Genomic DNA, 72,089 nt, shown 5'->3' on the forward strand with positions numbered 1-72,089 from the left:
CAATTGGAGGAGTGGAGATAAAGAAGAAAGGAAATGGGGAGCTTCTATTCCTGCAGGTCATGCTGCACCCCTATATTCAGCACACCCTTTCACAGACTGAGTCAGCCCTGGAAATAAATAGGGACTTGTTTAATTCTGGAAGATGAGTAATGCCAGGTGAGAAGAAAAGTCTTTATAAAAACACACTAAAATTATATGAGCTTTGTGTAAAGGAAGGGGAAATCTTTTGTGAATTTTGAGGTGACTTTTGTTTTGCATTAAATTATCCCCATTTCAAGGTAATGGGAACTTCCTGACTTGCCCGCGGTATTCCCTTGGTAAGAAGGCATGATGTTGGAAATCTCAATAGCTGAAAAATTTCAGAGTGCTATAGATTGAACACAATAAATATCCCATAGATTTCCTGACTGAGAATAAGTCCAGATGTATAGATTGCAAGTTCAATTTCAGTGACTTCTGAAAACCTTCCTTAGTTAGGATGCTGTGAGAAAAGCACTTTAAAAACCTTAAAATTATATAAATTTGGATCATTATTATCATTATCCAAGAATGAGAGAAAGGAAGATAAACTGGTATGTCCAAGCAAGGCCATTTAGAAAAGGAACTTTAGAAAAAATTAACTTTGTACCAATTAGTTTAGAGATAGATAGATTTCCTCTAGAAGTTTGGAATATAGAGAAGGTGTGGACTTGGAGAAAGAAGGGAATGAAAGTCCTAGACAAGCATACCTGGCCCTGGTAGCAGAGCAGAGGAAAGCAGACAGGTAATCGGGAATCAGATGCAGTAGGAAGAAGTCTACATTTAGGATTATGAAGTCCTGGGTTTGAATCCTACCTATAGATCTCATCATTCTCATTTAAGTGATGAGGAAAATGATCCTCAAGGAGTTTAGATGGCTTAACTGCAGTATCATAGCTAGTTAGAAGTGGAATAATTCTTTTAAGTCCAAATTTATTTAGAAAAACTGCTATTCTTGGGATGAGAAAGACCTGGCTTCAAATCCTGCTTCAGATATTTGTTAGTTATATGACTCTACAAGTTTCTTAAACTGAGTCTCACTTTTCTGAATGAAGGTGATAATACTTTTCATATATATGTATATGTATATCTATAGCACAGGATTGTTGGGAGAATCATATAAAATAATTTCTGTAAAGTGCTCTGCAAACCTTACAACAATATGTAAATATCAATGATTGGTTTGTTTGTGGACACTGAAATCTGAAAGAAAATACAAAGTTGGGATCAGCAAGGACCAGAATATTTTATGTCTTGAGTTGGGATTGAGTTGGAAAATTTCACTAAAGAGTGCAAGTTGAAAAAGCTCTGAACCCAAAGACATGTGTCTAAAAATGGCTCATATATGCCAGCAGCTATCCATCACTGGATATCATTAGTTATCCATCACTAACTATGTATCATTGATATTAAAAAAAGATGTGTTTATACTTGGTAACTTTCTGTCTTGATTTATAAACTGGAATTCAACTCCAAAATATTATCAGTTCAGTTTGAAGAATACTAAAATGTCTTCATTGTTCACTAGCTTTGGAAAATGTGTGCATGTAGTTTTAGATTGAACTGGTACAGTATGGATATGAATTCTATTTTTTTAAAGAAGATAAACAAAAAGTCCTTGTCAATTACATTTTTTTTTCTTTTTGGAAGCATATTTAGGCTTCAAATTGGGTTTAGCCAGATTCTTTCTGGGTTTGGGGTCATGGGTCTGAGTTCAAGTTCCTGATTAGAAAGTTAGACTGTCACATTGTTGGCGTTGTGCAAGACAATTTAGCCTTGGCTAGAAGCCAGTAGGAGTGTTGGGGGAAAAGACTAAAAATGCTTTGGCTGCATCAAAACTGTAAATGCTTATGAAGTGATTTTGAGATGGAGCAAACAGACAAAAATGTTCCTCTCAGACTGACACACAAGAACCACAAGAATCAGTCTTCATAATAAAAGATCAAAAATTTCAAGGAAATAATGGGGAAAGATGCAAAAGAAGGTGGTCTAGCTGTACCAGATCTAAAACTATATTATAAAACAGCGGTCATCAAAACCATATGGTACTGGTTAAGAAATAGAATAATGGATCAGTGGAATAGATTAGGATCACAATACATAATAGTCAATGACTATAGTATTCTAGTGTTTGATAAACTCGAAACTCACTGACAAAAATTGCTGGGAAAAATGACAAAAATAGTATGGCAGAAACTAGGCACTGACTAGCATCTAACACACGATAACAAGATAAGTCAAAATGAGCTCATAATTTAGACATAAAGGGTAATATTATAAGCAAATTAGGAAGGTAAAGGATAAACTACCTCTCAGATCTATGGAGAAGGAATTTATGACCAAAAAAAGAACTAGAGAACATTATAAAATGCAAAATGGATAATTGTGATTATATTAAATTAAAAAGATTTTATAAAAACAAAACCAATGCAGCCAAGATTAGAAGGGAAGAAGAAAACTGGGGAAAATTTTGCATTCAAGCGCTTTGATAAAGGCCTTATTTCTAAAATATATAGAGAGAATTGACTCAAATTTATAAGAATACAATCTATTCTCCAATTGATAGTCTAAAGATATGAACAATTAATGAAGAAGATGAGGAAATTAAATCCATTTCTAGTCATATGAAAAAATGCTCTAAATCGCTATTGATTAGAGAAATGCAAATTAAGACAATTCTGAGGTACCATTACAAATCTCTCAGATTGTCTAAGATGATAGGAAAAGATAATAATACATATTGGAGGAGATGTGGGAAAACTGGGACACTAACACATTGTTGGTGGAGTTGTGAACTCATCCAACCATTCTGGAGAGTAATTTGGAATTATGTCCAAAGGGCTATCAAACTGTGCATACCCTTTGGTCCAGCAGGGTCACTACTGGATCCCAAAGAGATCTTAAAGGAGGGAAAGGAACCCACATGTGCAAAAATGTTTGTAGTTTTATAGTGGCCAGAAACTGGAAACTGAGTGGATGCCTATCAATTGGAGAATGGCTGAATAAGTTGTGGTATATGAATATTATGGAATATTATTGTTCTGTAAGAAATGACCAACAGGATGATTTCAGAGAGGCCTGGGAAGACTTACATGAACTGGTGTTAAGTGAAGTGAGCAGAACCAAGAGATCATTGCACATGGTAACAAAAAAGATTATGTGATGATCAACTCTGATGGACTTGACTCTTTTTAACAATGAGGTAATTCAGACTAGTTCCAAAAGACTTGTGATGGAGATAATCCTTTTCCTTCTCATAAGTTTAGCTCTAAATTTAGGGCCAGAAGACTTGAACTTATATTCTAATATTGACAATTATTGGCTGAATAAATTTAAGTGGATTGGGTGGACTTTCTTATTCTCAGTCTCCTCATCTGTCAAATTGGTATAGTAGAACTGATATTAATATAGTACTTTGAATTTTGAAAATATACCCACTATTTCATTTGAAAATAAGTTTATATATTCCATATATCTAACTGAGTCAATATGAGAAAAATGTTTTGCAAACCTTAATATATTATATAAATGTGAAGTAATATTAAGAGTCTGGGTATCTGAGCCCTGGTGCTGGTTCTACAATTAACTTGATATGGGACTTTGACCAAGCCTTTAACCTTATTTGGGTTTCACTTCTTTCAGATGGAAAATGAGAAGGTTAGCTGATATCTAAAGTCTATTCCACCTCCAAGTCAAAGTCAGACTGAACCCATGATATAAAAATAAAAGAACAAATATAAGAACATATTTATAGATTTTTGTTGGCTAAAGTTAGGTTTCTGGAGAAATTTCTGTGGATCACATTTCAATAGTCCTATTAATAATCATCCGAGTCCATCCAATTATAAAAATAAACAAACAAACAAAAAACCCCAAGCCATTCATATACACACAAACAAAGTTTTTCCACAACTGTTTTTCCACAACAGGCAGTACAGTCATTCATTGCTGAGGAACTACAAATTTGTAAAGTCTTTTTTGGAGAAAAATCTGGTTGTACTCAATAAAAGTTACAGAAATAATCTTTCCCTTTGACTCAATAATTCTTCTGTTGGGAATATAGCATGAAAGTGTTATTTAAAATAAAACCACCAACAACCAAAAAAAGAGCCATCTGTTCATAGATTTTCATAACAACTTTGCAGCTGAAAAGAAAAACCATTGTAAAACCAGAAAACAAAAAACAAAACCAACCGCCCAATCCCAATAATCTAGAAGCATTTTCAATGTCCAACAATAAGACATGATTGAAAACATTCTGGCACATTAATGTAAGGGGGTAGTATAATACAATTAAATAGACAATATAAGAAACATAAAAATATGGAAAGCTCTAAAATAATGCAAATGGAAAAGACAGAACCTAAATTAAGGAGTACACACTAATTGTAACCATTTGAGAAGAAAAGTAAAAGCAAATGAATGGTCCAACAAAAGAATCTTGATGATTTACAAAAAGTGACTGGGCTATGATTATGTTTTACATGTTTAAATTTACTTATTTAAATATGAGTATTTGAAAGCAAGTTTAACTGGTTGTGTTGGTGATTGTTATCAGGTTAAATTTTTTTAAAAGAAAATAATATTTAAAACTCATTGTGTTGTCTATCTAGCCTCGTCAACCCCCCCTCCCTTCCCTGGCCTCTCGCTTTTCTCTCTCTTTTCATCCATCTCTGCATCTGTGTTTTCCATTTTCATTTTTATTGTATGGGGCCTGAAGTCAAAGTATTTTACTAAAAAGAGCCCTAGCTATTGATAAAAACTTTTTCACCAGACTGGTTACATTAAAAGGTTTTTTTTTTCTTATTCATTTGTTTTATTAAGATTCACAATGTTAACAAAAACTGCACCAATGAGGGTAGATTTGGAAGCTCAGAGATGCCCTTACTGGTTGTTTTCCAGAAACCCTCTATAAGTAGACCCTGGTACATTATACAGAGTACCCATGAAGTCAGACCACCATAATTTAAATTAATCTATGAGCTAAAAGCATACATTGACATGGGAATTAAAGAAGGATAAAGAGTAGATTTTCTTCAGTGATATTTTTTGGATGGTTTTGTTCTCTTTGCTACTAAACTTAGCTTTGGTTAAATCCCAGAATTTTAGAACTGGAAGGAAATCATCCAGTATAGCTCTTTCATTTTTATAGATCAAAAGCCAAAGCCAAAGGAGTGAAGTGATTTGCCAGAAATCACACAGCTAATAAAGGAGAGAGCCAAGAGAAGAATTCACCTCTTTTTACACTATGCAGATTATCGTGGTGGTTTTTTTTTTTTAGCAGCCAATACTTAGAGATTTAACTCTTTCCTCTGCATTACCCCCATCTAATCAGTTATCAATTCATTGATTCTATCTCTATTTCCATCGTCACCACTTTAATACAGATTATTGTCTGTTACTTCTCTATTATAATAGCTTCTTAACCAGTCTCACTAATCTCAACTGCCCTCAAAGACATTAATTTTCCTAATGCATATCACTCCTCTGGTTATAAATTTTAATGGCTCCTGATTGCCTATAAAAATAAATAAAAAATCAAGTTATAGATTAGTCTGATATACAAGTTATCTATAATCTGTGTTGCTTATACCTTCCCATTTTAACCTAGTATCATTTTCTATGCAACCTAACTGAATAACCCAGCATTCCTCAAATGTGTCTCACATATTTTGACCCTGAACTTTGTCTTAGCTGGAATGCCCTTTTGCAACATCCACTTTTGAAATCCTGTCTATTCTCTAAGGCCCAGATCAAAGACCCCTTTCATGATCTTCCTGGCCGGAACTGCTCTTTCTCCCTTCTGAACATCCACAATAATAATAGCTCACAGTTATAGCCATGAAAGTTCACAAAGGTCTTTCTTCACAAAAACTAGATAAGAGCGAATAGATTTGGAGTCAAGAAACATATCCATGTCCTACTTCAGACAGCTGCCACAGTGGACAGAGCACAGCGCCTGGAGTCCGGAATGTCTGAGTTTAAGTCTAGTCTTAGAGGCTTTACTAACTGTGTGACCCTGGACAAGCACTTAAACCTATTTGCCTCAGTTTCTTCATCTGTAAAATGGGGGTGATAATAATAGCACTTGCTTCCCAGGGTTGTTGTGAAAATAAAATAACAATTGTAAATTGTGCTTGGTGCAGAGTAGATGTAATATTGTTATAGATCATATATTAATATACATTAGATATGATATAATATGCTATATTAATGTGTTAGCTATTATGAATACTAGAGACTTCTGCTGCAGACCTCCAGGGAGAACTGGAAGAAGCTCATTCCACTAAGGGTTAACTCAAATTGGAATCATAAGATGGATGATATTGAACTGGAAAGGATCTCAATGACCTCTGTCTTCGCTTCCACACTTGTTTGCATTTTCAGCCCTTTACTCTTTACAAAATGAGAAAATCTGGACCAGGCCAGACCAGCACATTTTATAAATTTGTAACTGAGGCCCAGAGAGGTTGAATGTGTAGCCCGATGTCACCCAGATAAATATAAACGTCAGGACTGGATCCAGGTCCTTTCTCTCCAAATCCACTATTTTTTTTCCCACTGATTACCCTCACTTCAGAATTTTGCTTTGCTTGTAATTCACTGCTTCTAGTTTTGTCCTCAGAAATCCAAGAAAAATACGACGAATCCTTTTTTCAGGTGACAGCCTTTGAAATACTTAAAGTCAGCTATCTCAGTCTTTCCTTATGCAGGCTAAAACATTTGCAACATCTTCAACCCATTCTAATATGGCGTGATTTTAAGAGACCCTTCATCATTCCAGCCACGTTCCCCAGGGAACCTTCCCACTTGTCAATGTCCTTTCTAAAACGTAGCACTAAGGGTGGTTCTACAAGTATGATTACCAGGGCAGAGTCCATGCTGCTTGTAATAAAGCCCAGTCATGTTAGGCTTAGGTTGCCAGGCCATGTTTTGGGCTCACTTTGAATTCACAGTTCACCAATAAATGCTACTTCTATTAATGAATTTATTCATAACATGATGGCTGATGTCTATGTTATACAAATGTTCAGAAGGCAGCTTCCTTGAGATGTGAATTTGGGGGCATCGAGGAGGTCTTTCTATCAGTTTTCTCATCTATAAAATCAGGGTGTTAACCTACATAATTTTTAAAGTTCCCACTTGATGAATAGATGTGATTTTTTTTTAGCAATTAGTTCCTCAGCTGCAGATCAGGAATTGGAATTCCTGCCCCTAGATTCTGTTGTTCCCTGGGGCCTAATGCTACTAAAATTATCCTCTTGTGTTTATGTGGGAGCTGAAACACAGAAGGGTCTGTTCTCTGGCCTCTGAGGATCGTAAAACTGAAAGAAAATATAGAGATCATCGAATACAACATATATTATTATAGATTATATATAGATATTATATCTATCTATAATTGTATATATGAATTAGATGAAATTAAGGAGACTTAAGAGAAATCAAGGGACTTCTCCAATGTCATCCAATTACTCCCTGGCCTAGCTAACACAACAATTCAGCGCTTCCCCATCCCCTCTACCCAAACAGTCCCCCACCTCCGACAAATAATGACCTCATTAAGGAATATTCCTCTAGACCTAGGTGAAGAAGACAGATGAACAGAGAGAGAGAAGCCAGAGGAATTCATCCTTCTCTCTCTTAAAACCAGAGATTAAAACAGCAACAACAGGTTGGGGGGGAGGGATAAGTGGGGTCTGACATTTGATGTTTTTTAAATTCAGGGAAGGAAAAAAAAATTGGGTGTAACTGTTAGCACTGCCCTGAGGGGCAACATGGCAGACGTGGCAGGTCACATCTCACCCCCTTAGTGACCAAGGGCACAGAAAACGATTAACTCATGGGCCGAAGGGCTTCCTCGGGGCCTGAAGCACAAACAGACTTTTCTTTGGCATCAGCCAGCCCAGCACAAAAATCTTTTATATTCGCTGATTCCTCAAGCAACATTAACTAATCTCATGAGAACCTCCACAGGAAAAACACACGACACAGCTCCTTCCATAAGTTATATTTGCCCCCAGGAAGGCTGTTTGTTGCTTGTTTGGAGGGATTAGGGGCAGTGACGGGTGTCCAAATGCTGGATCAAGTCTCAGAATTAAAGTCTGCCCCACACTGTTCTACGACTGGGCTCAAGGTGACCGTTCTGAGCCTTACTTACCTGTTCCCCTGAATAATTATAGGCAAAGAGTAAACAAAGTTATCTTTTTTTGCAGATGATAAGATAACATTCTAGAGTTCTTTAAGTACTCCAGAGAGTCAACTGAAAGTAGCAGAAATAACTTCAGCAAAATTGTAGGTATAAAATAAATTCACACAAAACCCTGCATTTTCCTATATTACCCACAAAATCCATAGGAAAAAAATGGAGAAAATTCCATTCAGAATTTATATAATGTATACAAATATTGGGAGTCTACCCCAGGACAAATCCAGGAACCTCATGAATACAACTACTAATAATAGTTACTAATTGTAATTGTAATACAACTACTTTATGAATACAACAACTTTACAGAAATAAACTTCAATAATGAGATAAATATCAATTGCTCATGGATTAGCTGAGTCAATATAATGAAAATTATCTAAATTAATTTACTTTTTCAGTGCCATACCAACCCAACTACTGAAATACTACTTTAAAGAACAACAACAACTACAATAAAAACAACCCCATAATCAAGAACAATGCTTGGTACTTAGTAAATGCTATATAATCATTAGCTATAATTAGGAATAAAAGTCATTCCCTGGTTAATAATAATAATAGTCAAAGAATATGACTAGGCAGTTCAATGGGAACAAATGATAAAATCTTACACTTGAGTTAAAAATTTAATTTCACAAGTTATGGGGAATTATTCTTTTTGTGTTTTTTTGTATGAATATATGAAATGAAATGAAAAATGAAAAAAAAGAACAATGAAAGAAAAATGAAAAATATCTATGGGTATTAGTCCATTGAAACTCAAAGTGGGGGCAAAGCTAAGAAAGCAGAGAAAAGCCAAGAAATTGCCTAAGCTCTCCCCAGTTTCCATCAGAAACAAAACAAAACAAAACAAGCCTCTAAATAGATTCTGCAATGATAGAGGTCCTTCTCACTTGACTAAAAGAGGGAGCACAGCCTAGCATAGCCCAGAGCAGCACAGTCCAGGCAAGCCAGTGGGAGTTCTTAGTCAAAGCACAGATCTGAGGCACCTAAGTCACGGCTCAGCAGACAGACTGTGAATCTGTCTAGTCCCAGAGCAGGAGACAAATGCCAACCCAGAATCAAGGCAACAACAGGTGTTAATAGGATTGGTGACCCCGGTGAGTAAACTGCCAGCACCTGAGGCCCCAGCACTTAGAGCCAGTGACCAGAGCCCTGGTCCCCAGCACTGGAAGCTGGGGACAGTACCTCCTGTGCCTGAGGAGCAAAACTCAACTTTAAAAGTCATGCAAAAGGCTAAAAAATAAACAAGGAACAAAAGATCATGGACCATAGAAACCTAATATGGTGACAGGGATGATCAAAGCACAATCTCAATAAAGTAAAAATGTGAATTAGAATAGGAATGGTCTCAAGCCCAAAAAGCCTTCTTGGAAGAGCTCAAAAAAGCTTTTCAAAGTCAAATAAGAGAGGAGGAAGAAAAAATGGGAAAAGAAATGAGAGGTGCACAAGAAAGAGTCAACAGCATGGAAAAGGAAAGATTAAAAAGTGGCTGAAGATAATTTGGCAATTCCTTAAAAAAATACAATTGGCCAAATGAAAAAACCTCCATTGAAGAAATGACTCTTTTAAAAGTAGAATTGTTTAAATTAGAAAGAGGTAAGCAGGAGCTAATTATGAAACATCAAGAATCAGTTAAACAAAATTAGAAAAATGAAAAAATAAAAGAAAATGTAAAATACCTCATTGGAATTCTACAATATGTTTTTGTTTACAAGAAACACATTTGAAGTAGAGAGACACATACAGGATAAAAGTAAAGACAAGAGCAGAAATATATATTCTGCTTCAGCAGAAGTTAAAAAAAAAAGTAGGGGTAGCAATCTTGATCTCAAAGCAAAAGCAAAAATAGATCTAGTTGAAAGAGATAAGGAAGTAAAGTACATCTTGCTAAAAGATACCACTGGCAATGAAGTAATATTGATACTAAATGTATATGTACCAAATGATGTAACATTCAAATTCTTGGAGAGACTGAGTTATACAAAGAAATACATAGCAAAACTATACCTGTGGGAGACATCAACCTTCCCCTCTCAGAATTAGATAAATCTAAACCCAAAATAAATAAGAAAGAAATAAAAAAAAATAGAATTTTGAAAAAAGTTAGATATGATAAACTTCTGAAGAAAATGGAACAGGCATAGAAAGAATTATACTTTTTGATCAGTGGTACATGGCATCCTCACAAAAAATGACACTGAATTAGGGCATAAAAGTGTCATACTTAAATACAAAAAGGCAGAAATATTAAGTGTATTCTTTTTATATCATAATACAAAAAATTACATGTAATAAAGGTCCATGGAAAAATAGATTAAAATAAACTGGAAAATAAAAATATATAATCCTAAAGAGTGAGTGGTCAAATAACACATTGTAGAAATAATAATTTCATAAAGAGAATGACAATAATGAGACAACATAACAAAAATTATGGGATTCAGCTAAATCACTACTTAAGGGAAAGTTTATATCTTTAATTGCTTGCAAGAATAAAATAGAGAAAGGGGAGATCAATGGAATGGATATGCAATTTAAAAAGCTAGAAATGGAATAAATTTAAAATCCTTAATTAAATATTAAATTAGAAATTCTTCAAAATAAAATGGGAGATTAATAAAATTGAAAGCAAGAAAACTATTAAACTAAGAACTAGTTTTATTTAAAAAAAAAAAAAAACACCAAAAAAGTAGATAAACTTTTGGTCAATTTGATATTTTTTAAAAAAGAAGAAAACCAAATTACCAGTCTAAAAAATGAAAAGGGTGAATTCATCACCAAAGAATAGGAAATTGAAGCAATAATTAGAAGCAGTTCTGTCCAACATTATGCCAATGTATCTGACAATCTAAGCGAAATGTATAAATATTTATAAAAATACAAATTTCTCTACATTAGCAGAAGAAACACAATACTTATTTTTTTTTCTTTTTTTGTAGTACTAATTTTTTTATTATAGGTTTTTTATTTACAAGATATATGCATGGGTAATTTTACAACACTGACAATTGCCAAGCCTTGTGTTCCAATTTTTCCCCTCCTTCCCCCCACTCCCCTCCCCCAGATGGCAGATTGACCAATACATGTTACATATGTTAAAGTATAAATTAAGTACAATATATGTATACAGGTCCAAACAGAAACACAATACATTTAAATAGACTCATTTTAGAAAAAGAAATTGAACAAGCTATCAGTAAACTCCCTAAGACAAAATCTCCAAGGCCAGATGGATTTAGAAATGAATTCTTATTATTTAAATATCTAAAGAACAATTAATACTAATAATATATAAACTCTTTGGAAAAATAGGTTTAGAAGGAGTTCTATGAAATTCCTTTTTTGACAAAAATATGGTGCTGATAACTAAACCAGGAAGAGCCAAAAGAAGAGAAAAAAATTAATGAATATTGATGCAAAAAATTGAATAAAATATTAGCAAAAAGATTACAGTGATTTATCACCAAAATAATTTATTCTGACCAGGTGGAGTTTATATTAAGAATGTCGAACTGGTTCAATATTAGGAAAACTATTAGTATAATTGGCCATATCAATAGCAAATCATGTGATTGTCTCAACAGATGCAGAATTTTATTTTATTTTACAAAATACAGCACCTGTTCTTATTTAAAACACTATGAAACATAGGAATAAATGAAAAAAGTTGTTAAAAAATAACAAGTATTAACTATCTAAAGCCATCAGCAAACATATATATATATATATATATATATATATATATATATATATATATATATATATATATATATATATATGTATATATAGTTGGGATAAGCAAGAAGCTTTTCCAATAAGACCAGGGGTGAAGCAAGGATGTCCATTATCACTACTCAATATTGTATTAGAAATGTAAGCACTAGCAATTAGAGAAGAAAAAGAAATTAAAGGAATTAGAATAAGCAGTAAGGAAACAAGACTATCATTCTTTGTAGAAGATATGGTGGTATACTTAATGAATCCTAGAGAATCAAATGAAAAAGAAAACTACTTGAAATAATAAAGAACTCTAGTAAAGTTGCAGGACACAAAATAAATCCACAAATTATTGGCATTTCTCTATAATATCAACAAAGCCCAGCAACAAGAGATGGAAAGAAAAAGTCCATTTAAAATAACTGTAGACAATTTGAAATTTTTCAGAGTCTATCTGCTAAGACAGATTCGGGAACTACGTGAACACAATTACAAAATACTTTTCACACAAAAAATTTCAGATCTAAATAAATGGAAAAATTTCAATTGTTCATGGGTAGGCCAAGCTAACAATAATAATAAAAAAAGACAATTCAACATAAATTGATTATCCAATGCCATTATCAAACTATCCAAAAAAATTATTTTATTGAGCTAGGGAAAAAAACCAATATCAAAATTCATCTGGAAAAAATGAAAAGTTTAGAATATAAAGGGAATTAATTTTAAAAATACAAAGGAATGTGCCCTACTCATACCATATGAAACTGTAATTATAAAGCAACAGTTTAGTAACCAAACTATTTGGTACTGGCTAAGAATATAGTGGATCAATGAAATTGGTTAGGTGTGCAAGACACTGTTAGTGAATGACTATAGTAACCTACTGTTTGATAAAGTCAAAGACTGCAGAATTCTGGGGTAAAAACTCCCTATTTAACAAAACCTGCTGGGAAAATTGGAAAACAGTATGGCAGAAACTAGGTATAGACCAACATCTCATGCCCTATACCAAGATAAGGCCAAAATGCATATAAGATTTAGGGATAAAGGATGATACCAAAAGCAAATTAGGAGATGAAGGAATGGTTTACTTCTGTGATCTATGGAGAAGGGAAGAATTTATGACCAAACAAGAGATAGAGAACATTATGAAATATAAAATGGTTAATTTTGATCACGTTAAGTTAAGAAGGTTTTGCACAAACAAAGGCAGTGCAATCAAGATTAAAAGGGAAGCAGAAATCTGGAAAAAAAATTTTACAGCCAGCATTTCTGATAAAGACCTCATTTCTAAAATATGGAGAGAGCTGAGTTCTATTTATAAGAATACAAATCATTCCCCCAATTGATAAATGATCAAAGGATATGAACAAGCAGTTTTCAGACAAAGAAATCAAAGCTATCCATAGTCATATGAAAAATTACTCTAAATCACTATTGATCAGAGAAATGCAAATTAAAGTAACTCTAAAGTACCACCTCATACCTATCAGGTTGGCTAATATGACAAAAAAGGAAAATTATAAATGTTGGTGATGTGAGAAAATTGGAATCTAATGCATCCTTAGTGTATTTGTGAACTAAATTGAGGGGATGCCTGTCAATTGGGGAATGATTGATCAGGCAGAATTCAGAAAGACCTGGAAAGACTTACAAGAACTGATGGGGACTGAAGAATCAGAAGAACATTGTACACAACAACAGCAATACTGTACAATGATCAACTATGACAGATAGTTCTTTTTGACAATACAGTGATCTAAAACATTCCAAAAGACTCATGATAGAAAATGCTATCCACACCCAGAGAAAGAACTCTGGAGTCTGAGTGCAGATCGAAACATACTATTTTCACTTTTTTTTTCTTTCTGTGGTTTTTCCCTTTTTTCTGATTTTTTTTTTTGCACACCATGATTAATGTGGAAATTTGTTTAATATGATTGTACATATATATAATCTATATCAAATTGTTTGCTTAGAAAGAAGGGAGGGAAAGAAGAGGAGAAAAATTCGGAACTCAAAATTTTATAAAATGAATATTAAAAACTAGTTTTACATGTAATTGAAAAAATACTATTAATTGTGGGGAAAAAGAAACTCATTATGTATCAACAATGTGATGAAAGCAAAACCCCAACTAATGTCATCTGGAACTTCATTAACAGGGCAGTCAATCAATAAGCATTATTAAGCACTAAGTGACAAACACTGTGCAAAATACCAGGGATACAGAGAATGGCCAGACAGTCTCCATCTTAATTTTGTGGATATTTTTGGGTTTTCATATTATCTCCTGAAATGGAAAATAAGCTCTTTAAGGGCAGGGATTGTTTCTTTTTTGTCCTTGTCTCCTCAGTGCCTAGAATAGTGCCTGGCACAAAGTAAGAGCTTGCTCATCGATGGATGTCATCCAAGAAAAAGCAGAAGTAGTACTGTGACCCTCTGATCGGATCACTCTGGGTTATTTTGTTCTGTTGTGGGCATTGCAGTTTCAGGAAGATTTTGGTAAGCTGGAGAACAATAAGGGTAAGGGTAAGAGAGGGGAGGGACAGAATGATGAACCTTGAGAAGAAGGTAAATAAGGATCAAAATCTGAGTGGGGATATGAAATCCATGTTCAGATACTTTGAAGGGCTAGGATATGGAAGAGGGTCTTGCCCTGTTCTGTTAGACCCAATTCTGTCTGGCCATAGAGCAAAACCGGGAAGTATTAAAGAGGCAAATTTAGGATTGATATCCAGAAAAACTTCCTAACAATTAAAACGTTCCAACAGAGGAGTGAATTACCTAGGAAAGAAGCTAGTTTCCATTGATTTCGACTTGTAGCTACTTCCAGTCGAATTTAAATGGCCATTTCTTGCATGTGTGGTTGAGGTAAATCTTTCACAGCTATGACATCCCATGCAAACTCTAAAATTCCCCTATTTTGCTTATAGCACATCTTAGCATGCCACATCCATGCATTCCTATTTTAGTTAACTTTTCCCATTTTTAAGTCTTAATCCTCTCCCGCAGCCTCAAACTCCCCTCAGTTTGTGAGTTATGTAAACACAAGGCAACCACTGACTTATTTATCCCGGTATTCTCCGTAGCCCCAGTAGAGTACAATGTTGTGCACATAGCAAATAGCATTATTTGTTGATTTAAGATTGATCTGAGATAGTTTGGTTTAAATGCCAAACAAGGCTCCTTCAGAGGGCATTTCTCTGAGATGTGTGGTGGGAGGGAGACCCAGATAGGGTGGGGGGAGGTGAAGGGTGAAGGTATGTGCAGATAAATCAAGGAGCCTGGATTAAAGCTCTTAGTGTGATTAAGCAGGATTAGAAATTTGGATGCTGCCAAGATCTCTGGTCAAATGGAACAGAAAATCGCTTTTAGAAAGCCAGACTAGGGTTTCTCCCAAGCTTTTCATCTTTTCTAATTAAGTTATTTTTCTCCTTGACGAGTGCATTTGGGAAAGATGAGTGGAGAACAGCCTTGAGGTCTCCAAGAGCTGAAAGCTCTGGCTCTCTATGCTCGGCCAACAGTCAAGGAAGAAGAAAATTAAAAGATTAAATAATTTATGTTCCAAACCACTTACCTCCCCCTTTCCCTATTTCAAATACTCAAGAGACTGTAGAGAAGACTTTAATAACCTCTGGACAACTTCAAAGCACTTGGGAGTTTCAGGAACTTGAGGTCCATCTTGGCGAGTTAGTTCTGGGTTTAAATCTTTCAGATTGTTGTCATGTAACGTGACATTATGGAAACCAACAATAGGTACAATGGGTCTGGAACCACTTGAATCAGCACAGGCAAAGACTGTGAAAGTGGAATAACTCTTAAGGAAGACTCCAGAAAACCAGATGCAATGTAAGTCAGGTCAGCTAAAGCCACAGAATGTACTCAAGAATACTAGGTGGTGGGTAGTAGTGGGGGTAGGAAGTCATTCAGGAGGAGAAGAATCTCCTGCAACCCTCTGGGGATTTAGAACAACCATGGACATAGTGTCTGGCTCTAGGTCACATCTACATCTAAGCCAAGTATATAGGGACCTGGAGAAAATCCACTCCAATCTGCTTTCATTTTTCTTCAGTTGGTATTCATGGAGATCCATATTGGTAGCAGGATTTCAAATAACCTATTCACCATAATGGAAAAATAAATGGTAGGATGCTGCTGGAAGAAGGAGGGGGCTGATGGAGAGATTGTAGGGCAACTGGGAGCTCAATCTTGAGAACTACTGCACAACCTGTTCCCTGTCAAATGTAGAAGACCTGCATTGTTAGGCTTTCTAGTACTAAAGGCAGGCATTCCTATTGAATAAAAACATCACTATCCCTGACCACAGGGAAAATCAGCTGCCGTACTTTATGAGAGTATCTTTTATGACAAGAGATAGCCAGGTGACACAGCAGGTAGAGTGTTCGGTCTAAAGTCAGGAAGACTCATCATCTTCAGTTCAAATCTGGTTGCAGACATTTACTAGCTCTTTGACCCTGGGCAAGTCACCTAACCTTGTTTCAGTTCCTCATCTGTAAAATGAACTGGAGAAGGAATTGGCAAATTATTCCAGTATCTTTGCCAAGAAAACCCAAATGGGATCATGAAGAGTTCTTCTTGACTGAATGATTCACCACCCCATCAGCAACAGCATTTTTTTATATCACAGGTACCTCCTTCATCACAGGGAACATAATCTAACTTCTAGTATCATTAAATCCATACTGAAGTACTTAACAGTTAACTTGAGCTCTGCCCCACTTTGCTCTCTAGTATTTTTTAAAATTCCTATTTTAACAAATCATTCTGGTAAACTGTGTCACATATTACCTACGTGACTTTGCACAAGTAGTTTATCTTTTCCAGACATCAGTTTCTATAAATGAAGGTGTGTGATTAGATATCCTCTAAGGTCCCTTTCAGAATCTTACAAGGCTGCGCTTTGGCTACTATTTTGTGTATAAGAATCCCGACCAATCTTTGGTTGAGGAGAACCCCATAAGATGGGAAACAGGCCCAGGGCATCAACTCCTCAAGAAACTCCTGGATTTGAAAGTTACAATGCAGAAATATGTTTTGAATTTTGCCTCTCTGGGAGCCTTTGAAAAATGGGACATGATGTGTAGCCAAACTCTAGACACCCCTGGGTTTGCACATCCCTAATAATTCTGTCCAGATACATTTACTTTCACATAATGGATTTCTGGTTCCAAATGTTTGTTTCTATGAACTAATAGCTACTTCACAAAATGACATCTCCAAGGGCTAAGTTTCAGCTGGAGGCAGCTTGAGTTTGGTATAGATTGAGTCTAGCTACAGAGAGTGGTCTATTGGAAGCCAACTTTGAATCCCCCAGTCTTTTTGTTTCACAATTGCTGTCTTTCTCTAAATTTAGTATTAACCACCCCAGGCCCATAGCTAGGAATGTTTGTGTCAGGAATAGATACCTATTGAAAACCAGGCTCAGGGCAAGTTATCCCACAACTTCCCCTCAATGAAATGGATGGGAAACAGGTCAAGGTATGGGAGGATTCAGCCCAACTTGCTGTCTAGTATTTTTAAAAAATTCCTATTTTAATAAATTATTCCAGTGAACTAAGTGCTAGATAGACTCATTCTATGCTGCTGAAAGACTTCAAGAGCTCTCATTGTCCTACAAATCTGGCACCCTGGGACAGGCTTGCCCTACTTATGGCTCTAAGTCTCCCAGATGGCAAGCCTGTTGTCCTCCTTTCCTTTCTGGATGTGGGAGTAAAATTGTTTTTCTTTGCAAGGTTTAATTTCATTGAAAGATTTTGTAATTGGAGAAAATTTTTTGTTTCTTTTCTTTAGAGGACAGAGATAAGTAGGGTAGAAGGAGAAGAACCATCTCTGTTTATTTCTTCACCTTCCACCCATAGCTAGTCCCCCCCCCCCTTTTCAATCTGTCTTCCTAGGCACCATGGCCTTGCTGCCCAGCCTACAGGTCCAGAGTTCGATGTCAGACAGAACCTTGACAGCACACAGAAACAATGACAAAAAGCAAAAATGGTCCCCATTTGCCAAAAAATAATCTCGTGCCTGTTTTAGGGCTATTGTTGCACGTTTTTATTTAAAATGAATCTTTTTTACCTTAATCATTCTTGCTGCTCTCTCTGGGACAGGGATATGCCTTTACTCAAATTGATGGTAGCAAAGATGACAAGGAAAAATGTATAGTAGGTTTTAAAAATAAAGAAAAAGTTAAAGTTAAAAATTATAAAGTTTTTAAGTTAAAAACTATAAAGTTTAGGTCATTTTTGGTTTTGTTTTGCTCTTTTTATTTGGCTAATTAATTCCTCTACTAAAGTATCCCTTACTTGTTTTATTCATTCATATTCAGATAATGATAATGGCCACAGAATAGATGAGAGTATGATTAACCAGGTATCATAGAAAATTGCATTGACTGAAAAGAAGTTATCCCCAAGGGTTAGATTAGGATTATAAATTTCAAGCCACAAAGGGCCTCAGAGGTCACCTAATGCAGTCCCCTCATTTTACAGAGAAGGAAACTGAGGCTCAAAGGGATTAATTAAGTGGTTTGTCTGTGAACTAACAAATATCAGGATTAAAGTCTTGACCCCAAAATCTAGCTACAGTTCAGGAATTCTCACAGCTGAAACAGCTTAGTATGAGTGAGTTTATCCTAACTGGTATGGACAGCAGAAAAAGTGGAAAAAGGAATGGAGTGAGGAGAAACAAGTAATATGAGGAGTTTTTTGTAGCATCGTTACCTGGTGGGATCCTCTCAGCAATCTCGGGAGCTAGGAGGTAAAAGGAACTATATTTTATAGATGAAGAGACTGCGGGAGGTGAAGTGACCAATGCAGAGCATACAGCTGGCAAGTAACTCAAGTAACATTCAGATCTTCCTCTTCCTCACTTCCTTCTCATGCTCCGGGACCTCAAGAAAAATCACCTCATTTACGGTATTGCCTAGGGAGTGCTGAAATCATCTCAAATCTTCCTTTTAACCAGGACCTCTTTTCCCAGTGGAAAGTTTCCCGGGCTGGTTAGAGTTTTGCTAAAAGTGGGGAAGCTGTCTGGACTTTGCTGCCAGCACAGCTGCAGGGGATTAGCAGGGGCTCAAGCAGCCTGGCAGGGGACATGTCTGCCCTAAGAAGAGCACCGCAGGCCGTGGGGTGGAATAAACAAATGCCCAGATTGGCAGTGACAGCTTTGTAGCTGGTTCCCCCAGTCTCATCTCCTAGTCCCGAGCCTTGGGCCCAGCTCCCTCTAATGCTTGCTGGATCTCTTCTGACAGGAAACGCTGCCCTCAGCTCCCATGCCGACTGGCCGTTCCTCAGGGTCAGCACCATTTGGGTCTGGGATATTCCTCTCCCTGGGGACGGGGCCATGACCTTATAACTATGTCAGCCGTGGGTCACTGGGTATATCCTGAGAAGTACATGGGATGGAGCATCGTGTCTACAGGCCCAGAGTACCCAAAGAAAAGTCACTGGGGCACAGGGACTACGGAACACTCTAATAAGAACAAATAATACAGTTATTTCACAAATATTTAGGAGCCTGCGGCCTGTTTTGAATGTCTTCCTGTTAGGAGAAGAAAACAGGCTTAATGCTTTAAAAAAACCCAAACCCAAAACTAAGCAAAGTACCCAACGGCAACTTCAACTCTATGTATGTAGGGGAAGAAGGTAAAAAATTACTCCATTTTAAAACACATTGGATTTGGTTTTTTGTTTGTTTGTTTGTTTGTTTGTTTTAATACTTTTTTGTTGTTGTTTAAATTTTATTTATTTATAATTTTTTTACATTATATATGCAATTTTTTTATAACATTATCCCTTGTATTCATTTTTCCAAATTATCCCCTCCCTCCCTCCACTCCCTCCCCCCATGACAGGCAATCCCATAAATTTTACATGTAAAACATATTAGATTTGAAAAAAAGTTTTAAAAATAAAATACATTGCATTTGGTTGCTTCTTTGATCTCAAGACCCTCTGTTTCAGTATACTTTCCTACCTCTTTTCATTAACTCCCCTGCTCTCCTATCTCCCTTGATTTCCCAGGTATAGTAGCTTTCTCTCACAATAGTTATTTAACTGAATTAAAGCTTTAGAGTGACCCCCAACTTCCCCATCTTCAAAAAAAGGGGAGAGACTAGTATTGTTGGGGGATGTGTAAGTCCGTTCTATGTGTTTCTTTTGAGACCTGAAGAGAGCTGGTGGTTTCTGGACCCTTACAAGGCTCCCAGTGATCCCCTTGAAGCTGATGAAGTGCAGGGTTCTCCGGCAGAGAAGGAAGCACTCTCCAGGGGAGGAACGTAACTCTTGTACAGAGGACATGTTTAGTTAGTGCCTCTCCTTAGGTTCCTTCCCATTTTTATGAAAAACTTTAGTGAGGGACATTGATGGGTATCTTGGAGTGTGAGAAGAGTAGGAAGTCTTTTTGAGTTGCTTAAAATATCTCCCCCATTAGCCTGTCGTGTCTGAAACGAACCCTGTTGAAGTCGGTGCTGTGACTTAGGGCCTCGTCTCCTGAAGTACAAATTTAAAATGGAAAGAGACTGAATTTGGAATATCAAGGCCAGGGTTAGAGTCTCGCTTGTCCTAAACTTAGGGAAATTACTCAGCTTTTCTAAGCCCCAGTTTCTTAATTTGTACAGTGGGTATGATAATACTCACCCTACCTATCTCACAATCCTTACTGAAAAAGTCCTTTGTAAATCGTAAAGAGCCATAGAAATGGTCTCCAAGGACGGGCTAGTGCCATATACCATATTTATCTTCCATAGTAGCTCTTGGCACACTGCCTTGGGCATAATTCACCTCCAATCTATGTTAGTTGACCAACTTAACATAGATTGGATGTGAATTATGTTTGTGGGCCTTTGCTCCTTCACCCCGACTCCGGCCCTATCCATCGAGACGGTTCTGTCACATTTAGTTTGAGAGGCAGGAGTCACATTCACTGCTTATTTTGGCCAGGGGGACCCATGACTTGTTTAGCAATCCTTGAGCTTCTCCTATTTATCCCCCTAATATCTGCTTAAGGTGGTACACCTGAGATCTAAGCAGCAGCGCTTTGCCCCAGCGAGCCTCTGAGAACAGAAGATCAGCCTAGTAGAATTAAAATAAATGGGGCAATGTGGCAGAGGGAGCACAGACATTGGAGCCAGAAAAGGAATCCTGAGGACCCCTGGCTCTGCCATTCACTGTTCCTCAAAGTCTCCAGAACACCGAATCTAAGGGAGGGACAACCCAGGAACCAGAGAGGTGCCTGGTCACAGGCAGAGAGTATCACAGGACCTGGAAAATCTGGCCAACTCCTAAAGAAGAACTCCACCCCGCAGTCTTCTCGGGGACTGCTTTGAAGGAGTACTGGGAAATGCGGCCTGCCGTTTTGCTCCCATACTATAAGGTCATACTTGGTGTCACGGTCTGAAATTTCAGCAGATCCTGCAGTCTCCTTTTTCAGATCTGGGGCAAGGATAATCAAAGTAAATTTTGCCCTAAGTCAGGAGTCCTTGGTTCCTCAGAGAAGGCCTGGAAAAGTAGGTAAAATGTGGAAAATGGGGCCCGACCTCCTCCAGGGCCAGGGAGAAGAGGAAGAGAAGAGAAGGCCTCCTGGAAACAAGATGAGAATGTGGAGGGCGGGGATGTTTGGGACTTGCTATTGATAAATGAAGCAATCTGTGTCTGGATTTCTCACCTCTGAACATTCTAATAATACACAAAGGAACATTTGGAAGGTCAGATAAGGAGAAAAATGTGTATTATATGCAGGAAATAAAGACTGACAGGTATTTCTCAATGGAAAAGCATTTATTTGTGCCAGGCAATATGCTAAGTGCTTTTTACACATATTATCTCATTTGATGCTCACAACAACTCTGTGAGGGAGATGCTATTATTATCCTCGTTTTACAGGTAAGGAAACCGAGGCAAAAGAAGTTTTCAATTGTCTAGGATTATGAAGCTAGTGAGGGTCTTTAAACTCTTCCTGACTTGGAGCACTCTCTCTGATGCTTCCTCTATTGGATGTAACAATCTGAAAGGTTTTCAAAGAATCATTGAATCTGAGCGTTAGGAAGAATCTGGGTGGCAAGGTAGCCCTGGAGTCAGGGAGCCTGCAGCACCGGGCAAAGGGCGGGCTGATGAGAAATCAGGCGAGAAAAAACTAGGGGGAGCCAGTACATCAATCCACCAAACACTGACTCGTGCTAGGCTCTGTGGGAGGGATATAAGAACTTGGATTTGGAGTCCAGAAGACTTGAGTTCAAATTCTTCTTTCCACATTCACTAGCTGTAAATGTAACATGTGCTAATATTATTAGCACTCACCTCACAGAATTGTTATGAATATCAAATGAGATCACATATGTAAAGGGCATGGTAAAACCTTTAAAGCCTTCTATAAATGTTATATTAAAATAGAATATTGCCATTGCTATAGAATATGTACATACTCTAAAGATAATATGTAAAATAAATGAAACAATTCTTATTTGCAGAGAGCTTGCATTCTGATGGCATATTAGGTAAATTAATTATTTTAATTATCATTAGTAATAAATTAGGTAAAGACATTTGCATCTGGAAATAGGCAATGAATTCATTAACTATTCCAACACCATTTATTTCCCTTTAGGATTTTTTTTCTCTGTAGAAAATCTTATTTGTTTTGCATTTGGCTTCCATCCTCCCTAACCAGAGTGGAGGAGAAACTAAAAATATGAATCAGTTCACCCAGATTTGCCCAGTATTCAGACGTGGGGCATGAGGGATCCCACCTATGGATATCTTCATAATTGCATTGCAGAAAGCTGGATATTTGCTTTTGTCTTGTTCAAAGTACAAATCACAGAGCCTATGGTTCATAGGTTTCATGGAAGGCGAGCCAGAGAAAGTGGAGTATAATAGGGTCCTTATTCCAATTCAACATACATTATGTATGAAGCTGTACTTTCTCTGACCTCCCCTGGATCAGTCCCAATCTGTAAACAGCCTGGGCCAGATTGCAGGGGCCAGGCTGAAAAGGCCGGAGAAAGCTGCGAGCTCTTCCTTTACATGGGACGGTGGGTTGGTCTGAAACACCCTTTCAGGCCCTTTTCCCCAAGTGTCCTCCAAGTGCCTCGGTCAGAGACTTGGGTGTAAGCCAGGGCCACACTGCCGTGCTATCTGCTGGAATGGGCAGTCTCTAAGTCTGGCAGCCAGGTAAGGGCACACTGGGCACCCGCTGTGTGAGGAAAACGTGGGAGAACCACTTAGATAGATCCGAGGCTGGCAGAGCAAACACGGTGGTTGAAGGCCTTTTTTTTTTTTTTTTGCTTGTATCCCTATGGTGCTTCTCTACCTACAAGTCCTAGCAGACCTTAGACTTTAAATAAATATTTGCTGGTCTAGGAGGAAGGGAATACAAAGAAAGAAGGATAAAACAGAAATGTTTTGGCCGGATCGAGAACATGCCCAGAACCCACCAGTTTCTAAATGGGACACGAATTGCTGAGTTTTTACTTTTGACTTAGTGATGGGCATCTTTACAGATGGAAAAGTTCCCAGACAAAAGGCCCTGCATGTATTTTCTGAGCCGAAAGCTCCTATTTAGTGAGCTATGTATGATTTAAATTAAGCATGCAAGTACAAATAAATTACTCAACCACCCACCTCTTCTCGTATGTGACTGCCTAAGTTGGGGCAGGCAGGGATCGGGCAAAGTAGAAACTGGAAGGAGGGTAGAGTGCCATGATTGTGGGGACCCCAGATGAAGAGAAATACTTTTCATTCCCCCAAAAAAATCAAAGATAGAAATTACATCCCCGGAAACACAATTCAGCAAAATGAACTTTTATCCTTTTTTAAATCTCCAAACCATTTTTTTTGTTATTATCATTGCCATTGGCGGCTAGGTGGCACACTGGCTACAGTGCCAGTCTGCAGTCAGTAAGACTTATCCTTGTGAGTTCAAACCTGGCCCCAGGCACTTATTGTGACTTTGGTCAAGTCACTTAATGCTGTTTGCATCGGTTTTCTCAGATGCAAAAATGAGCTGGAGAAGAAAATAGCAAGATCATTCCAGTAGCTTTGCCAAGAAAACCCCAAATGGCATCATGAAGAGTAAGACATGACTGAACAATAAGAAACAGGACCAACCAGGAATTTATATCTTTGTGTTTTTTTTTAAATACCAAACTATTCTTACCTGGCCCTAACACCTCAACAACTCTTGTTGAGAAAAGATTTTTACCCTCGCATCAATGTTGTGTCTTGTTTTAGCAAAAAACCAAAACCAAAAACCAAAAACATATCGGTGGAAGAAGATGGTACAGATAGATATGTTATCCATATGATGAATATCATGCCATTTAATAGCCAATATGTACTTACCAACTTTCTATCAATCTACCACAAATATAAGCGTGTGTTGAGTTTGAACAAATGGAGGTTCTACATTCCAGCCACTTTCTCTTCCTTGAATTCGACATTCTATCTCCCACTTGTTTGGTTTCCCCAGGCTGTCCCTCCTCCCTTAAATGCATTCCCTTCACCTCAGCTTCTTAGAAACCCTGGCTTCCTTCATGAGCACGTTCCTTACGGAAGCTTTTCCTCATCCTCTTAGGTGTTTGTGCTTCCTTCCCCCTGATATTGTTTCGTATGTAGGTTCTCAGCTGCTTATTTATTTATTCCTCCCAGTCAGATACAAGTTCCTCGATGGCAGACTGGTGGTTTTTTTAACCTCTGTTTCCCAGAACAGTGTCTCGCACCTAGTGGGTACTTAATACATGCTTGATGAATCAGTTTGGACCCTTCCAAAGTCTGGTTGAGACCAATAGATTAGGTCAACAGAACTCTATATTTCTCAGCTGTAGCCTGATAAAGAGATGGGAAAATGTAGTTCTTATGATAACTAGCTTATATGAAAGAAAATTGGTGGCAAGTCACTTCTTTCACAGGCCTGTATTGTTTCCTTGATTCCCAGGGGGATGACAGGGAAGTTAGATGGTACAGTGAATAAAGTACAATTAAAGTCAGACTCATCTTCCTGAATTAAAATCTGACCTCAGACACTTACTAGCTGTGTGACTCTGGACAAATCACTTAACCCTGTTTGCTCAATTTCTTCATCTGTAAAATGATCTGGAGAAGGAAATGACACATCTGGAGAAGGAAGGTCATATAAGTAGTTTTGCCAACAAAACCCCAAATGGGGTCACACGAGAATTGGACATGACTGAAATGACTGAACAATAGCAAGAAGGTTTGACTATAAACTGAAGTTTTGGGGAAAAAATGTCAGAATAACCTCAAACACCTTTGGACTCCCATTCCTAGCATTTCTGAATCTGAGGGATTTGGCAAGACCACCCAACCAAGTTAGGAACAGAACTTAGAAAGCTAGCTTCCATGGGGTGTCCTTAATTATTTTTCCACCAGTCTTCTGAGCATAAACTAAAGGGAGGACTAGGTGGGAAGAAAAGCCACATTGAAATATTGGCCTTGTTGAACTGGGGTGGTTTCTATTTTGTCCTAAATGAATTCCACACATTTTTGACATTATCAACCAGTATGTTCCATGATTTTGTTTCTAGGACCAGTCAATTCTTATCCCCAGTTACTCAGAGTCTGGCTTCTTTTGAACATTGACTTTATTTACATTATTCAAATTGTTGCATATATTATTTCTTTGGTTCTGCTTACTTTCCTTGATGGTACATCCAAGTCGCCCCATGCTTTTCTGATTGCCTTGCAATCTTTAGTTCTTAAAGGATGTTTTAATAAATATTCCATTGTATTCAACACCACAGTTTGTCCAGTCTTTTTCCAATAAATAGACACCTGCTTTGCTCGTCTTTGCCTCTAAAAAATTCTACTACAAATATTCCTGACACACATGTATTAAGTGCCTACTATGTGCAAAGCTCAGCTTTGTACGTATTTGAACTGGAAGGATTAATTTGACTCATCTTTGTCTATCATGGTTGCAACAGTCTACCTTTCAACATAGAGCAATTAGCTAGGAGTACATGGGAAGAAAACCAAATAGGGAGGGGATCCTGTTGTTTACCTCCTTTCCAGTCTTGGATTACAGTGTCCGGCAGCAAAGCAAGACTGTTTTGCCCAGAGAATTTTCCAACCAGATAAACCACTCTGAATTCCCTTTGCTATATTCTGGCCAACTTGGGGTTTCTTCACACTCAGCCTGGGTATATTTTGCTTCTTTACACTTTTGAAGGTAAGCAGGGCAGCTGAAATGTAAACATTCTTCCCAAACTCTTGTAGGTTCTGACACTGCAATATAAAGAGACACATTATGTTTCTGAATTTTCTTCTGTTGTCCTAGCAATAAAATGTGAGAATTTGAATTGTCCTGTTAGGACATATCAAGTAGGTGAAATTTTTACCACTTATCCCTTGCACCCTAGATGTTAAAGGTCTTGCCTCACAATTCCCTGTCACTCTAAAAAGTTAAAAAAAAAGTCAGGCTGTAATTAGGACAGCAAATATATAAGTTCATAGGATTAGGTTTCGTTTCATAGATTTAGAGCTGGAAAGGATCTTAGAGGGCATTGAGTCTAATCCCTGACTTTGTACTTAAGGGAAGATAAGGAAACTGAAGCCCAAAAAGTTATTTGTCGGAGATCACACTGCTAACAAGTATTTGAGGTAGGATTCAAACTCAGGCCTTCCTAATTCCCAGTCCTGTAGTACTGTACTCTCTGTACTGAGCTCAATGAATTCCCTTGCTTAATTCTATGAATGTAAGTTGGAGAAATGTATTGACTGATTCTAAGCTACATTTTACATTAAAATTTCTGTCATTTGCTGTCAAATTCTCATTACTGTCCCCTCTCCCTGCCTATTCAGGAGCTCCTTTGCTCTAAAACCATGAATGTGTTAACCAGATTCAATTCCAAGAGAACATGATCACCGAAAAGAAGGGTTAACATTCTGATTTTATTCTCCCACCTGACATCCCAGGAAAAATTACTCACATCTTAGGTTTTGGGTTTTATCAAGGGTTGTCCTGAAAGAGAGAACCAGAAAGGCACTGGAGATACAGTGCAGATAAGGTACAAGTCAGCTTTATTTCCTCTGCACAAAAGACATATTTAGCATATGCAAGATTTGCAATCATTCATTGACAAAGAATTTAAAATGGAGATAACAATATAACTGCTATTATACTCTACCAGAAGGTTGATGCTGAAAACACTGACATGATACATATATATATGTACATATACACACATATGCATATTTTATATTTCACTTTGGCTCTCTACTGTCCAAAAATTCCTTCTGAATCCACAGTCAGCCCAGGGCTTGGGCTCATCCTCTGGTTGGCAACTCTTCTTCAGGAAGACTGGGGATAGATATAAGGAAAGACCCTCCCACACTGACTAAGGATCCTCTTGGGCTCACCAGGTGACCTCCAAGGCTGGATAAGTCCATTCATTTAGGATTGCTGCTACATTCTGGTAAAGAAATTCAAACCGAGAGATGTAGCCAGAGTCCAAGGTTCGCGCATCTCACTGAGTCTTACTCTAACTGTTTTGCAGGAACAGTAACTAACTCTGGTAGGATGAGTTAAAGGATGAGCATCCTTTCTTTACCTACCCTCCATAGGAAATTCAGAGAAAGAGAGTGTGTATGTGAGAGAGAGAAATTGAGAGACAGAGAGAGAAAGAGAGAGAGAGAAAGAGAGAAAAAAAGAGAGAGAAACTGAGAGACAGAGACAGACAGAGAAACAGAGAGAGAGAAAAAAAAGAGAAAGAAAGAAAGAGAGAGTGTGTGAGAACACTATGGCTACACATCCCAATACAGAAAGGAAGAGACACACAGAGAGACACAGAAATAGAAAGACACACATTGAAATCTGGAAGCTGTACCTCCTCTATAAACTGTAGTTCTTCTCTTGTCTTTCTCATGGGGGGTAAGACTCCATCTACAACAAGAGGATTGCTTCATCATCCCAATCAGCTCCTGCATCCTTCAGCATTGGGCCAGCCCACATGGTCAATGAGAAGTAGGCAGGACAATTCTGCACATGGTCCATGGGTCACAATCCCCTTTATAGTAGCAAGTAAAGTGTTCATGGTTTTATGTGGAAATGGTGGGTGAAGTGGGGCACTTATTTCAAATAGAGATTCTTTGTATCTCCAGCACCCAGTATCTCCCTGGAATAGAGAGGATGCTTAACAAATGCTGATTGATTGATTGATCTTTGAACTTTCTAAGAAGTCCTTAGATGCCATTAGGGGACAAAACTTTGTGGCAAATGGCGGGAGCAGGCTTTACAAAAGGAAGGGTCTGTGGACTGGAAATCAGATTTTTAATTTCTAAGGCTGTTGAAAGGGCTTTAAAGTGAATAGCATCAATGTTTAGGGAAAACTAGTTTGGATTCTAAACAATATTGATAGAAGTAAATTCACAAGACAGCTTTGTAGATGGAACAGGAGTCAGAAGACATGAATTCAAATCCAGTTTCAGATATTTACTAGCTGAGTGATCCTGGACAAGTCATTTAATTTTTCTACCTCAGTTATTTCCACCATAAAATACGGTTAGTAACAGCATCTACTTCAGAGGATGGTTGGGTACATTAACTAAGATGATATTTTTAGTGCTCGGCGTACTGCCTGGAACAAATTTATTGTTCATCTTTTGTTTTCAGAGAGGACCAATGACATCACAATGTTGTAGTGAGGTTGGATGATGGGTGATAACTTCTCTAGAATGCAAACTGAATTTAAGTGAGGCAGGGTTGTGAAAGATCATCAGCTCCCCCCTTTTCCAGAGTCATCAAAGTCCAATAGCAGGACAAAAATCAAGACGAGTGACCGTGGCCCAGGATGCAATGTCCAACCAAGTTCTAAACGCCCCATAGAAGCTGCTTCAGCTGCTTTCGTGACCCTTGGAATAAATTATTCTCATCTGCCCATTCTGCGGGAGCAAGTCCTCACATGCTTGGGGTAGCTGTTCCTCTAATTCATGGATAGGCTTAAGTCCTGCCAGTTACCCTCTACCTGATATAGCCTGATTGGTAAGATAGTTTTACCGGGATGTAGCCACTGTATAGCATCTTGGAGCCACAGGTGAGAGCTGGATGGTAGGTGGTCACCAAAGGTGGACAAACGGCTCTGCAAAGGACCCAGTGGGCTCTCACTTCGGGGGTGCTAGTCTTCCCTGAATACCTACCACCTCCACCTGGCACGTAATGGTTGCTGAATAAATACTTGCTCCTTTATCCCTCTTCCCTTTGAGACAGACAGTCTGTTGCAATGTTAGCTGTTTCCTTGCCACCCTGCAAAGCAGGTACTTTCCTTTATCTTCCTCTCCCTTTCTTGTATTCTCCTTAGATTGCAAGCTCTTTAATGGCAGAGACTGTTTTGCTTGCTTGCATTTTTTATTGCTAATACTTAGCATCTGCTATTCCTCCAGCCCCCTCATCTCTTTTTATACACTTTTTCTCAGCCAGATCAACTCATCACCTTGTCCCTCCCCCTCCTGTAGCCATGGGGAAACAGGGAGAGAGTGACACAGAGAAGAGACAGACACAGAGACAGAAAGAACAACACAATTATTCTCCCATCCCCCTGTTCCTTGGTAGACATTTTTGCCCATGTGGGAAACTGTCTGAAAAAATAGGACTGTCCTGTGATTTCCTTTGGGAGTGCCTGGGAATCAGCCCCAATGACGAACAGTTCACTAGACAAAACTGTTGGAGGTTGCAGACGAGGTTGTATTTACACTTCAGGGAGGGAATCATTTCACAACATTTAACAAATCCCTGGAGACTCATCACCATGCATGGTTGAATGTTGTAAATTGTTGGTTTGCCTACATGGCAGGAGAACTGAAAAGGCTGTAGAGGTCACCCAGTCACCTCCTAATTGTACAGGTAAGAAAACAGGTGAGTGAAATGATTTGCTCAAAGTCATGTAGGTAAGTAGTAGAGCCAAGTTTTGAATATAAGTCCCCACACTATGCTTTTTCTCTCTACTACTCAATTCAAATACAATCATACTTATTCTTCACTCATTATCCTTCAAGATATGTCTCCCTGTAATACAGACTCCCGACTTCCTTTCAGAATCCAACTTTTTGTCCCTGCTCTATTTCCCTCAGGGTACCTTGATTCCAGAGACCATGTAGTCAATGAATACTTGAAGGGGAATCCCTTTACAAGTGGTCATCCAACCCCTTTTTGAGGACTTCCAATGGGGTTGAGATCTCACTTCCTTCTGAGACTGCCCATTTTTCTGATTATTGGGAAGCTTTTCCTAACTTCCATTCATTAATCCCAGTTCTGCTCTCTAGATCGTTGGTCTCCTAAGTGGGGTTCATATGAAGGCTTTAAGGGTCGTATGATCAACCAGAGTGGAGAAAGATGGGTTGAATACCATCCTCCCTGCAATGGCCCATGCTGAGACTCAATTCAATCACAATCATATCTGTTCTTCACCCATTGTTCCCCAAGATATCTCCCTCTGTTGTACAGACTCTTTCCTCTTAGGTCCCAGAAATGATTCTTTAGGGTATTTATTACCTGACTAATGCTTGGGCCCTGAAAGTAGCAAAATTCTAGAGTCTACTCTCCCCTTCCCTCAGCTCCAGCATACCTAACATTGCCCTCTTAATCACTTCCATGGCCATCTCTATGCTCCAGTAAGTGTCTGGTCTTCCTTTCCATTTTTTGTTTGGCTTCCAGTAGGAAAGTGTGACTATATCACCTACAAAAATAGAACACACATATAGTTTGAAAACAATTATGCATGCACTGAGAGCAGGGTATGTTCAACATTATTTACTTGTTTAACTTATTACTGGCCAGTATATGTGATCGAAAAAAGTTTGGAGACATCAGTCTAAGATTCAAGCAGAGAAAATATAATCTCTCTTTCATATGTCAGCTCCTTAAATACATCATATCCCCACTGAGACCTCTTTTTTTCTCCACATTAAACTTTTCCTCCAACATGGTTTTTTCAATAGGCATATAATTTCATCTCATAATTTACCATGCGGCTGTTCTCCTCTAGATTTTCATCATGCTCTCAGTGCAAGGTAGTTCCTCTTCCTTTTCAGCTTTTTGATGCCCCCATTAGATTATAAGCTCCTTGGGGACAGGTACTGTCTTTTACCTTTTTTTTGTATTCTTAGCACTAAGCCAGAGACCTGGTACTTGGTAAGTGCTTAATATTTGCTTATTGACTGACTGAGGAAATAGTAACCTTTTACAGAAAGCCTCTCCTTTATAAGCATCTTTAAATAATAATGGTAATCATAGTGATATTTGTATAATACTTTAAGATTTGCAATACATAATCTCCTTTAAAACCAGTAATAACATTACATTTGGATTTGATTCAAGTATTCTTTTTAGTACTTTTCATAATTATGAATTTTCCTCATTATGGATCATATTTTTAAAAGTTTTGGTCTATAAGTATTCAAGAAAGAGTTTCATAAACATGAATTTTCCTTATTACAGATCATATTTTAAGTTTTGGTCTGTAAGAATTCAAGAGAGTTCTCAGAGTTCTAAGGAACTTCAGTTGTTATACAGTTTCCTCATTTATAAACTGAGGAGGTTAAACTATGTGATCTCAGATGTACTTTTCATGTGTGATTCTGTGATCTTATATAGTTGAGCCCAAATTTGAACAAGAATCCTCTCTATGGTATCCTACAAGGACTTTGTCCTATTATCTCTTTAACCCTAGTATCTTGCAGAAAGCCAGTACTCCAAATTATTTATTAATTGAAGATTTGCATGAATGTTGATATAACCTTAGTTAGGGTGCTTACTCTCTGCCTGTTTCCTCACCTATAAGAGAGGATAAAAATTGCACCTACTTCCCAGAGTCATGAAGATTACATGAGATAATCTTTGTAGAGTGGTTCATATTTAACTTACAACAACTCCTCTAGTTCTAGAATATCAGTGCAGTTTTCCTTGATAATTCTCAAAATCTGATATCTAGACTCTTTTCTTGATCATGGTTTTCAGGTAGTCCAGTAATTTCAAATTATGTCTTCTGGATCTATCTTCTAGATCAGTTGTTTTTTCCAATTGAAATATTTTACATTTTTTATTCTTTTGGTTTTGTTTTATTGTTTCTTGATTTCTCACAAAAAATATTAGTTTCCATTTGATAAATTCTAATTTTATTTTTTTTAATTAAAGCTTTTTATTTTCAAAACATCCATGGATAATTTGCAATATTTACCCTTGCAAAACCTTGTGTTCCAATTTTTTTCCGTCTCTTCCTCCACCTCCTTCCCTAGATAGCAAGTAATCCAATATTTGTTAAACATGCAATTCTTCCAATCATTTCCACAAATATCATGCTACACAAGAAAAATCAGATTTAAAAGGAAAAAAAAATGAGAAAGAAAACAAAATGCAAGCAAACAACAACAAAAGAGTGAAAATACTATGTTGTGATCCATACTCAGTTCCCACAATTCTTTCTCTAGTTGCAGATGACTATCTTTATCACAAGACTGTTGGAACTGGCCTGTGTCATCTCATTGTTGAAGGGAGCCAGATTCATTAAAAGATCAATTCTAATTTTAAAAATTATTTTCTTTGGTGAGTTTTTGTACCTTTCCCTTTTGTCTAATTCTGTTTTTTAAGGAATTTTTTTCTTCAGTGAATTTTTGTGCCTCTCTTTTCATTTGCCCAACTACTTCATAAGGCATTCTCTTCCTCTTTGCCTTTTTGTATCTCCTTTACCATTTGGTTTATTCTGTTTAAGATCTTATTTTCTTCAATATTTTTTGTCTCCTTTACCAAGTTTGTTGACTCATTTTTCATTATTTTCCTTCATCACTCTCACTTGTCTTCCCAATTTTTCCTCTTTCTCTCCTACTTGATTTTCAGAATCATTTCTGAACTCTTCCATGGCCTGAGATCAATTCATATTTTTCTTGAAGACTTTGGATGTAGGAGCTTTGACATTGTTATCTTCTTCTGATTATGTTTTGTGATCTTGTCACCACAGGAATTTTTTAATGGTCAGAATTTTATTCTTTTTGCTCACTTTCCCAGTCTATTTCTTAACTTTTAACAATTTATTAATTTAGGACTCTGTTTTCAGGGTGAAGGATGAACCATCCCAAACTTCAGAGATTTTGTGCAGCTATTTTCAGAAATATTTCTAGGGACTTGTAAGTTTTCAGTTCTTCCAAGTTGGTAAGGACTACGATGAGGTGTGTTTATTACTCTACTGGTCTCTGCCCTGATCTGTTAACAACCATAAGCACTCTTTTCTGCCCTAGAACTGTGAGGAAAGTCCCCATTCCACTGTGTCTACAAAATCTGGTGCCCTCAGACTCAAGACTGCTACTTGGATTGGAGTCTGGACAAACTAATATAGTCTTGCCTCAGGGCTAGGAAGAGCCTGCTGTACTTTTTTCTGACCTGTTGTCCAACTCCCTTACTACCTGTGGGTTTGAGAGCACTGGAAGCTGCCACTGCTGCTTTAGTGCCTACCAAGGTCCACTTGGTTTGTTGGATCTGGATCTATACTGGTGTGGCCTGCCTCTGGACTGCTTCAGTCTCACTTTGACGCAATAGACCTTTCCTGCTGACCTTCCAAGTTGTCTTTGGCTGGAAATGTTTTTCACTCTGTCTTTTGGTGGATTCTACTTTTCTAAAATTCATTATATGAAGGTATTTAGAGAGATTTGGGACAGAGCTCAGGTGAGTCTCTGCCTTAGTCTCTGCCTTTACTCTGTAATCTTTGTTCTGCCCCTGTGTACTCTAATTTCTACAAAGATTTGGACAAACTCTCTCAGAATTGCCCAAAGAAAAATACCTTTCCCAAACATATTGCATATAATATCACAGATGTGACTTTCTTCTAATGATTGCAGCTCATCAGTGCCTTCCTATCCTAAGAAGTGCCTGCCAATGTTGTCCTATAAATTCAACACCTGATGTTCATTCTTCACTTTCTCTCTTGACATCATACAGATAGGGCAGCACAGAGGTTTTCCAACAATTATTCCATTATTTTGCCATATGACCAAGCACTCTACTTTTTTTTTTTAATCATCCGTTATTTTGACTACAATCTTTTCTTGGTTCTTTTTCATAGTTTCTCATTGATTATGTGTTTCAGCTTCCTCACACCATTATGCACTTTTTCATTGCTTCTGACTCATATGCATTTTTAATTCCTCAGAGATTGTAGTATTACATGACTCACAACTATATATAAACAAAATATTTTTAAAATGGTTTTAAAAAGATAATTCTTTTTTTTAGAGAGAAGTTTAGGGACCATTAAAGGAACTTTGCAATTTTCTAAATGCAATCCAGACTGCTTTTCTCCTCCCATTTAATTCTAGGTCTAACTCATTGCCCATGTTTTTTAATAACATATTTCCCCAATTATATATTGAAAAAATTTTTAACATTCATTTTATTTTTTCTTTTCATTCTTTTTTCCTTCAATAGTATTTTGTTTTTTCCAAATACATGTAAATATAGTTTTCAACATTTGTTATTATATACTCCAAATTTTTCTCTCTCCTGATGTTATCTTCCCTCTCCCCAAAATAGCAAGTAATTTGATATAGGTTAAACATATGCAATCCTTCTAAACATATTTTCATATTTGTCATATTATACAAGAAAAATAAGACCAAAAAGGGGGGATCCATAAGAAAAAGCAAACAAATAAAAAAATTGAAAATACCATGCTTCAATATACATTCAGTCTCCATAGTTTTCTCTCTGAACATGCATGATATTTTCTATCTCAAGTCTATTGGAATGGTTTTAAATCACCACATTGCTGAGAAAAGCCTAGTCCATTACAGCTGATCATCACATAATCTTGCTGTCACTGTGCACAATGTTCTCCTGGTTCTGCTCACTTCATTCAGCATTAGTTCATGGAAAATTTTCCAGACTTTTCTGAAATCTGCCTGATAAAAATTTTTGAATTCCAAATTCTTCCTCTCTCTCTCTCTGTATCCCATTCTGAGACAGCAAGTAATCTGATGTAGGCTATCCAAGATAGGCATGTTGAATCTAAATGCATGCCATAATATTGACAATATTTATTCTTGTTTTAATTATTCTTTATTCTATATGAATGGTTAGCTCAGACTCTTGCAGAGTTACTTGTCTTATTCAAGAGACTCTGCAAGGGTCTGGGGTACAATGTGATCAACATCTAGGAGCACTTCGTTGATCTCATCATCTATAGGGATTTCCTCTTCATCCTGTACTTTTCACCAGACATTCTCAATGATAATGGCACTTTTGGTGAGCATAGGCTTTCCTGATATGGGCCTTGCTGAGGTGGTAAGTGGCAGTACTAAGATTGGAATCCAGATCCATCCATTCCAAATACAGTATTCTTGCCATCATATCATACTGTTTTACTCAGAGTCTCCTGCCAAGGTTTCTTTTAAATGTTTTTATCCATCATCATGAAATGACATTGCTTATAAATATTTTACCATACTTCTCCATAAGAATTTTTAAAAATGAGTTCATATAATAATAAATTTATTTAGTTTTAGCTTTCATGTCTCTTTGCTTGTGGTCTCATAAGGTCAACTAATTATTACCAATTAAACCTTTGTATATATTTATTACAATTTATATCTATCATTTATTCCATTCATATCCTGTCTTTAATAATCAATAATGTATTTAAATAGGTCATGATTCAATTGTTTGAGTTTCTGACATAACTTTTTTTCTATTTTTATTTTTTCTTTTAATTTTGTACTAATTCTAATCTCTTTTCTAGCAAGTTGATGACATCACTATATATTAATAACTCTTGTTCTTTTTCTTTCGTTCTTGAAGAGAACCATGAAATCAAGGAGGTGATGCTATGACATGCAAAGGAATTGGATTTAAGGGAGAAAGGGCCATGTGAGGTCATGCGTCTCACTTTCTCGTCCAGAGCCATCTGGATCCAGGGCCAGATACCAGGATAACTAGAAATAGCCCTGGATGCAATGGGAGATCGTGGCCTTTTAAGCTCAGGTCTTTAACAGGTCTCAGTTTTTTCCTAAAAGAAAATATTTATGATATATAAATATAAAACTTTTAAGTAATCTAAAAATCTCTGACCTCTATCATTCCTTTATGTTTCACTGTCCTCACATATTCCTACCTTTGCACTGAAGTAACAAAGTATGAAAGATTATATGGATTTTGGTTGGAAGGTCTTATCATATTCTTCTTAGAGTTTCCCTACCTCTTTATTCTCTGCAAAAAACAATGTGGCACTAGACTTCAATTATTTTCCTAATAGTATTTTCACATATATTTATCATAGATGAAATATTCTTCAGAATTATGTTTCCTCTTACTTTTAGACAATAAAACTAACTCTGCCAACTGTTTTATTTGTTTTTCCAAGGAGAATCAGGGAGTCATCCCTTTAACTTTCTATTTGTGTTTATTTATGGAGAGAAAGTCAAGATGCATTCAACTCAGTTTGTCCAGTGGTACATTTATTCAATAATCAAGTAAGGCTCTTCCTTTTAGAGTATTGATAGCTAAGTTAAAGTATAACACCTAAAAACCACAATTGCTTGCAAACTTTTGGCTCCTTTTGTCACTGGCATGAGAAGAGGCAATTTTATACTTTTTAAATTTTGTTTTGTGAATTGCTGTGGTCAAAAAACTCTTCAACAAGTAGCCAGCATATTAGTTTCTCCATATTTAGCCAAACTAATTCATGAAAAGCAGATTCAATCTTGTCTTCATCCCAACAATGTACTTACGCTGGCATAAACTTCAAGAATTCCTGGTCATTTCCATATCATGGTAAGACATCAGCAGATTTTTCTTTTACAAAGTAACACCCTAATAAATTTTTGTCCAATAAATAATGGAAAGAATGACAAGACAGAGAAATGAGCTAGATTATAGTATAGCTAGTTATATTTGCAATAGGCCTCAATCCATTGCAGCTACATTTGGGGATTTAGAAGTTTTAAAGGAAGAAAATTATCCCAATAATGCTAAAAATCAAGAAGGCTTTATGACAGGCAGGCTTTGATTCATACTCCAGAGAGCATGAGGTCCAAAGTGAGACACACAGAGAGGGGTGGTGATAATCAAGGATGAATCCAGACAAGTATCAATAATTTACTACCTATATGAGCATGAGAAGTGATAATTTACCATTGATGTGACAGATTGAGCAAGTCACTTAAGCTCCCTAACCTCAGTTTCCTCATCTGTAAAGTCAAAGGACTTTATGACATCTGAGAACAGCTTTATATCTGATTCCAGAATCCTTCACGGCTCACAAATAAAGAAACAACCTCATGATGGCTTTCAGGAAGAAGGAATCAAAAGTCCTTTGAAAGGTCATCTTTCTGGAACTGGTACATCCAAAGCACACCAAGTTCTTGCCCCTCTCCTTAATTATGACTTTGGAACTTTTATTTCCTTCACATAATAGTTTTTTGAAAGTAGAGATTGTTTCTTCCTTTGTCTTTGTGTTCCTAGCACTTTGCACTGTGCCAGACAAAGTAGGTGCTTAATAAATGCTGATTGATTGATTGATTAATCATGAGTGAGAGCTAAAATATTTGATTGGTGTTTGGCATTGATGATATAAGAAACCAATAAAAGCTTCTCCTTTGCAAATTAATTGGGAGCCTAAGGCAATAAGGAAAACTGGTTAAAATCCTAGGACAACGTTGTTGGGCATCAACTTGTTAGCGTGATTTGGAAAGGTATAAAGATATTTTTTATGCATCCAGAAAAAGAATGGAATTGCTGCATATGGTAAACATTAATGCAAGTTTATAGAATTGGGCTGTTTTTTGAATGTGTTGTTTAATTCTTTTTTTTTTTTTTTTTTTACTTAGAAGTCACAATGAACGGATTGGTCAGATTGATCTGAGGGTCAGGAAGATATTCTGACATTTTATAAACTGTGTTACCCTGGGCCAACTGACTACTTAACCTTTGTTTCAGGCAACTCCCTAGGATTTATCTAAGTATAGACAGTTTCAGTTAGGGGAGGGAATTTCCCACACGGAGGCATCATTTTGTTTGTTGAAGAAACTTTCATTTCCTCTTACTTGGTCTTGTTTCTGTTTCTAAATTCACCTTAAAGTCATATACTCTTAGAGGTAGAAATGGTCTCCATCTAGTCCTACACTATCCAAAGCATCTGCTGTTTGCAAAGTTATTTATTTTGTCTCTTTATTAGAGACACCTATACACCCATATCCCTCTCATCCTATCCTTAGCATAGTGACTAGAACATAGAACATCACAAATGCTTCTTGACTAAGTGTTATATCATGCCCAGGAAAGAGACAGAATGTGCCTTGTGCCAGTTGTCAGAAAAAGCACCGGGGCTTGGGAGAATTGATCCTCTTCTTGGGAGAAGAGTAAATCTGAACTGAAATTCAAGCAGTTGTAAGCCAAAGGTCATTTGCTATTGGGGTTTGTTTCTTCATTATATCAGTGTCCAGCAGTTTGAGTGAGAAGTGGAAAACTGGTGACAAGAGCAAAAATTCAAGCCAACAGTCTGTGCTAGATCGAGGAACAAGAGATTAATTAGGGAGCTATCTGCCTCCCTCACCCTGAATCCCCAAAGTCTCACTCTTTGATTGTAGTTGCATGAACTCCCTGCTTTTCCCCATGCCAAAATGTTATCACGGTCCCTGGTTGATTTCACAATTCTGCCTCAATTGTCCCAGTACCACTAGAGCCTTAGACACCTATGATCCATCAATCAACAAATATTTATCCAGCTCTTGCTATGTATTAAGCAGCTGTGCTAAGTTGAAAGTAAGATATTTGTCATCTATTTCTTTCTGTCAGAGCTCTGCAATCTACTGGTCTGACTTTCTAACCTAGGGTGGAGTTGGGGAGGGAAATTAATGAAAAGATTTTGTTAGCCAATAATGACTTTAAATATTATCCTTAGAAGAGGTATCTGGATTTTTAAAGGGGAGTTTTATTGAGATAATGCCTTAACCCAAAGGACTGAAGTCCCAAGGCAGGGGCTTCAGGCTGCCTGCCAAGGTCCAAAGTGAATTTATTAAAGAGCTTGGAGGCGGATGTGTCAGACCACCCACCACCTCCACTTGGATTCTGTGTCTCAGAAAGGTTTCTATTCTGTCAGAGGAAGGAAGGCAATTACAAAGGGAAGAAACATAATAGCTGTGTGTGGGCACCCTGGTGGTTTGGGAGTGAAAAGGTCCTGCCTCACATTTTTAGTCTGCGCATTTCCATGAAATTGAAGATAGCTTAACAGACAGGAAGTGACTGGTTACAGATCTAACCGTCCTTTCAGAACCAGCTATCTGTGTGTAGTCCGATTATTGAAAGCCAGAGAAAACAAAGTTAGAAGAAAAGATTCGGATGAGAAGATATTGAACGTGATCGCATATTGTGACCTATTTAAACAAAGTCCAATTCAGAAAGTAGGAAATGGACAAAAGTAAGGACACTGACTGTGACTTTGCATTTCTTAGAAACATTTAGCTACAAGGAGATCAAAGAGGTCAGAGACCACCTCATGCAGCACACCCTGGTGCTGTCTGCCAGATGGAGGGAGAGGATAAATCTGGTTCAGAGCACAAGCTCATTTGACAAACATTATTCAGGAGGAGGAAAGATTATAAGCAAGGACAACTCATAAAATGGGAAAAAGGAATTTCAGAAAAAAACCTTCATAGAATTTGATAAGATCCAGCTAAGTCAGCTCACCTTGAGATGAAAAGTCTCATTGATCATCTGGAATATCAACAGTAATCTATTCCCATTCTACTGCATTGGTTAAATAGTAGATCATCTAAAGAAAAAATCTCAAGAGTTTTAGCAGACTGCCAACTCAATAAGATTCACAGTGTGATGTGTCAGTGAAGCAGGATTAGGCTGCATTAAGAGGGACATAACTTCTAGGATTAGGGAACTAATCGGCCATGGTCAGAACACATCTGGATTATTGTGTTTATTCATCTAGCCCTCCTGACAGGCTCTGGGTGTGGCTTGTTTTGGATGCTAAAACATCCTTCCAATTTTAAAGGAGTGTTTTTGCCTTAGCAAATGCAGGACCAATTTGCTAATTCTTAACCTTTCCATTCTTGTAACTGAGAACCTTGAATCATATTTTACTGAAAAAAAAAAAATGAGACCAGTGACTGTGAGGTCCTTCATCTTCACTATCATCTCACATCACCCAGAGGCCTTCCACTAACATCTCTTCCTGCATCCTGTCTCACATGAAGAGGTCACCCTTTTGTCTTCTCCAGCAGACTCCTCTTGCTTCTCTATAATTTCTCTCTCTGTACAATGGCTGCTTCTAAAAAGACTTCAGAAAATCATCTCCAGGATAATACACTATGACCAAGTGGGATTTATACCAGGAATGCAGGGCTGGTTTAATATTAGGAAAACTATTAGTATAATTGACCATATTAATAATCAAATTAATAAAAACCATGTGATCATCTCAATAGATGCAGAAAAAGCATTTGATAAAATCCAACATCCATTCCTACTAAAAACGCTCAAGAGAGTATAGGAATAAATGGACTATTCCTTAAAATAATAAGGAGCATATATTTAAAACCATCAGTAACATCATATGTAATGGCGATAAACTAGAACCTTTCCCTGTAAGATTAGGAGTGAAACAAGGTTGCCCACTATCACCATTACTATTCAATGTTGTACTAGAAACGCTAGCCTCGGCAATAAGAGCCAAGAAAGAGATTCAAGGAATTAGAGTAGGAAATGAGGAAATTGAACTATCACTCTTTGCAGATGACATGATGGTATACTTAGAGAACCCCAAAGACTCTGCTAAAAAGCTATTAGAAATAATTCAGAACTTTAGCAAAGTTGCAGGATATAAAATAAATCCACATAAATCCTCAACATTTTTATACATTACCAACGCAGTCCAAGAGCAAGAGATACAAAGAGAAATTCCATTCAAAATAACAGTCGATAGTATAAAATATTTGGGAATATATCTACCAAAGGAAAGTCAGGAATTATATGAGCAAAATTATGAAACAATTGCCACAAAAATTAAGTCAGATTTAAATAATTGGAAAGACATTCAGTGCTTTTGGATAGGCCGAGTGACTATAATTAAGATGACAATACTCCCTAGACTAATCTATTTATTTAGTGCTATACCAATCAGACTCCCAAGAAACTATTTTAATGACCTAGAAAAAATAACAACAGAATTCATATGGAAGAATTTCAAGGGAAGTAATGAAAAAAAATTAAATGAAGGTGGTCTAGCTGCACCTGATCTAGAACTATATTATAAAGCAACAGTCACCAAAACCATTTGGTATTGGCTAAGAAATAAACTAGTTGATCAGTGGCATAGGTTAGGTTCACAGGGCAAGATAGTGAATAAAAATAGAAATTTAGTGTTTGACAAACCCAAAGATCCCAACTTTTGGGATAAGAATTCATTATTTGACAAAAACTGCTGGGAAAACTGGAAATTAGTGTGGCAGAAACTAGGCATGGACCTACATTTAACACCACATACTAAGATAAGATCAAAATGGGTCCAAGATTTAGGCATAAAGAATGAAATCATAAATAAATTGGAGGAAAATGGGATGGTTTACCTCTCAGACTTGTGGAGGACGAAGGAGTTTATGTCCAAGGGAGAACTAGAGACCATTATTGATCACAAAATAGAAAATTTTGATTACACCAAATTAAAAAGTTTCTGCACAAACAAAACTAATGCAAACAAGATTAGAAGGAAAGTAACAAATTGGGAAAACATTTTTACAGTTAAAGAAAGGTTCTGATAAAGGCCTCATCTCCAAAATATACAGAGAATTGACTTTAATTTATAAGAAATCAAGCCATTCTCCAATTGATAAATGGTCAAAGGATATGAACAGACAATTTTCAGATGATGAAATTAAAACTATTTCCACTCATATGAAAGAGTGTTCCAAATCACTATTGATCAGAGAAATGCAAATTAAGACAACTCTGAGATATCATTACACACCTGTCAGATTGGCTAAGATGACAGGAACAAATAACGATGAATGTTGGAGGGGCTGTGGGAAAACTGGGACACTGATACATTGCTGGTGGAGTTGTGAAAGAATCCAACCATTCTGGAGAGCAATTTGGAACTATGCTCAAAAAGTTATCAAAATGTGCATACCCTTTGACCCAGCAATGCTACTACTGGGCTTATATCCCAAGGAAATATTAAAAAAGGGAAAGGGACCTGTATGTGCCAAAATGTTTGTGGAAGCCCTTTTCATAGTGGCTAGAAACTGGAAAATGAATGGATGTCCATCAATTGGAGAATGGTTGGATAAATTATGGTATATGAATGTTATGGAATATTATTTTTCTGTAAGAAATGACTAACAGGAGGAATACAGAGAGGCTTGGAGAGACTTACATCAACTGATGCTGAGTGAAATGAGCAGAACTAGGGGATCATTATACAATTCAACAATGATACTGTATGAGGATGTATTCTGATGGAAGTGGATATCTTCAACATAGATAAGAGCTAATCCAATTCCAATTGATCATTGATGGACAGAATCAGCTACATCCAGAAAAAGAACACTGGGAAATGAGTGTAAACTGTGAGCATTGTTTTTTTGTTTTGTTTTGTTTTGTTTCTCTTCCCAGATTATTTTTACCTTGCGAATACAATCCTTCCTTTGCAACAACAACAACAACAACAAAATTCGGTTCTGCACATATATATTGTACCTAGGATATACTATAAGATATTTAATATGTATGAAAATGCCTGCCATCTAGGGGAGGGGGTGGAGGAAAGGAGGGGAAAAACTTGGAACAGAAGGGAGTACAAAGGATAATGTTGTAAAAAAAAAAATTTACCTATGCATATGTACTGTCAAAGAAAATGTTATAATTATAAAAATTAATTAAAAAAAAAACAAAAAAAAAACCAATGGCTGTATCTCTACTGCCTCCCCACTTCAAAAAAATTTCAATTTTTATTAACTCTCACTAATTACTAGCCCATGTCACTCTTCCTTTTTATGACTAAATTCCTTGAGGAAGAGTTTACAATAGTGTTTCTACAAGAGATGCTTCCCCTTCCCTTTTCAACTCCCTATATTTTCCACTGGAATTGCTTTCTCCAGTTATTAATAATATCTTCATTGGCAAATCTGATGACTTTTTCTTTATCTTTATCCTTCTTGACTTTGAGCATTTGAAACTGTCAACTACCCTCTCTTCCTAGGTCTTCATGATACATCTCTCCCCCAGTTCCCTCTAACTTATCTGAAGGATCCTGCTTCTGTTGAGTCTCCTTTGCTAGATCTTCATCAAGCTCATACACACTAACCTTGGAGTCCCACAAGACTATACCTTTCTGTCTTTCCTTCTCCTAAAGTAACATTTTACTTGATGATTTTGTCAACAACTATAAATTCAATTATCATTTCTATGTTAATGGTTCTTAAATTGACTTATTCAGCCTTATCTTCTCTGCTGACTCCAGTCTCACTCCTTCAACTGATTATTAGAAAGCTCAATCTGGATGTTCTGTGTTTGACATTGGTTCATCATGTCCAAAACAGAACTCAGCACCTTTCTTCTTCAAATGTTCTCCTCTTCCATACTCTCCTTTTCCTGTCAAGGACATCATCATCCTCACAGTCACTCAGGCTACCTAGGTGTCCTTCTCACTTCTTCATTCACTTGCCATATATAATCTGTTACCAAGATATATCTAAGGGGAATTAGATTTAATAAAAATTAGATTCTAGCTAAGTCTCCTTTTAACACTCAAGGACTGGAAAATTTAAGTTCCCTTGGGTTGCTCTGCAATGTCATCAGCATGCCCCATGAGTTCTATGCAGGGCAGAGGGGAGGGAAAGAATCACTTCTCAAGATCAGTTCAATAAATTGGTCATGCAACTGAAAAAAAAACTAGAAAAAGAACAAATTAATCCTCTCAATTAAATACCAAAATAGAAATCCTGAAAATCAAAGGAGAGATTAATAAAATTGAAATGAAAAAACTAATAAAACTAAGAGATGGGCTTATTTATTTATTTATTTTTTACAAAAATAGATAAATCACTGGTTAATTTAATTTTAAAAACACATTACTGATACTGAAAACAAAGGGGGCAAATAGACACCAGTGAAGTTGGGGGCAGTTAGATGGCACAGTGGATAGGGCACCCTGAAGGCAGGAGAACCTGAATTCAAATCCATCTTCAGATACTCAATACTTACTAGCTGTGTAAATCTGGGTAAATCACTTAACTCTAATTGCCCCTCAATAAATATATAGGGGTGTGTGTGTGTGTGTGTTGTATGTATGTATACGTACACATACATATGTATATGCATACATACACATATATATGTATAAGCATACATACACACAAATTATTCAAATTAATAGAATAGGAATAGAATATTTCTATAACTGTATCTTAGAAAAGGAAACAAATCATAAGCTCCCTAAGGAAAAAAATCTCAGGACTATATAGACTTATAAGCAAATTCTACCATTTTTAAAAAATATATATTTTAATCCATTTTGAACTTAAATATAAAACAGATTTTAAAAGAACATTTCCATGTATATATCACAATATAAAAAGATTCAATTAAAAAACCATAACTTTCCATTTGTCCCCCCAAACTATATAATAAGTATTAAACATTGTTTTCAAAGGTATGCTGCTTTTTTTTCCGTGCTTCCTTCTTTCTTATGTTCTTTGTTGTGTACATTACTCTTTTTCTCCCTTCCTCCTCACCCCATGCTAAAGAAAGCTACTATTAGATATACTCTCATGTACATATATGTATGTGTATATTTATATATGTATATATGTTAAATCATAAAACATTTCTATTTATCAGTTCTTTCTCTGGATGTGAAGATGTCTTTCTTCATATGTCCTTTGTAGTTGACTTGAGTATATGGAATACTCAAAATGATTTAGTCAACATTCAAAGTTGTTCTTAGAACAACATTGCTATTATTGTATACAATGTTCTCTTGGTTCTACTCATTTCACTATTATTTTATGCAAGTCTTTCCATGTTTTTTTCTAAAAATCTACAAGTTCACCATTTCTTATAGCACAATAATATTTCATCACAATCATATATCACAACTTGCGTAAGCCATTTCCCAACTGAAGAGAATCTTTTCAATTTCCAGTTCTTTGCCATCACAAAGAGAGATGCTATAAATATTTTAGAACTTTTCCTCTACTGCCTTGGGAAATAGACCTAAGAGTAGTATTGCTGAACCAGAGTATACAAAGTTCTATATTATTTGGGGTAAAATTCCAGATTGTTCTCCAAAATGGTTGGATTAAGTCACAGTTCTATCAACAGTAACTTAGTGACCCAATTTTTCCACATCCCTGCCAATATTTGTCACTTTTCTCTTTATCATTTTAGTCAATCTGACAGCTATAATATGATATCTCAAAGTTGTTTTAATTTGCATTTTTAATCAATAATGATTTATAGCATTTTCATATGACTATATATAGTTTTGATTTCTTCATCAAAAAACTGCCTGTTTATATTCTTTGATCATTTATCAATTGAAGAATGATTCATGTTCTTATGAATTTGACAACATTCATTTATACTTGAGATATAAGCTCATTATTTGAGAAACATTTTAAAAAACTTTCTTCTAATTTGCTGTTTTACTTCTAACCTTGGATATGTTGGTTTTATTTGTACAAAACTTTTAAAATGTAATGTAATTGAAATTATCCATTTTATTCCTCACAAACTTCACTCTCTCTTATTTCTTCATAAATTGTTCTCCTACCCATAAATCTGATAGGTAATATGTTCCATGATCTTCTAAATATCTCTCTTCATTTCTAGGTCATGGGTTCATTTTGACCTTATTTTGGTAAATAATGTAATGTAATTGTTCTATGACCAATTTCTGCCAGATTGCTCTCCAGCTTTCCCAACAATTGTTATTATTTTTTAACTAAATAATGAATTCTTCTCTGTTATATTTGTCAAAAGCAGTTACTATAATCATTTGCTACTGTGTATTGTATGTCTACTCTCTTCCACTTATCTATCTTTTCATTACTCAGCTAATACTGGATAGTTTTGATAATTACTACCTTATAGTATAGTTAAAGTCTGGTATTGCAAAATCTTCTTTCTTTATATTTTTTTTCTTTAATTCCTTTTATATTCTTGATTTTTTTTCTTCCAATTAATTGTCCTTTTTTTCTAGCTCAGTAAAATTATTTTTTTTGTAATTTAATTGGGATCGATGGCATTGAATAAATAGATTAGTTTAGGTAAAATTGTCATTTTTATTTTATTGGCTCTGCTTATTAATGAACAATTAATATTTCTCCAGTTACTTAAATCTGATTTTGTTTTTATACAAAGTGTCTTATAATTATGTTCATGTAGTTCCTGGGTTTGTTTTGGCAGATATATACCAAATATTTAAAGAACAAATAATTCCAGTGCCATATAAACTATTTGAAAAAAAAGTAGGTAAAGGACTCCCATAAATTCCCTTTATGACACAAATGTGTCTTTGACACGTAAATCAGAGAGTGTAAAAGCAGAGAAAGAAAACTATAGAGCAATTTCGTTAAATAATATTGACACAAATTTGGGACCACAGTAATATGTCACAAAGACCCTTCACTATAATCTGGTGGAATATCAGAAATGTAGGTCTGGTTTAAAATCAGGAAAAAATCTAAGTATAAATTAATCATATCAATAACAAAATCAATAAAAATCATATGATTATATCAATATGTAAAGGAAAAGCTTTTCACAAAACACTATTCCTATTAAAAATACTAGGAGCAGCTAGGTGGCACAGTGGATAGAGGACCAGGAGAACCTGAGTTCAAATATGACTTCAGACACTTAACACTTCCTAACTGTGTGACCCTGGGCAAGTCACTTAAAACCAATTGCCTCAGAAAAAACACTAGAAAGCATAGGAATAAATGGAGCTTTTCTTAAAATAAGTAGTATATATTTAAAACTAAGAGCAAGCATTATTTGTATCCCAAAGAAATCAGGGGTGAAGCAAGGCTGTTCAGTATCACTACTGTTTTTCAATATTGAACTTGAAATACTAGATATAGCAATAAGAAAATAAAAAGAAAATTCCTGAACAAGGAATGAACAAGGAAAGAAAATAAAGATAAAAATCATAATACACTTAAAGAACCCTCAAGAATAAACTAAAAACTAGTTGAAAACTTTAGCAAAGTTGCAGGATATAAAACAAATACATAAATCACTGGCAACTGACAAAATTCATCAGGAAAAAAAAAAGAAATGCCACTTAAAATAACCCTAGACAATCTCAAATACTTGAGAGACTGACCACCAAGAAAAATCCAAGAACTATATGAACATAATTACAAAACACTTTTCAGACAGATAAAGGCATACTTAAACAAATGGATAGTCATTACTTGAGGGTAGGTCAAGTCAATACTTTAAGAAATTCTTCCTACATCAATTTATTTATTCAGTGCTATACCAATCAAAATACAAAAGAATCATTTTATAGCATTAAAAAGTATCATAACAACATTTATCTAAAATAATAAAAGGTTAAGAATGTCAAGAGATTCAATAAAAAAGGTGGCCTATAAGTATCAGAGTTCTGATCATATTATAAAGTGGTAATGATGAAAACAATCTGGTACTGTCTAAGAAACAAAGTTGTGGATCAGTGAAATAGATTAGCACAATGACTCTTCGTATACATGTTGGTTCTTTTTTCTTTTAGGAGAAAGAGATTGAGCCTCTGATTTGTAAATTTGGAAGATTCAAGGGAAATTTCAGCACACTAGAATTCTAGAATCTGGGTTCTAGAACCTATATAGTATTAATATCCCAAGGAGCAAATCGGGACCTTCAGGACCCTAGCCTAGTAGTAGTTATGGAAGGATTCATTCAGCAGGGATTCCACCTGTGGATGTGAACTTCATGGGATCAATACCACCTAAGAACTGAGCTAATTCTTGAATTAGGAATGAGGTGGTCTAGGATTTTGAGAATGTCTTGAAGTAAAGGGGAAAATATTTGTGTGTTTATTTTTGCTGTACCTGTGTATCAACAATACCCCATGGTTCCCTTAATTTTCCAAACTGAAATACCCATTTCTGATTACAATTTCCATAGAATTCCATATTTGAATAGAAATTCCTTGAAGTCAAGGGCTGATTAACTTTTGTATCGATATTTCTAGTACCTAGCACAGCAATAACCACAAAAAGGTTTCTTGAATTCTTTCTTTCATTCATTCACTCATCACAGGGCAAGGGGAGACTGAATATACTAACACAGAAGGCTGAGAGGTGACAGTGGAGAGCCCTTGGCCTTGAGTTTCCTTCTCTGTTATAAACATTCTGCTGTGTGAGTTTTCACAGTGTTGGTGTTGGCTTGGATTGCTTGCCACTCCATTCGTTACCACAGACCAGTGCAAGAAAGAAATGAGAATGACATTGCAATCACACATCAGTCTAACATAATTGATTTAAATTGCATTAGCCAAGTATTCTCCAAGTTCTCATTCCCAGAAAAGCAATGTCACCCCCCCTGGGCAGCTGGTCTGTATGGATGGTACATGAGGAAACTGGGGAGGTAATAGCTGACATTTATTTTTTTTTTTATCTTCCTCCTTTTTGGCCTGTGTCCCTTTGATAATATGTTTTTCATCAAAGGTAGGGGAACAGAAGAAAATGGGCAGTGGCAGAATTTGGGAAATCTCAGCCAGTGCTGAGAGATAATGTCAGTGAGAAAGGGACTAAGAAAAGAAATGTCTATGCTAGCTCAATGCTTGCCCTGGCCCTGTTTGAAGAGATATACAGTTTCTCTCCAATTTCCTCAAATAATAAAATAATCACTGGCATTTCTATGGACCTCAAGGTTTGCATAAACTGATTTGAACCCAGAAATAACCCAGGGAAAGCCCTTAAATAATAAGCATTGTTTATCCTCTATGACTCAGGGCTCAATAAGTATTTTTATTTTTTGTTTTTATTTTAATAATATTTTATTTTCCCAAATATATGAACATTCACCTTTGTGAATGTTTTTTGTTCCAAATTTTTCTCCCTTTCCTCCCCTTTTCTCCCTTCCCAATATAGGCTAAACATGTGCAATTCTTCTAAACATATTTCCATATTAGTCATACTGCAAAAAAAAATGAGATTAAAAAGGAAAAAAATAAGCAAACAAACAACAAAATGGTGAAAACACTATTTTTTGATTTACATTCAGTCTCCATACTTCTCTGTCTGGATGGGGATGGTATTTTCCATCACAAGTTTCAACAGGCATTTCTAAATTTCTAAGTCATCTTTCTCCACTTCCTTCCCACTTAATTTGTCTTCTCTGCACTCCCTAAGCTGTTCTAGAAGAGATCTCAATGAAATCCTTATCTTCAAATCCAGGGGCATTTTCTCTGTTCAAATTTTCTTTGACCATTTTGTAGCATTTAACACTACTGACCTATTCTTTCCTTACTGAATCGTCTTTCTTTCCTTACTCCATATTTGACCATCCTTGTGAGTCTCCTGCCTTCTTCACTCCTCCACTAAGACTAAGGACTCAGGATGGTCCCAAGATCCTCCAAAGTCAAAGATGATATATTTTAATACCCCAGCATGGGAACTCTAGAAAGCATATTACATTTTGTCCTCCCCTTTAGTTTAGAAGCAACTAGGTGGTAGGTGCAATAGGTTGGGTGTTATGTAAACTTGGGCAAATCACTTCACATCAGTTTTCTCAAACTGTAAAAAGTTTGATAGTGAAGGGGAGAGATAAGATAGTAGGTATATTGATAGAAGGCTCAAACCTTTTTTTTTTTAATGATAGGGGAGATCTTTTCTACTTCCACCTCCCACTTTGTCCTCTATTCCTAATTTCTTCCCTCAAAATTCTTTCATTCTCTCTCTCTCTCTCTCTCTCTCTCTCTCTCTCTCCTCTCTCTCTCTCTGTCTCTCTCTCTCTCTCTCTCTCTCTCTCTCTCTCTCTCTCTCTCTCTCTCTCTCTCTCTCTCTCTCTCTCTCTCTCTCTCTCTCTCTCTTCTCTCTCTCTCTCTCTCTCTCTCTCTCTCTCTCTCTCTCTCTCTCTCTCTCTCTCTCTCTCTCTCTCTCTCTCTCTCTCTCTTCTCTCTCTCTCTCTCTCTCTCTCTCTCTCTCTCTCTCTCTCTCTCTCTCTTCTCTTTCTCTCTCAAGGTTAGTGGTAGGTTTGGAGATCAGGGAATCAAATGAAGAGGTTTGGGGTTAGGATTTGGCGCAGGGCAGGGCTGCCCTTCTGGCAGCGCAGAGGTCTTTCATAAAGGAACCTGAAAAGCTAGACTGGTTAAAAAAAAAGTTTATTATAGGCATTGGGAAGTCAGCCTTTGCTATGCATGAATAGAAAGACTGAATTCCTTGGTGGCTAGGTCCTGGCAGAGAAGTAAAGTTTCTAGCAGAGAAACCCTGACAGAGAGGTGCAAAGTCTTGTTAGGGAAATAGGTGAGAAAGAGATAAAGAGAGGGTAACACTGAAAGAGAATATCATTTCAGCAGGCAGAGGGTTGCTGCTATGCCAGGGAGAGAATTTCCTCGGCATAGCATGGCATAGCATGTTAGGACCTCTGCAAGGACTGAGCTCCAAGTTGGCTCTTTTTATAATGGAAGCCTAGGCTAGAAGCTGGGGGCTGGGAGCAGCTTGAGCTGGAAGCAGAGGAAATCTTGGAATTGAATTCCTCAATCGCAGGCTTAATCAGTAGTGAATGTCAGGATAACAGAATGAAGCTTTTTGTCCTTTATCCCTCAGACAGAATATTTTACAGAGGCCAGAATTCAAGGAGACTTTCTCCTTGAAGGAGTTTAAGAGAGAGAGTTTTGGGGTCCCCCCTTCAGTTTTAGGCTCCCCTTGTCATCTTTCTTTCTTTCTCTGTCTCTGTCTCTTTCTTTTATGCATCTCTCTCTCTCTCTCTCTCTCTAAATATATATACATACATACATACAGATATAGATATATACACAAAATGTTATGTCCATTTTATCTACCCCATTAGAATATAATTCCTTTTAGTACAGGGCTTGGAACATAGCTTGTGATTAATAAGTGCTTATTTCCTTCCTCTTTGCTCATTGTTGATAGACTAACTGAGCTAGACATATCTGTAAGCAGATAGGCAGGAGTAAGTATAAAAAGAGAAATTAAAGACACATGAGAAAGAAATGGTTATCATTGAAACAAAGTCTTGGAGAAGGCAGGAGAAAATAGGAACAAGAGTGCAGTGTAGAAAGATTAATTTTAGGAAGTTACTAGGATACCTCTCCTTTGAAAAGGCTGGGCTTTAAAATATTTATAGAATTTGAAGGAAGTAGTGTCAAACTCAAATAAAAAAGGGGATCACTAAATTATACATAAGGATTCCTGTGGGCTACATCCTGACCTATAAAACTACAGATTAATTTTAACTATATTTTATTTTATTTTTATTTGTTTTGTTAAATATTTCCCAACTACATTTTAATCTGATCCAGGCCATATTCAGGATTATTGTGGGCTACATGTAGCCATAGGAACATATGTTTGATACCTTTGCTTTGTAGCAATTTTGTTTTCCTCTCTTTCCCTCTCTCTATTTTATTAGTCTTTTCAAAAGACCAACTCCTTTTTTTGTTTCTTAATTCAACTTTTGTTTTCAAATTTGTTTATCTCTGATTTGATTTTCAGAATTTCTGTCTATGTTTATTCTGTTTATTTTCAAGGTCTTTGTTTTGTTTTGCATTCTTTTAGAACATGATAGCCGAATGAAGACAGAGATAATATTGACTCACTCCTTCAAACAACATCTTCTCTTTACTGTTCCCTTGATTTAGTTGAGTGTCTGGTTTTTGACAGAATGGTCCTTGGGGCTGTGCTTGCAATTAAAAAAAAAAAAAAAGATAAGTTTTTTATTCTGTGTAAAATCTGTGGGTTTTATAAGTAAGCCAGCAACTCCCTCTCTTTCCCTTCTTTTTTCCCTTTCGCTTTTCCCTTCAGAAGCATTATTATAAATTGTCCAAATGTATCTGTTTTTAATATACCACCTCAGAAAAATAGAAGCAAAAAAAATCTCAGAGGAGATTCTCATGGTTCCCCTCTGTAGAAGGTGTCAGATTCTCAACGAAAATGGAGTTTATGTCAAAGAAGCCCCCATTATAACAGACATTGACTGGCTTCCTCCCAGAGAAAGGTACTTCCAAGAAGGAACAAGACTGGGATCAAGATTATTTTATCATCTTTAGAAATGTTCCCCTTCTTTTCACATTAAATCAAGAGTTTCATAAAAAGCCTCCCAGAACATCCATCACAGACTTAAAAGGACCTCAAGAAGTTCTTTGTTAGAGAAGATTTTGAAACATCCTAAACCCATAACTATTTTTAATCTTTTAATTTGCCTCCTTAGCCTCCATCCTAAACCCCTAAAGAAGGAGTTTTACTATCCTTGCCAATATAGAAGTTCCTCCTCAACCTTCCAAGTACATTGAAATTCATCATCTTCTTTTGCATTTCATTTTCATCCAAAGTCCAAAAGCTCTAACATCCTGCCTACACTGTCAAATAGGACTTGGGGGGGGGGCAGCCTATGGCAAAGTGGCATTTGGGGCTGGTGGGTGAAAGGTCCTAGCTGCACAGAAATAGGGCAAGTCCCCTAAGTTATTTCTCAAGCTTCTAGCAACCAGCGAAGAATGAAGGAGTAAAGTGAGTATCTTAGCAAAGACAGATATCTTGTTATCCTGCTTTCCCCAGTTCTCAGACGTAACACTTTCTCTAGCCTTCCCACCCCAGACTCTCACATCCGATCAATGATCAAGATCCACTAAAAAGTCTCATTCCTTTCTTAAGACTCCTTGATCTTACCTCCTCCAATCCCTTTCTTTTCAGTCTGCCCTCCTAAAACACTTGATCATACAGCTCCCTATTCAGAAACTTTTAATGGCTCCCCATTGCTTACCAGCTCAAGTCTGGGCTTTCAAGGCCATCTACAATCGGAATTTAAGTTCCCGCCATTGTTATCTCCTGCTAATCACTGCTCCTTTCACTAACTCCCTCCCCCTTCCACTTCAGCTGGACTAGCTACTCATGAACTCCCAAATATGCCGTGAAAATTCCTACTTCCGTGCCCTTATACAATAGATTGCTTCCATCTAGAATTTTTCCCTCTTCTTCATTCATTTTTGAAGGATCAGGTGAGGAACTAACATGACAGTATTTGTAAAATGCTTAGCACAGTGCTTGGCACACAGTAGGTGCTTAATAACCATCCCTTCCCTTTCTCTCTCAGTCCTCCCTGTTCACCCCGCCCACAGGGAGCTTTGCTTTCTTTGAAGTCCTAGAGTGCTCATTGCCTACATTCCTCTTTTACCTCCATACATTGTTAATCCTCTTTTTATGGGCATATTCTTGCAGCTAGACTGTGAACAACAAGCCCTCACCCAGCTGGTTTCATATTTCTTTGTGTTCTCCTCCATACCTAACCTTTTATAGAAGGGGCTCTGCAGAAATGTTTGTTTATTGTTTGTTGATTGCAGGGCTTATGCAGTAGATGCTTATTAAATGTTTGTCAAACTGAATTAGGTTAAATTGGATTGAGTTCATTCTGAGGTCTTAATAAGCAGTTTAGCAAAGGAGCCCTACCTTTCCCCAAGAAATTATCCTGGGCTGCAAGATGTAAGTCCAGGCCTGGCTTCTAGCATCTGAGATAGCAATTGGAAACATATGGAAACATTTGGAACTGGTCATTTCTTTTTCCTTCTTGTTAAGAAGACCTTTAAAGCCCTACTAAATATGTCAAGAAGCAGTAATGAAAATGTCAAAGAATTGTAATATTGCTTATTGCCAAAAAAATAAAAAAATAAATAAATAAAAATAAAATAAAATCTTATGTTGACACAGCCCTAAATTAAAAAGAAGAAGAAAAAAAAGAAAAACCACCAAAGGCTAATTTTAGATTTGTTTTTTTCCCTTTTAGTCAAAATAAGAAAAAATAAAAACAACCGAAACCCTACTGTGCAAAACCTCTTAGTCATAGCTCTTAGGCAATTTTGGAAATTGGTTTGTTTTTTTTCCCTCTGTGGAAGCAATTCTAACTTTAAGTGACTGCATTTCAAATAATCCTGTCGAACCAAGAAGGCAGAGATGTCCCAGAGGACTGGAGTGGATAGGACTAGTTGAGATAGGATGGGAGAAAGATAGGGACCAACAAGCAGTACAAATCACAGAGGGGAAAGAAACAGAGCTTGGCAATTGGAGAAAGAATTAGATCTGACTTTCCCCTTAGACTACCATGTTTCTTCTTTTTCAAGTCTCTCCAAGGTTACTGTTGTTCCATGCTGCTAACTAAAAAGGTAACTGACCACTCCTGGGCCGTCTCTAGTTCCCATCTAGTGTAATGCTTTGTCATTGACATCAGAACCATTTTCAAAGCAGAGGTGACTCAGAAAATGCAGCCAGAGACTTCACTTGGGAATCATTCAGAGGCCAAGAGGAATTCTGAAAAATACAAACTGTACTTTCCTCAGTACTGGGGTAACAGCTCAAGTCTCCCTGGGAGGACAGGAAAAGAGGAGGGAGGGAAAGAGGGTAATTGTTTATTACCTTTTTCTTCTCAGAAGAAATCCATTGCTTGTCCAGCCCTTGGGAGCCGCTCCTCCCTAGGTACTGAGCCTCCATCCCTACTCCACCAGCTCTGAAGAGTCTCAAAGGCGCCACCTTCCAAATTCTCTCCTTTTTAAACTGATCTATTTGCCGAATACAAAAGTGCTTTCGCCTTAGAGTAATAAAGATGCACATATGATTGATGTATACATGAATGACTTTTGAAATTTTTTTGTCACTGTTGCTTATTCCATGTTGAAGAAACTGGATTTCTGGGACTGAGTCTTCATTGAAAATTAAGCCCCATTGAGACATTTTTGAAACCAGAATCTCAGATCTCTCAGGTATCTATAGCCTTGTATGGGTTATAGATGTCCATAGGATATAAGGGTTACAAAGCCCTTTCCCCAGAACATCCCTGGGAGCTTGGCAGTTCCAATGATATCAGGTCCATTTTATAGTGGGAAAAAACTAAGGCTCAGAGAGGTTGACCTCTCTAATTTACCCAGTCTCACAGTTATTAAGTGATAGATGTGCAGTGCAGAATAAGATCCCAGGGTTCCAAATCCAGAGCTCTTTCCACTACATCATGACACTTTTCCCATCCCAATCCAGTTCAAATTCCTCTTCTTCCACAAAGACTGTCTTGACTATTTTAACCTATCGCAGATTCTCTATTCTTTGAACTTTTATAGAAATTATTGTCTTCAATTCTTATGTATTATATGATATTTAGAGTTGTTTGTTTTTTGTATGAACATTTCTTTGCTTCTCAAAGGGATTTTAAGCTTCTTTGGGGCAGAGACCATGTCCTCTATATGCATTCTTTACATCAAGTTGAATGCCTTGCCCAAAGAAGGCTCTCAGTACAGAATCATAAGAGATTTTTTAAAGAGATTCCTTTGGCAACTATAGTCATCTTAGAGGACAACGAAAATAACTCTTCTCTTGGCAGCTCAAAGCTCACCCAGTTCTTATTCTGTGACAACAGAGTTATAACAGAAAGTGCATGAATGTACAGACTCATCATTAGCTTCTGACAACACTCTTTCTTAAACTGGACAGGGCCATTTTATAATAATGTTAGGGTTCTTAAGAAAACATTGAATGGAATCTCTTCCTTGAGGAAATTCAGGCCAGAATAATTCATCCAAAGTTACCTGTATAGAAAAAATTGGGATTTAAACTTGGGTTTCCAGACAGCCAATGCCATTCTCTTTCCATGATACCAGGCAGTAGTTTGACCTCCCTCTATCCTTTGAGAAAACATGAAACTAGTGGTTTATAGTTTTTAAGAAAAGGTCAGTCATACACCATTAGAAGAAAAAAAGGGAAAATAACTGTCATCATCCAGGTGAAAAAATTCTTGAGAATAGTTCACCAGGAAAGTCCAATATAGTCCTGATTCATGTGAATTATTAAGCAGAGTTTCTTCTTCGCCTCCATAATTGAATTTTCCAAAGAGAGGCCTTGAAGGGGATGTGGAACAGTATCAGGTCTCTTCTGGAGAGCTTATTTCATTCCACTGCTTAAGAGCCAGTTTATTTCTCTGTTATTTTTCTGTGCAGTGAAGGACAACCAGGGGTAAAGAGAAGGAAGGTTAGATGAAACCATCCTTTTAATACCCGTCCTTTCCTAATTCTACTCGAACAAAGTCAGTATGGTGAAGTCGAAAGTCAGTTAGTCAATAAATATTTATTGGGCATTTGCCCCATGCCACATTTCTTAGGCTTACTTCTTGTTCAATTGTTTCCAACTCTTCATGATCCTATTTGGGTTTTTCTTGCCCAAAGATGCTGGAGTGATTTACCATAGCTTTTTCCAGATCATTTTGTAGAGGAGGAAACTGAGACAAACAGGTAACATAACTTGACCAGGATCACACAATTGGTAAATAAGGCCAGATCTGAATTCAGGTTTCTTGACTCCAAATTCATACTCTATCCATTGTACCACTTGGCTAGGGATTAGAAGGAAAGATAAAAGAAGTCCCCGATCTCTAAAACTTGGCAAACTAATGGGAGAATTAACATGTGAATAAGTATGAACAAAAATCATATACAGGAAAAATTATAAATTATTAACTAAGGATCAGGAAAGGCTCACTGTAAAAAGGAGATGAGACTTGGAACACAGGACCTGAGATTGGATCCTGGTTCTGATACTGATTAGTTGTATTATCTTAAATGAGTTATTTAATTAATTCTTGCTTCTCTTTTATCTGTAAAATGAGAGATTGAATTCCATGATCTCTGAGGTTCCCACTAAAAATTCTACTCCAGAAATCTCACTCCACTCCCCATTTCTAGTCCTGTGGGGATTGATTAGGCCTACTAATCAGAGATAGCCTCACCTTAAGTGATGCAAAGAGTAGAGTGCTGGGTCTGAAATCAGAAAGATTCCTCTTCCTGAATTCAAATGTGACTTCAGACACTTACCAGCTATGTAGCCCTGGACAAGTCACTTAACTCTGTTTCCTCACTTTCTTCATCTGGAAAAACAAGCTGGAGAAAGAAATGGCAAACCTCTCAGTAATCTTTGTCCCCAAAAAACAAACACCCAAATGGAATTGGATGCCATTGAAACAATTCAACAGCAGTCTCTTTGATCCTAAGCATGTTTTCCCTTTCCACCACAGTAGGATGTCCAGGATAGATCACTAGTTATTTGTTTTTAGCAGTAGCAGAAGCAACTTAAAATCCTTCATGAATGTGCTTGGCCCTGAGATGCTCCTGTTTCTTCTGACTGAGACAGACAGCAAACAGATGGTTGGGCACTGCTGGACTTGGCATCCTGTGTGTAAAATCCTCCACAGCCTTGCCCCCAGATGCACAGAAAGTGCCGCCCTATCTAGAGGCACAGTGCTTCAGTCATGTTAAAGTCTCACCCCACATTTGTTGCACTAAGAATTCCAAGACCTTTTTTTAAAGCTTTTTTATTTTCAAAACATATGCATAGATAATTCTCAATATTCACCCCTGCAAAACCTCCAAGACCTTTTATTAATGTTTAATATATATTAGATTACTTGGCATCTCAGGAGAGGGTGGGGAGAAGGGAGGAAAAAAAATTGGAACACAAGATTTTGCAAGAGTAAATGTTGAAAATTATCTATGCATATGTTTAGAAAATAAAAAAGCTTTAATAAAAAAGAAAAAATGAAATGTTAAAGGTGAGGTGTTTTGGGGGACAAGGCCACTGGAGCATGCAGAGATTGCTGACAAGGGAGACAGCAAAACTCAGTGTTCACAGTGCCCAGCCTACGAATGAAATATCTGGATTCTGTTTTTCCACTAGTCTCCATTTGCTCTTAACTCCTCCTTCTTGTTATTCTTAGCTTTCAGTTATCTGCCTGTGGGTTATCAATCCCTTCCAAGAAACATTCACTGAATGCCCACTATGTACAAATTGCTTGATAAGGAGCACATTTTAATTCCCTGCAGCCTTCCTCCCACACTCTAAGAGTTCTAAGTCTCCTCTTCTAGCTGTCAAGATGGTGTATCTTTAAGGAATCATATTTCAACATCATTTAAAACAAAATAAAATTAGGAAGTAAGTTGTTTGTATATGCAAATACAAATTAAGTTTTGAATAATCTAGTATTTCTGATTTGTATTTTCATTGTCTTGCATTTCTTTAGCACTTTTTAAAGATTTAAAAAGATGAATTCCTGATGACACAGGTATTACGAATATGTTTCATAAATGAGGAAACTGAGGCTTGGAGAAAAAAAAAGATCCCCAGCAATTGGTGGGGATCTTATAGCTTCGGGGCATAGAAGTGGCACTGGAACCCAAGGTTATCTACACTAATGCCCTTCATCAGACTGGTGGCACAACACTTTTATCCACAAAATACAGACTAATTTTAATCAATTCAATTAAATTATAGATTAATTTTAACCTAAATTTACTAAGGGAAAAAACGGAGGCATTAAAAATGGAAAAACTCATCCAAAGACAAAGTAAATCAGTAACAAAGCACATCTGACTTTTTGCCATGTCTCCTGCCACTTCAGTATTTAGTGGTGGTTAGGCTGATAATCATACACTTGCAGAGTTAGAAGGGATCTCAGTGATCCTAATTCTCACCTAACTGGTACCAGAACAAGAATGTCCTGTAGGAGATATGCAATAACCAGTCACCTAGACTTTCCTGAAAACCAGCAGTCAGGGAGATATCCACTCCACTTTCAAGTTTGCCCATTCCACTTAGAGATAGCTCTAATTATTAGGAAGTTTCTCTTTACTAGGAGAAAAAAAAATTTGCCCTTAAGGAACCTTTATCCATTGATATCAGTTCTGCCCTTAAAGACCAACAGAACAAGTTTAATTCTTCCAAGTGACAACTGCTCAAAAATTTTGAACATGACTTCGTTATCCCCCAAATTTTTTCTCCACCTTAAACTCCACTAATTCCTCCCACTGACCCTCTTCTGGTCTGAATTGGAGACCCTTCATCAGTCTGCTGGCTTTCCTCTATTTAATGATGTCCTTTAACAGAGGATTGCCTATAAATGTTTATACAACTCCAGAAGTGTTCTGAGAGCAGAACAGAGGGAGACTGTCACCTCCTTATTCTTGCCCACTATGTCTGTTCCAATGTAACCCATAGTTGAATTAGCTTTTTAGGTAGTTACGTGGCACTGTTGCCTAGTTTCACAGAAAATAATTTATTTGAACTGACTTTAGAAAACTCATTCGGTCCTGCTAGATTCCTATAGGTCAAAGTCGGCTTATGGAAAAACTTTGTAAATGACATTTAGTGACTTTCTAATGGCAAATTATGTTAAGAAAAGTTTTGCCCATTTTTGATGGCTTATTAAAACACAAATATTGAGGATAATATGTAGTGTTTGATATAAAATGTACATGAGAACTATGGACATAACCCTTAGAAGATCAGTAATATTTAAATGTATGGAAGCTCTTTTTGAAGATCCTCAGTGATAGAAAAGTCACACTTTCCCAAACTAGCTCAATCTACTTTTAGATGGCTCCTAACACTTAGAAAACTTTTCCTTACATTCAAATGAAATCTACGTGGGTTTAACTTGTGCTCCTAGTTCTTCCCTTTGCAGAACAAATTTGTTTCTTAGGTTTAGCCTGGAAGTCATCTTGAATCCCCATTTAGGCATTTTAGGGTTGCTTTGAGTTACCAACACATCCCTTTAGGGCTCAAAAGGCCAAAATGAGAGAAAAAGTAATGGAGCAAGATCAGGAAAAAGGCTTTGTGTGTTGAAAATGCAGGGGAAATACCTGTTTTTATCATCATTATTGCTGCTATTCACTAAATCTTTTGCACCTGTTGTGGTGGTGAGCTTCATTTTGCTTGGGTCTTGTTCATATTAGTTGGTCTTTCCCCTTTTGGCTTGACCATATTTTCTGGACTCGTTCAAAACATCAACATGTTATATTGACACCTCACAGCCATAAGCATCAGTGAAATGATTGCACTAAGTGGAAAGATATGTTTATATGTTATTACAGCTATAATTCATATGGAAATCTTCAAAATTACATTAATTCATGAGACAAGTTACACCTGTACTAAGTATCAAGATTAATTGGCATAAGTGCAACAAAGGAGATAGAAATTATATAGTAAAGGTAGGCTGCTAATGCTTCCAGATGTTTCCTTAAACCAGAATACAGATGTTAGTAGAACACCATGTGCTGCTCTTGTCCTTTTCTCATGAATTAAAAGAAAGCCAGCTATAAAATTCAGAAAAAATAATTTTATACTCACAAGTCAAAGGAAGTCTGGCTAAATAATATTTCAAATGAAAAGTGTTATCAAGCCCAATTATGAGTCAGGAGGGAGTCATGGCAGCCAAAAGCGTTTAATGCAATCTGAGACTTCATTGAACTATGAGCCTCATACCTAATCCGTCCTGCTCTGATTAGATCATATCTAAGAGCGATAGACAATTTGGGGCAATACATTTTAAAATGATATTGAAAAGCTGGAGAGGGTCAATTAAAAAGCATTTATTAAACATCTACTTTGTGTTCCAAGAAGCTGTAGCATTCAAAGCAGTTACACCCCCATAAAGCTGACCCTGCAAAAAGGTTAAACCACATTGAGGGGAACCACGAGTCCTCAAACCCACTGGTGAGATAAGGGGGTCCCCCATCCAACGGGAGGATGAGAACCCTTTGCTCCAACTGCCATGAAAACTGCCAAAGCAGATTCTGCAGAATGTTTACAACTTGGTCAGACATGGAAGACCACAAGATCCTCCATTGTACACCCGGCCAGTGACAGTTGTTTTTGTTTTGCTCCTGCCCCTGGACCTGGATGACTCAGCAAGAGCAGGGCTGATAACTGGGCAACTGCTTCACTTAAATCCTATTTTCTTGTAAATCAAGACATCACTTATGATGACATTGGTCCTCTTTTTTTTTTAATAGCTTTTTATTTACAAGATATATGCATGGGTAATTTTACAGCATTGACAATTGCCAAGCCTTTTGTTCCAATTTTTCCCCTCCTTCCCCCCACCCCCTCCCCCAGGTGGCAGGTTGACCAATACATGTTACATAAGTTTAAAGTATAAATTAAATAAAATATATGTATACATATCCATACAGCTATTTTGCTGCACAAGAAGAATTGGACTTTGAAATAATGTACAATTAGCCTGTGAAGGAAATCAAAAATGCAGACAGACAAAAATAGAGGGATTGGGAATTCTGTGTAGTGGTTCACACTCATCTCCCAGAGTTTTTCACTGGGTGTAACTGGTTCAGTTCATTACTGCTCTATTGGAACTGACTTGCTTCATCTCGTTGTTGAAGAGGGCCACGTCCATCAGAATTGATCATCATATAGTATTGTTGTTGAAGTGTATAATGATCTCCTAGTCTTATTCATTTCACTCAGCATCAGATCATGTAAGTCTCTCCAGGCCTTTCTGAAATTATCCTGCTGGTCATTTCTTACAGAGCAATAATATTCCATAATATTCATATACCACAATTTATTCAGCCAATCTCCAATTGATGGACATCCACTCAGTTTCCAGTTTCTGGCCACTACAAAGAGGGCTGCCACAAACATTCTTGCACATACAGGTCCCTTTCCCTTCTTTAAAATCTCTCTGGGATATAAGCCCAGTAGTAGCACTGCTGTATCAAAGGGTATTCACAGTTTGATAACTTTTTGAGCATAGTTCCAAATTGCTCTCCAGAATGGCTGGATTCTTTCACAGCTCCACCAACAATGTGTCAATGTCCCTGTTTTCCCACATCCCCTCCAACATTGCGCATTATCTTTCCCTGTCATCTTAGCCAATCTCACAGGTGTGTAGAGGTATCTCAGAGTTGTCTTAATTTGCATTTCTCTGATTAATAATGACTTGGAGCATCTTTTCATATGGTTAGAAATAGTTTCAATTTCTTCATCTGAGAATTGTCTGTTCATGTCCTTTGATGTTGGTCCTCTTTGAAAAGAAGGATGAACAATAATTTTGTTCTGGGCACTGTACTAGCTAATGATGCTCCAAAGAATGTGTCTCTGATTTCAAGGAACTCACAGTTGTTTAGAAGAAATAATACATGTAAGTATAAATATATTCTATATTATTTTATATTACTACATACATATATGCATAGTAATGGAAGATAATGATCTATAACAATTTATTAAAGTAGAGACTTAGACTGTATCAGAGAAAGTTAAAGGAGAACATAATAGGAGGGAGGGCTATTATGTGTGAGAGATTAGAATAGAGTACCACTTAGTTCTAAAGAACTGAAATAGGGGATTCTTAAGAGGTATTTGGAGATTGAATAAAGAAAAATTTTCTTAGTTAATAAATTGTAATTTGTCACTAAAGGATAAGAATCTGGCTCTCCCCTCTATCTCTCCTCCTTCCACTATCCTTAATTTTGAATACCTGATAATAAAAATCCTTCAGGATGATACACTAAGGTCTGATGTTCTCTGTCTGGGGAGGTCAGATTGCATTTAGCAAAATCCAAAGTATTAATACCACTAAGTGCTGGACAACAGACAGAGGGCTTTGAACTCTCATATCTCCTGCGTCCAAGTCAGGCCTTAAAATAAACTTAAATTAGATGGGGAATGAGTGATGGATTCTTAAGAGCAAGAGTCATCATTTTCTATCTTCTCTCCTCAGCTAGAATAATAATAAGTCTCAACCTTTGCTGTCTTACTCAGTCATTTGGGGGTTTCTCTGTTTCATAGAAGCTCAGGGACTTTTTTTGTTCTTCTTTTGGTAAAGCATGGTATCCTTTGATTATTAGCACGTGTACTGCTCCAGATCCCATTCACCAGCTCCATCTTTATGGCCTGAAAGGCTCTCAACATCTCCCCTTTCCTAGACAATCCCTTCTCTCATAAACACTTTCATGTCCATGTCACTACTGCAATGTCCCTAATTAGCCCCTTTCTGACATTTCAACCGATTTTAAAAAATATAGGAACTAGAAGTGGAGTATATTATATATTTAGCATGTTATCTTGCATTACTATATATATGTGTGTATAATAACAGAACATAATTTTGGAGGAAAAGGCATTAGTAGTTGTCCAGAATAAGGCAATCATAATAAGGGCATAACTGGAGATAATGTCCTATAATAATTTATTGAATTAGATGCTAATATTAGCCCAACTTTATAGATGAAGAAAAGTGAGACAAATAGAGGTTAAATGACTGCCCAGGATCACACAATTAGTGTCTGTGTCAGAATCTGAATGCAGGTCTTCCTAATTACTCTTTATCCATTGTGCTACTTTTGGCATTATACAAAAATGTCTCACACAGAAATCTGCTCTTAATTAATATTATTGAATTGAATTGTTGAATTGAAGGAAGGGAGAAAGGGAAAAGAATGGGACCAACAGACAAAGTGGATACATCCTAGAGTTCATTGCTAATCCTATCAACATCTGCCACTGTGGTCTTCTTGGCTCACTATCTCACCATGTTCTGCTTTTAAGATACACCATTCTCCAATTACTTGATCTGTTTCTCCCTTCCCTCCAAATTTAAAAAAAAATTATGACTTGCCTTTTCACACTATCTTTCCTTTATTTCTCACATTTTCCTAATCCTGATCATAAACAACTGTGATAGGATGGAGGAAAGGATCATTTCTGTAATATGCATTGCTATACACCAGAATGATTCAATGAACCACCCAATTTGGGGATCCTGCAAACTGATAGCCCCATTTACCTTTAAAATGATAGCATACAACCAACAACATGAAAAAGTTATATGGAATCCCTATCAAAATAGTGAGAAATGAAATCTATTTCTCCTTTTAAAAGTGATAACCATATTGGTGAACACAATGAACCCAACACTAGAAGATGCATATTCAAATACAAAAATTGCCAAATCATTTAACCTCTATGAGTTTAAGTTTTCTCATCTATAAAGGAAGATGATAATTACCTTTCTACCCATTTCACAGGATTGTGATGACTAAATGAAAGATCCCCTCAAGCTGTCTGTCATCCTATATCCCTCTTCCTCATCATTACTAACCTTCTAGGAGTAGTATAGTCTCACTGCCTTCAGTTCCTAACCTCCCACTCACTTCTCGAGTTCCTAAAAACCTGATTTCTGCCTCTCCCACTCTCCTCTATCTGCTTTCTCAAAAGTCATTCATGGCCTCCTATTATGTGCTATTTCCAATGGGTCATTCTTAAGCCTTATCCTTCTTGGGCTTCCTTGATCTTTCTGTAGCACTTGGCATTAATTACATAATCTCAGAGGTAGATAGGGGGATCTTAGAGACAAGGGCAACCTATGCCCTAATAGAAGATCCTTCTGCCCAGACACAATAGAGATTATTTAACTTCTACTTAATGACCTTCATTGATGAGGAATTTAGTTGGAGCTGTTGGGCTCCAATTTCAGGATTATTAAATTTTGAGTGTGGGCAGTTACACCTTGCAAATCAATAAACACCCCAAATCAGGGCTTCATTTATTATTTTGTTGATTGTCTAGAGTTAATTTATTTGCCTATGAGGATCATGTCATCTGTAAATTTGATAAGTATGCCATTTATGTCTTCAAGTTATTGATCAAAATGAAAAGCAGTATAAGAGCAAGAGAATTGGGGCTTTTTATTATTTATTCCAATTGACTTTGAGTAACTGAAGAAATCCCATTCATCCAACTAATTCTTAATTTACCTCTCAATATTACATATTCTCAAGCCTGCGTAACTTCATCTTATATAAAATGATATCATTAGAGATTTTACCTACACTGCAAAAAATCTGGGTAGAGTATATTGATAACAATCTACCAGGTATATAATCCTATCAAGAAAGGGAATGTTCGTATCTCATTTCACACATTTTGGCTTCCCTTGCTTCCTTATAGTCCCAACTAAAATCTCATCTTCTACCAGAAGTCTTTCCCAATCCACCTTAAAGCTAGCACCTTCCCTTTATTGATTAAGCCAATTCATTCTGCCTATAGCTTACTTGTAAAAATTATTTGATATTGTATCCTCCATTAGAATATAAGCTCCTTGAAGATAGGAGCTATCTTTTGCTTTTTTTTTTTTTAATCCCTAGCCCTTAACACAGTGCCTGGCATAAAGTAGGACCTTAATAAATGTTTACTGACTAACTGATTGACTATTATTCTGGCAAAGTCTATTTCAGATGAACTCTGCTTCATGCTAATAAAAATATTAATTTATTATATAATTTAAAAATTTTCTGGAAATTGAAGTTAAGTTCATTTGTCTATAACTTGAAAAAAAGTATCCTCTTCTTTTGCCCTGGGCATACCAATTTGCTTATTTCTAATACGCAGCACCTTTTCTAGCTTTCATCTTTTTCCAAAGATTCCACACTGTAGGTTGGCAATCACAGCTACTAATTCTTTCAGAAGTTGGATCTGGTGACTCATTTCCCTACCGTGTTTTAAATTAATCCGTTTCAGATTGTCCTAGTCTCTGTAATCGGTGAGCCTACAGCATTTGATTTAGATCTTCTCCTGGATTTCCATTCCCTTGACTCATTCCAGGACCTTTCTGTACTCCATAAACCCCAGGTCTTTTCTCCCTTGCTACAATCAGCAGCGGCAGAGGCCCCTGCATCCCAACATTAGGTTCTAATTAGGACCTTGGGGCATGATGACTCTGCCCCAGCTTCTCCATATACCTTCCCTGCTCTGAGTCAAACAAGTTTCTACCTCCTGTTCTTCTAACTCCTGTGCTCAGGAGCATCCACTTTAAAAAAACTCCTCTCCCCTGACTGTTGCTCAGTGAGGTCCAACTCCTCATGATCCTGTTTGGGGTTTTCTTGGCAAAGATGCTGCGGTGGTTTGCCATTTCCTTCTCCAGTGGATTGAGTGGTTCAGTGACTTGCCCAGATCATGTAGTTAGTCTCTGAGGCCACATCTGAGTTCAGGTCTTTCTGTCTCCAGTCCTAGTATTTTGTTCACTGAGCCAACTAGGCGCCTCCTAAAAATGACTTCCAACTTTTTCCCTCCTCTCAGATTTTCAATTCTACCCTTAAACCCTCTCTTTCAGCAAATGACTTTGTCTACTTCAAGGCATCTACCATGAGCTCATTCACCTCTTCTCTACTATACCTAAAAAACCTTTCTATATTTTATCTATCCCCTTTTCCTTCACTACTTTCTTTGCAAATGAGTTAGCCAAGACTAATCCTTCTATTTGTGTTTTTGGTGCTATTTCTCCTATTTTTAGTGAGTATTTGCAACTTCAGTCATTCTCTTTTTCTTGCTCTGTGTCTCTCTATTCCTCTCTCTGTCTGTCTCTTTCATAGTTACTCTCCTTTCCTTCCCCCCTCTTTCTGTCCCTGCCTCTTTTTCTCCATTTCTTCCCCTCTCTTTCATTCTATCTCCTGTCTTCTTCAATTTCTCCCCTTCTAATGCTTCATTCATTGTTGTCTACATTCTTGGGTCTTCTCTATCCTTAAAATAATCTTCCTTTGACCCTGCCATACATTCAGACTATTATCTCCTCTCTGAACTCCATTTCACCAATAAATTCATACGCAGATTAGTCTGTACTTGCTGTTTCCACACCCTTAACCAACCATTCAATTCTTCCATCTCTTGCAATCTAGCTTCTAAACTCACTCCTGTTTTAACCTTCCCTTTCATGTAACTTTTATTTGCTAAATCTGGAGAATTTTTAGTCACCTCCTGACAGTACTGACCCCATGTCCCTTACACTCCCCCCCCCCCCCACTTCTTGGCTCAGCCTTGGTTCTCCTTTTTCTGACTGCTTCTTCTCAATATCCTTCCTTCCGAATACATTCTTTCTCCCCAAACGTGGCCACCTTCAAAGGGCCATCCTAGGTCTTCTCTCTCTTTGAATATTTCTTCTTGGCTGGTCTTATCTGTTCACATTTTCATTTCTATTACAGATGACTCCTATTATCCATCAACTATCTCTCCCCTGATATTCACTCCTTCATCTGCCAACCTACTGTACACCTCCAACAAGACATCCTGCAAACCTTTCATAATCAACATGTCTAGACTTAAAATCTTTCCTATAAAACTTATCCCCATTCCAATGTCTGCTTTCACTTTTTTGGTACTTCATCACCCTTGGTTAAAATCCAGTTATTTTTCTTTCTTCTCATCCCTCTTCACCATTTTATTAGTAAATTGCCAAGGTTGAAAACTGCTACTTCCATGATCTCTCTTGAAATTACCATCTCTTTTGTACTTACTGTCACTCCCTTAGTTCAAGCCGCCGTCCCTTCTCATCTGAACCACTGAGGCAGACTTCTAGCTGGTTCCCCCACCTTTACTTTCACTCACTAAATTTACCAACCAGTTCTACCTTGCCTCCCTTCCCTCCTCCAGTGTACCCATCAAGCACTTTTAAACAGCCTTTATGAAGTAATTAAATTCCCTATTAAGTAATCTACATTTTCTCTAATACTTCCTTAAGTCTAGATATTTGACAAAACAATAAATCAAGCCCTGATTCGTAGTATTTGTCCATTTCTGAGTGTAAATGCTCACACTGAAAATTTCAACAATCAGCTCTCAATAGCCAGTGTGAATTGGCTGTGGCTCCAGCAGGCCTCTGCAAGTCTCACCCCTTCACAATAGAGCTGTCAAAATAATATTCTGAATGTACAGTCTAAGAGTTTCACTCCTCTGCTCATGCTTCAAGAGCTCCTCATTACCTCATTATCATGGGATAAAAATATGAACTCCTTTGTTTAACATTGAAATTCTTCCAGGATTGACTACCCTCCAACCCCTCCTTTCCAGGACCATTTCTCCCTATTCCACTTCCCATGATCTACATTTTACCCTTACTGTTCCACGCTCTTTCTGCTTCCTCCCTCTTCCTCAGGTGGAATTCCCCTTCTCTTCATTTCTGCTTCTTGACACCTTTCTCTCCCCAGGAAGGGCAGCTCAGGTGCCATGTTCCCCATGGAGCAGTCTTCCCAAAACTCTTCAAGACTCTAAAGTCAGTTAGTCCAGATATCACTTTTCCTCCTATAATATGCTGCCTCATTGACATATTTTTGTGTATGGCATTTCCTCTTCACATTAAACTTACTCTTTGATAGAAAATATTAGGACTGGGACTGGACTTGTGATTTCATTGGTAGAGGGAGCTTCTTTATTAATGAGTTTTGCAAATTCTCTGAAACTCGGAGATTTGGACAACTGCCTAGAACCCTCAGGAATTAAGTGACTTGGCCAAGGACATTCAGTATGTCAGAGATAAACCTAGAACAAAGGACTTTCTGACTTCACAGGCAGCTGTCTCCCTCCTGCGCCAAGCTATCAAATAGAAAGTATTATATAACTTTCCATCTTTGGAATGTCTAAATGTACAGAGGAGGTGTTTAATAAGTCCTTGTTGAGTTAAAAATGCATGTATGTGAAAGTACTTTGTGAACAGTTAGTGCTCTAGAAATGTAATTTATTAATACTTAAATTCTAAAACACAAGGAAAGAAAATATGAAGAAAAGAGGTGATTTTTCCTCCCAAGTCCCATTCCTGGAGCCACACCCCAACGAGTTCCCTCATTTTAAGCACGGTTGCCTGGCAAGATGCCCCGGGAGGAGCTGGACTTGTCTCTTAGTTCTGCCCTATCTCCATGTGTGGACACGTTTGAATCAATAGACTGGTTTGCTCTCCGTAGTTTCATAATATTTAAAATGGAGCTAATAATACTTGCCATCCATTGACCTCAAAGAAAGGTTAAAAATTAATGAGTCTGAGGAAAGGCTTTGAGCTCATGGGATAAAAGTTGAGATGTGGTAATCAAGAAATAAGAGGCATTCCTACTGCATTCCCCCCCCCCAATTTTTTTTTTTTTTTACCATATCTGTGGTAAAGGAGATAGATGTCTTATAAGCTTATTCAAAATGACTAGTTCAAAAATTTAAAAGCAATTGAATTTAAAAATCTAGTAATTTGCTTGAATTCAACTTTTTACTTATTTTCTAAATTATTAGGATACCCAAAAGAAGATGAGTTACGAAGACTACAGATACGTTGTATTGCAGCCAAACTATACATGGGACTGGCCAGCTGTACCTACTCCTTCCCAGGAGTATTAAAAGGAAAGACCACTTTTTGAAGGAAAAGGTAGCTTAGCTGTGGAAACCCCGTACACCAATATAGATATAGCCCTTCATTCTGGAAAGCAATTTGAAAGTATGCTTAGAAAGTAATGAAAGGGTCAGCACCCTTTAACCCAGAAATTCCACTGCAAGGAGGTTGGAAAAATCTCAAAATATTTATAGTACTATTTGGGGGTGGGTGGAGGTGGTAACAGCAAATAAAGGAGGCTCTACTAGTTTGGTGAATGATTAAATAAAATTTTGGTACATAAAAATAATGGAGTATTATTGGGCCTTAAGAAATAATTAATAGAAAAAATTCAATGAAGCATACTTGGAAAGACATGTAAACTTATGGAAAGTTAAAGAGAGCCAAGCAAACAATAAAAACATGAAAACTATAGAAACATGCACTGTTTCTTTTGGAGATCTCAATTCTCCAGGTATCTTATTCAAAGTAAATACCTTATTCAAAAGGAGTAAGAAAGGTAAAGGCAATGAGTGTCCAGGGAGGCCAAGTATACTATACACTATATAATTATCATAACAAAGTTGGCCCCAAAGGAAAAATGAGGGGAAAATATTTTGGTAGAAGTGGGGGAATATATGTATAGAATATTGAATATACTTCTTGAATCTGTAGTTTAGTTTTGCTGAACTGTTTCTTTTTTTCTTCTTATTATTATTATATTTATGTCATAAGAGATGGCATTTTGAATAGGGAAGAAAGAAAACATTTAGAAAGAAAATGTAAAAACAAAATATAGCAATACATTTTAAAGACAAATCTACATATTGATGAGTTTCCTATGTACTCACCTCAGTCTCTTTAGCTAGCACTTTCTTTTCATCTTTAAAATATTTCCCTTTTTAACTATAGAATTTCATCCTTTTCTAGGTTTCCTCTATTGAATTTTAGGCAGTAGAATCCTACCTTCACCATAATCAGGGATTCATTTTCAGACTTTCCTTTTCTTTTCTATTGTAAATTCTAAGAAGGAATGGCCATTTACTCAGGAGGTTCACCTCATTTAGACCTAAATTTCCAGTTCTTTCCTATTGGTGAAAATCAGGCCTAGAATGGAAGTTCCCTTCATTAAGTTTCTACATCTTTCAAAAAATTATATAAATTCTAACAAATGTCTGTATAACTGAAATCTATTACTATCCTTTCATCCTTCCAGGATAGGGTTGTAATGTTTCCCAGGCATCCCCTTTCTGTCTAGTCATCTATGCTGATCTTTTGTTTCAACCTCTCATCTCCAACTGAATGGCTTTTACTGCATTTTTCCTGCTCTGGTTCCTGGACTTCCTTTGTGAATATTAACTTAATATTCTTCTCTATATCTGACCTCTCCTGACACTCGCCATCGTTCATCTTTTTTATTCCTTTTGAATATTGTAACTACTCAAATTGGGACCTCCAATCCAACCCAACCACAAATTGAACAAATGTGTATTATCTTGTTATACGAAAGGGACTTTGCTCAATCTGCCACAGTTAAGGAAGTTTTGCTCTGTAGCAATAGGGTAGGTGAGAAGAAAAGAGGATATGATAAGAAAAATAAAGACTTCAGTCTGGGACATGTAAAATTTTAAATATCTATGAGATATACAGTTCAAGATTTAAGATCTGAAGATGCTGTGCAAGAACCAAGACACGTTGTAGATACCAGAGCTGTTGGCATTGAAAAGAGCTTGTGTTTGTGGGTTAATTCTGGTGCCAGAAGCCCTTCTCAGCTCCTCAGCCTTCATTCCCTGCAGCGAGAGGCCACCGATACTACACCAAGTATCTACCATGCAGAGGTCCTTCATTATACCAGCGAGTCACCTTATCTGGTGGAAGAAAGGGCTATCGGCCCGCCGATGAACCATGTAGGACAAAAATCTTACTAGGTGCCCTTTGCTGAGTGGGTTGTGAACTAACAAGAGTATAAACTGTTACTAGCCCAAAGATGTATGACCCAGGCTCTCTCTGTAAGCGATGTAACAGTGACCTGAGGAAGGGGCAACGGCAGTGACGTAGGAGCCCTCAGACATTTGGAACTCCTTAGAGCCAGGAACCATGCCAAGCAGGCCCGAGGAGCACCCAGGAGCCCACACTCAGGAAGCAGTGTGGGCTGGCAAACCACTCCAATCTCTCTGTGAAGACGACCGTTAAGTCTTTCCTGGGAAATGGGGAGGATACTGAAGAACATTTTCTGGATTGTCTGATAGCTCAAATGCAAGTCCATCTTGGATGTATGTTTATAAAACCTGGCCTATGGGTCTTTGTTCCCTCAGTTTTCAGGAGGAATTGAGCACCTCTAGGGGAAAGCTAGACAGTAAAATTCAGATGTTCCCAAGATGTTGAGGGTAACCATGAATCTAAGAGTATTAATTATTGAGGAACCTCCAAGATATAAACTTGAGGACTTTGGTATTATCTACATTGCCAAATGACCCAGAATTCACAGAGGTGAGTCCTCCTTTCAGTCATCAAATATTTCATGAGTACCAGTAAAGCATTTGCCCATTGCATGTATTATCTGTCACTCTCAAATTGTGACCACCCCAACTTTTCCAATCATACTTTTCCTGGTTGATAATCCTTATTCTACTTCCTATATGCAAGTGGTGCTTGGTTATATGCTTCAACATATATGACCCTATTTCCATGTCTCCTGAATCTCTATTACCTACCATGTTTCTGAATTACACTGAGGAAATTGTGCAACACTTTTTAACAAACCCAAGCTGTGACAGTGACACACTTGCATCTGAATCAGGTAATTCTTACAACTCCTAAGGAATTGAGATTGTAAGCAACCCAAAAAGACCTATGATAAAGCATAAATAAGTTGTAGCATATTACTAATAATGAATTAAATTATCACTTAATAATGCAAGAAAGAAAAATAATTGATCTTTTGAATGGTCTCCTGTAATGTCTGGCCTAGCTTTTG

The sequence above is a fragment of the Sminthopsis crassicaudata genome, chromosome 3 (genome assembly GCF_048593235.1).
Source record: "Sminthopsis crassicaudata isolate SCR6 chromosome 3, ASM4859323v1, whole genome shotgun sequence".
Lineage (NCBI taxonomy): Eukaryota > Metazoa > Chordata > Mammalia > Dasyuromorphia > Dasyuridae > Sminthopsis > Sminthopsis crassicaudata.